The 72,089-nt window shown below is 38.3% G+C and overlaps 1 protein-coding gene and 2 long non-coding RNA genes across 4 annotated transcripts in view; 1 reads left to right on the top strand and 2 right to left on the bottom strand.

Annotated features, from left to right (window-relative positions):
- The window catches only part of LOC131721067 (uncharacterized), an 11,906-nt gene extending 6,215 nt beyond the window's left edge, over positions 1–5,691 (bottom strand). The window contains exons 1-2 of the long non-coding RNA XR_009319842.1: positions 625–5,691; positions 1–126 (exon numbers count right to left, since the gene is read on the bottom strand). The exon at positions 1–126 is cut by the window's left edge and continues 496 nt beyond it. This is a non-coding gene — a long non-coding RNA (uncharacterized LOC131721067). The remainder of the gene's footprint in view (positions 127–624) is intronic.
- Positions 5,692–7,107: 1,416 nt separating this feature from the next.
- On the bottom strand, positions 7,108–10,564 carry LOC117394609 (uncharacterized). The gene is made up of 4 exons (XR_004543401.3): positions 10,418–10,564; positions 9,943–10,061; positions 8,924–8,997; positions 7,108–8,623 (listed from the first exon to the last, which is right to left on the bottom strand). It is a non-coding gene; the product is annotated as an uncharacterized LOC117394609 (long non-coding RNA).
- Positions 10,565–33,521: 22,957 nt separating this feature from the next.
- mylk4a (myosin light chain kinase family, member 4a) lies at positions 33,522–60,341 on the top strand. 2 transcript variants are annotated; one of them, XM_033992946.3, is made up of 14 exons: positions 33,522–34,577; positions 43,782–43,931; positions 44,819–44,915; positions 45,154–45,799; positions 45,926–46,212; positions 47,402–47,507; positions 48,002–48,095; positions 48,234–48,343; positions 48,920–49,061; positions 50,880–50,950; positions 51,184–51,312; positions 51,521–51,673; positions 56,778–56,856; positions 58,315–60,341. In XM_033992946.3, the coding sequence occupies exons 1-14, from the start codon at positions 33,921–33,923 to the stop codon at positions 58,354–58,356; spliced, it is 2,763 nt and encodes a 920-aa protein (XP_033848837.3). In that variant the 5' UTR covers positions 33,522–33,920; the 3' UTR covers positions 58,357–60,341. The 2 variants fall into 2 exon arrangements, with proteins under 2 accessions (XP_033848837.3, XP_033848838.1); XM_033992947.3 differs by lacking the exon at positions 43,782–43,931.
- Positions 60,342–72,089: the final 11,748 nt, after the last annotated feature.

Here is a 72,089-nt window from a genome sequence, read left to right as displayed (position 1 = left end):
AGAAAAAGGTAAAAGTTAAAAGAAAAAAGGAAAAAAAAGTTAAGATGGCTGAGTTTGAGGTTTTATATGATTTGTTGGATCTTGACATAGCACGAAGGCAAAGGATAAGAAGCCGAAGATAGCCTCCTGAGAAGGTTAAGCAAAGGATCAGTTTTCTTGCACTTACTATAGTGAGTGTATTCGCCGATTTCTAATTAATAAGCAAACAGTAGCTGATTTATGCAGTGTACTCCGTTTAGATTTAGAACCCCAAGTCATGTGTTTCTACTGCTTTGCTTGTTGCTGTAAAGGTAACTGCAGCACTAGTTTTCCATGCAACTGGTATATTTAAGACACCAATTGTAGACATTGCAGGCATGAGTCAGTCATGTTTTTCAAGAGGTTTACATCAAGTGAATGGTGCATTGTTAAAAGTTGCCAGTGATTATATACGTTTCCCTGAAACCAGATACCAGCAAGACCAAACAAAGAGAGATTTCTTTAATATTGCTGGTTTTCCACAGGTATTGGGTGCAATGGATTGAAAATGCAGCAGTTTACATTAATCATGAAGGATTTCCTTATTTAAATGTCCAGGAAGTGTGTGATGCTAAAAATATAATAACAAATGTTTTTGCAAATTACCTGGGATCCAGCCACGACTCTTTCATCCTTTCTCAGTCATCCATCGCACTGATGACACCAGTTCTTAGTCCACAAACAGCAGGTGAAAATGTATGTAATGAGGCACACAGAAGAACTTGCAGTGTAATTGAAAAAAAAAAATTGGCATGCTTAAAATGCATTTTAGGTGTTTGGACCGGAGTGGTGGTGCATTGCAATACAGTGCGAAGAAGGTTGCTGACATATTGGTAACATGTTGTGTACTACACAACACAGCTACTACTCGTGGATGTTTGTTAGACATTAGTAAAAACATGTTAAATGCCATTATTCAAGAGGAGATTGACTTTGATGCCCCTTTATAAAACTGTAATCCTGTCTATGGCTATCGCATGGTTATACACCACCTACAATGCATTGTTAACATTATAACACATTTATTAAGCATCTATTATATATTTATAACACATTTGTAAAACACTAAAAAGCAGCACCTTAATATAAAGTGTTACCTGAACAATGATCATTGCTTAAACATTGAAAATCAGGGTAAGTTAATTCTTGTTAAATGTATATTACATGTAAAACATGAAACATACAAACAAATATTGCAAAATAAATATATTTATGTAGGCTATATATTCATATTATATGCATCAATAACAATGTATGTATCAATTACAATACATTTGTTATAATGTACAGCTTAGCGTTTTCTTGATCGCCCTGGTCTTCTTGGCATTAATGGGGCCACAGCTTCATTCCGATCTTGGGCACAAGTAGAAGCCTGCGAAGTAAACAGGGCACTATCTGTGTTTGTTTCTGCTGTTACTGTTCATGACATGCCCTATCCAGGCCTAGCCTCTCTCCTTCTATTTTAACTTTTTCCTCTATTCGTTTTATGGATCTTTCCATATACGAGCACATTCTATTTACTTTCTCATTTAGATTTAGTAAATTCTTATCCACTTCAGCAAATCCCCTTTCTTGAAGTTCAAGAAATTTGGGAGCAAGTTGTTCTTTCTCTTGCTGCAGCTGCGGTGTTCTGTTAATTTCCTCTATAGGTGGTCGACCACGATCTGGAGAGTACACTGCTGACAAATGTGGAGAATCTATCAAATCATGCTCATCATCTTGTGTAATTTGACTGTATTGGTCTATTTAAAAACTGTTTAAAATAAATAAAACATGTAGACAAGTGTCTTTGTGCTGCTCATGTGAGACATGTGATGGGATGACACCCACATCAAGACCTCCTACACCTGCAATGCTCTCCCATGGGATATTGACAGCATTCTTCTACTGCTGTTCATCGCTGTGATGTTGATGGTCCTCCACCTGTAGCCATTCTCTACAGAGACAGTTAACTTTAACTTCGTACAAAGTTTTACAATCTGACCAAGTCTGTTTAAATATCTTTGCTTCCTCGTTACAAATTGGTTAATCGCTCAACCCTGGGATCGAAGGAGCAGGACCGGGTGCACCTGTGTAGCTGCCCTCATCTAGATGGTTGCCACAACCCGTCTCTCAGTTCCATCTTGATAAGGGTACGGAAGTTAGCCTCACTTGTACCTCCGTCTGTCGGGAGGCCACAATTCACTCCTTTTATATACCTTTACCATGTCACAGCAGGATACATAAGGTTACAGTATCAATGCTCTTCTTTAATTTTGAAATATAAAAAGGCTTATTTTAATCATATCAAGACATAAGCAGATATTAATACCGCCACACTAATACTTTAAACCTGCTTCATTGTGGACCTCTGTCACGTTCGAGTCTTATGAAGGTAAAACTCAGGAGGGAACAGTACTCCTAGTGATTAATTTTCATGCACTGGGCCCAAGTGAAATGAATACACTGAATCCACTAAACATTATGAGAGACAAACACAGACACGATACTTGTATTTAGGATAACAGTCTCCTTTCGAGAGACTATATTTAATGAAGCACAACAATGATAACATTTTTAACAATGTTGTATCCAAAACTTTTCCTAATTAGGAGTATTACTGCCACAATAATACAAGTGTTTCACAACTTAAGTTTCTAACAATGTTTTATCACGTTTGAAAAATATCATACAAGTATTAAAAACAATCAAACGAGAAACAATTAAAACCAGTTAATGCTTTCAGTCAGGCATACTAATCTAACTAAACCACCTTACATAATGCATGTATTAATTCTACTCATATTTAAGACATCTATAGTTCAGGCAATGAATATATGCTTCCCCTCCTCTTTGAGGTGCAATTGATTCAGAGCGGACTGGTGATGCCAATCAGTAGGTAAAGACTTTTCAGAGTCTCAACTCAGGATTCAAGTACAGAGGCTGGGTTCAAATTCTCACGAGCTCAGTTGAGGATCGGAGGTCGGAAAAAAAGAACCATTTGGTATCATTTGATTAAAGTTTTTACATGCAATTTGTCAGTTGCCTACCCACCTTTCATGACGTCACCACAACCCCCCTGCTCATGCAGCATGTGGTTACAATGTGTCTGCTAGCTATCAAGCTTAATTAAATGTTTAGATTCATACTACAAAATATTTAGCATGTTCAAGCAAAAATGCACATACTACTCTAAATAAATATAATTATAATGTATTAGTTTAAGTAAATATAAATCATAAGCTTATCACATTTAATTAATAAGTTTAGCATGTTAATTATACATCTTGATTTAACACCTTCACAGAAAATAGACTCCAGCCTACTTCATCAAAAACCCTCCTCTAGCGAGCAATACTGCAAGACCAAACAACACCCTGACCTTTTGACTGATAAAAATACACTGTCTAGATGGCTGTTACTGGGTATAAGTTCGTTTGTCAGAGAAAATTGTTAGTTAGTAAAAGCCCCTTGCCCTGGTCTCTTTTATAAAGACTTAAGGTGTTGCAGCTTCGCTGAAAAGGTGTTAGAGAAAACTGGTGCTAGTGACCAGAAAGCATAGGTTTATTTTTTAATTATAGAAAATGCAGTATGCAACTATACTTTATGATAAAAACTATTTAACAGCAAGCAAGCAAGCAAGCTGTTCTCTTCAGGTCAAGAGGGACCCCATGTTTTTCTGTTCTCCTCTTCTCCCTCAAACAGCAAGGCTGCTCCCGGGCATCCAGTATCTTGCATTACAGGTATGGTGATCTCTCTCTGGTTGGCACCTGTAATGTACTGCAACTCCCTTAGTAAGCTCAATACACTGCAGACATACCATGCTTCCCATGGCTCTCCAGTCTACTGGCTGTTTACACTTAAAGCAGATTGCTCTTATTATTTCCTTTCCATTGAAATTAACCACTGGCTCTCCTGAAATAACCTCAAACACAACATCTTCCAGGGGAGCAAACTGTACAAACTCTATTTTTAAATGGGCCCTGTCTTAGCTGGCACTTGTCACAACAACAATCTGGGTGTCTGGGAGAAGCTTGTTTATTCTTGGAATTTATAACTGTCAAACTTTTCAATCAAGTCATTCACACTGAAGGTGGTGCACAGGGGCGGCGTGGAAGAGATAAACATAATTCAACTTTTGCCGCGCCACTTTGTGATGTACATTACCAGCAGCCAATCAGAAGAAGACAGCGGGCTTGCAGAGAATGAATGAAAAATTAAGATGGAATATTACCGCCAGCACTGCTGATGATATGATCCCCCCCACCACCCCCACCGAGGAGTCCTCACAGATACAACTTATAAGATAAATAAAGTATAATAAAATCACCTTCAAAGAATTAGCATACATATTAATGTAAAAATTCTACTTTATTTTAAACAAACGCAAATAAACACAAACACGTTTCCTCTGAGAATGCCTGAATGTCTTTGGTTTAAAAAAAAAAAAATTCTGTTACTTTTATAAAAGAGTAAAAGTTATTGTATTCTTGTAAATCTGTAATGATTAACATAACCCCTCCAAAAATCTACTCTTAAACCAGTTTAATTACATTTTTTGTTTTACTTAGCTATAGTAATTCACCACAAGAAGTAATTCATTTCAAATTTATAAAAAAACAAACAAACAAAACTTTGTTTTTCTCACATTTTGCCAGCTCGTGTAGCCTGTGGTCAATACATCAAAGATTGACGTCACAGGACCCTGGCTTTGCCGCCTTTGGTGTGAACAGGGGGCTGCGGTGTCGAATACAATAGTTCCCAGCATACAAAACTTTCCAGTGGGGCTTCCGGTTCTGTCACTTCCTTTATTACATCAGAACTGAACGAAAGCTGGAGTAGTGGTTAGGGCTCTGGACTCTTGACCGGAGGGTTGTGGGTTCGATCCCCAGTAGGGGACACTGCTGTTGTACCCTTGAGCAAGGTACTTTACCTAGATTGCTCCAGTTAAAAAAAAAAAAAAAAAAAAAAAAAAACTGTATAAATGGGTAATTGTATGTAAAAATAATGTGGTATAATGTATAATGTATAATGTGATATCTTGTAACAATTGTAAGTCGCCCTGGATAAGGGTGTCTGCTAAGAAATAAATAATAATAATAATAATAATAATAATAATAAAAAGAAAGACTTAATTTCCCAGTGTCCCTGCCTTTCACAGCTGCCCGGTTCAGCACAATTAATTTGTAAGTTGTTCTGTAATTACAGATGTCCTGTTGAACACACACACAATAAAATATGGACAAATAAAACAGTGTAAGCACTTTGTAACTGACATCTTATTCGCCGTTCTTTTTATAAATAAATAAATAAATACATACATAAGTAAATAGTAGCTACATGTTTTACACGTCACCCAATTAATATTAGCCGACATTTCATTAAAGGAACAGTGTGACGGAACCAGAAGCCCCACTGGGAAGTTTTGTACGCTGGGAACTATTCTTTTCGACAGCGGTAACATGAAGCGACACACATGGAGGTGGCATAAGAACATAAGAACATAAGAAAGTTTACAAACGAGAGGAGGCCATTCAGCCCATCTTGTTTGTTTGGTTGGTTGTTAGTAGCTTATTGATCCCAGAATCTCATCAAGCAGCTTCTTGAAGGATCCCAGGGTGTCAGCTTAAACAACATTACTGGGGAGTTGGTTCCTGACCCTCACAATTCTCTGTGTAAAAAAGTGCCTCCTATTTTCTGTTCTGAATGCCCCTTTATCTAATCTCCATTTGTGACCCCTGGTTCTTGTTTCTTTTATCAGTTCGAAAAAGTCCCCTGGGTCAACATTGTCAATACCTTTTAGAATTCTGAATGCTTGAATCAGCTCACCACGTAGTCTTCTTTGTTCAAGACTGAATAGATTCAATTATTTTAGCCTGTCTGCATATTACATGCCTTTTAAACCCAGGATAATTCTGATTGCTCTTCTTTGCACTCTTTCTACAGCAGCAATATCCTTTTTGTAACGAGGTGACCAGAACTGGACACAATATTTTAGGTGAGGTCTTACTAATGCATTGTAAAGTTTTAACATTACTTCCCTTGATTTAAATTCAACACTTTGTCTAGATGGAGACATTTCTGAGTCAAAGCATACGACAGGGTTTATTTAAATTTCCAAAAAGCTATTGACAAAGTCCCGCATAAAAGATGAATTCTCAAACTGAACACAGTAGGGATTCAAGGAAATGCATGCACATGGATTAGGGAGTGGTTAACATGTAGAAAACAGAAAGTACTGATTAGAGGAGAAACCTCAAAATGGAGTGAGGTAACCAGTGGTGTACCACAGGGATCAGTATTAGGTCCTCTGCTATTCCTAATCTACATTAATGATTTAGATTCTGGTATAGTAAGCAAACTTGTTAAATTTGCAGACGACACAAAAATAGGAGGAGTGGCAAACACTGTAACAGCAGTAAAGGTCATTCAAAATGATCTAGACAGCATTCAGAACTGGGCAGACACAGGGCAAATTACATTTAATAGAGAAAAGTGTAAAGTACTGCATGCAAGCAATAAAAATGTGCATTATAAATATCATATGGGAGATACTGAAATTGAGGAAGGAATCTATGAAAAAGACCTAGGAGTTTGTGTTGACTCAGAAATGTCTTCATCTAGACAATGTGGGGAAGCTATAAAAAAGGCCAACAGGATGCTCGGATATATTGTGAGAAGTGTTGAATTTAAATCAAGGGAAGTAATGTTAAAACTTTACAATGCATTAGTAAGACCTCATCTAGAATATTGTGTTCAGTTCTGGTCACCTCGTTACAAAAAGGATATTGCTGCTCTAGAAAGAGTGCAAAGAAGAGCAACCAGAATTATCCCGGGTTTAAAAGGCATGTCATATGTAGACAGGCTAAAATAATTGAATCTATTCAGTCTTGAACAAAGAAGACTACGTGGTGAGCTGATTCAAGCATTCAGAATTCTAAAAGGTATTGACAATGTTGACCCAGGGGACTTTTTCGAACTGAAAAAAGAAACAAGGACCAGGGGTCACAAATGGAGATTAGATAAAGGGGCATTCAGAACAGAAAATAGGAGGCACTTTTTTACACAGAGAATTGTGAGGGTCAGGAACCAACTCCCCAGTAATGTTGTTTAAGCTGACACCCTGGGATCCTTCAAGAAGCTGCTTGATGAGATTCTGGGATCAATAAGCTACTAACAACCAAACAAGCAAGATGGGTTGAATGGCCTCCTCTCGTTTGTAAACTTTCTTATGTTCTTATATTAAAAATGCAAATGGGAAAAGAAAATATGTACAGAGTACAGTACAGTACACTCAGTATTGAACAACAGTCATTGCAGTTTATGGTAGCTGGAAAAGGGTAAATTACCTTGAACTTTATTTCAGTCTGCTTTATTGTCCTCGTTTGTTTAATTTGGCCAACGTGACACTGTCATGTTCGCAAGCAAAATTAGTGCAAGACAGAAATGTATAGTTCATTTTAAGTTTGAGTTGGGATTTTGGAGTTTACACTAGTGGGGTTCCAATAGTTAAACCAGGCACAGACCAACAACCAAACGAGCAAGATGGGCCGAATGGCCTCCTCTTATTTGTAAACTTTCTTATGTTCTTATGTTCTGAACTACTATTTGAAAATAATTAAATACATATCACAGAAAGTAAATATTATTTGAAAATAATTAAATGCAAATTGTAAATAACTGAAAATAATTAATTATAGATTGCAGAAATAAACTATTTGAAAATAATTAAATACAGATTGCAGAAAGTAACTATTATTTGAAAATATTTAAATATGGGTAAAATAGCTGAAATACTTTAAACTCTTCATAAACATGTAACTGTAACATACAGCAGCCTAATTATTATCCAGCTTTCTAAGCAGATTAAGCCTTGTCCTTGTTAACCACTCAAATACAGTATTCCATAGCTGCTGTGAATTCTGTATCCCATCACATTGTAATTAAAACACACACACATTTCGGGATGATGTCATCTGGTTTGTGTAGAGACTGTTCTCCGAGTTATGTGTGCAATTTTTTTTAGACCCTGGGGTCCCCCAATACTGTATATAGGAGGGTACAGTATTCCATAACGTAACTTTCAGGGAGAACTGTAGTGGCCCTCAGGTTGTTGAATAACACATTTTTCATGCCTTACTCTTTTGAAAACACTGACCACAATACATAATAGTAATAAAAACAACGATTACCAAATGTAAAGAAAACCAAAAGTGTTCTCATGGGTTTTAAACAACCATAGACATTTTCCAATAAGTTGTATTAAAAAAGGACACCAGTTCTAAGATGCTACCACAAAAAACACCAAATCCTGGTATTGAAACACACATTCTGATATATGATAATGCAGTTTTTAGCCTTGGTTTGTTTAGATTGCTTGCTTTTTGTTTTTGATTACACTGAAAGGCAGGGCCCAGTGACGCAAAAAATGGCGACCTAGGTGAAAACTTGCAAGTGTGATATTTAAATGTTAATATCTTTTTCCTTTAACCACCAGCATCAACTCAGTAGTTTATTTTTCCATGCATTTGCAACAGTAAACCAATGAATGTTCCACATATTTTGGCTGATATTGTGGATCAATGCAAGCCAAATGAAACCAGAGGCTCCAGCCATCACAAGCAATCTGTAAAATAACATTTAAATGATTGTAATTGAAATTAAGCATGAATAGCAAAGTAATTGTCAAGCATGCAAATAAACTAAACTGTTCATTATTATTCTTAAATTAGTCCAAAACATACAAGGAAAGCTAAGTAACAGGGTGTGGTATTATGTCTATTTACAATATACAATTAAAGCATTATGGAATACAATAAAATAAAAATAAAACCTTTCTAAATAAACTTTAAAATTGTTCTCGAACATCTGTGGGTATGACCAGATGTCTATATCTATACAACAAAGCCAACTTTGAAAACATTACCCAGTCCTCCTCTTCATGGGAAGCATTCACTGAAGTTTCCTCTTCACAGATGCGGCACAGGTCAGTTAACCTCTCTGCAAAGTACACAATCTAGATTAGAATGCTGTTTATTTAGCAGGGATATAGGATTAGTTCAACATTAATACATTCATTGATAGGGGTTCTGATTTTAAGGGTTACATTCAAAACTTCCAGTCAAACAATATAACACCAAACTGCGGGGGCCTTTCTCCAGAAATAATATAATAATGGGAAGTTAAGCTTTTTTTTCTTTTTTACTTTAATTACCTTTGGAGCGAGAGAGAGGTATTTACCTAAAACGAAAATTCAATTGTATTGAATTTAGTCTAATTCTTTTACATAAACACAGGAGAATATAAATCCCATAAATTCAGTACCCTTACATCAGAGAACAGTGAAAAAATCCAAAAATGAAAAATATCTGAACCGGAACTTCTAACTGAATGGAGAAAATACATTCCTGGCTTACAAAAGTAGCACCCACCAAACAATATTGCAGCTCATAAGATTTGTTGAGGATGGATTCAAAACAAGTGTCTATATACTGTATAGTATTACTTACTACTAAAGTCAAGTGGTGCAAATCATTGAATTTCAGCAGAATTTTATACTGATCTGAAAAAAGCTTTAAAAAAAGTAGAATATATTTCATAATGTGTATATAAAAGTTATTAGTTAATAAAGTTTAACGGTGGGGCAAATACAACGCTGTCTCATTAATGGTTGTTTTCCATTCCAAATCCCTGTCCTTGCATAACTGTCAATGACACAAGCTTGTCCTGGTCTTTTCTCACTGTGTCTCTTTATTAGTGAGGAGAGATATGCATTAATCACATAAAAACAACAGGAACATGTTAGCTCGTGTGTTAACTGAATGGATATCTCTACAATGTGGACTATAGATGTAGATGTAGACTAGCAAACAATCAGTACCTAATCACAGATTATTGCATGTGACATAAATATTCATTTAAACACCCACATTCATAATAATTTACCTCACTTTCTAATTCGCTTCCTGGCTGCAAATTTTGGATGTCGTTATCAAATATTTGATACTTTCCGATTATGGAAAGCAGTATGTGTCCAGTTAGTCCAGACCAATAATCGCAGATATCTATAAAAATAAATAAATAACAATTGGATAACACATGACTTCTTATGAGAATACAATAACACATATTTTGTATCAACTACTATAAAATATTTAAATTAAAAAGAAAAATAGTTTAAATATGTAATCAGGCTGGAGAATGTGATGTGTGACATTGTGACAGTGTCTGTTGACATACAGAAACTATTACTTTACTTAACCATTACTCATGGGCGATTCATAATGAATAGAAAAATGTGTACAGTAACTATTATATATATATATATATATATATATATATATATATATATATATATATATATATATATATATATATATTCTATTTTATTTTAATTAATATTTAATAATAAATATCTCACTTTGGTCACTTGTTCCAAAAGATTCTGATGTACATTGTTGGGGTGCCTGTTTTGATCCAGATTGCTGTTCTGAGTCCAGAGCTTCTGATCCAGAAATGCTGTGCTGTGTCTAGAGGTTCTGATCCAGACTGCTGGGGTGTATATATATATATATATATATATATATATATATATATATATATATATATATATATATATATATATATATATATATATATTAGGGTGACCATACGTCCCTGTTTTCCCGGATGAGGTACTGTATCCCCGGGCAAATAATGTCCCCGGAACGGTCCCTGGTTCACGAAGCTCGTCCCCGAATAAACTTACTATTAATTTCTCGCATTGGTCTAATGTAATGTAAATGTGTTAGAGAGAAATATCCATGTTTTTATCATTAAATTACATCAAACTGCTTTCTTGATTCATCACTGACATTCGTAGTAACCAATCAGGTTTTGAGTTTAGTTGACAGAAATTCCTACCACTCATTTTCTTTGTATAATCACTGACATTCTACTGTCTGTAGCCTATCGGTCTAGTTTGTTGAGCTGACCCGCTCTTGTTTCATCTGCCAGTAAATCCAGCTTCAGTACACACTGGAGCAAGTGTGAAGTAGTAGATTTAAGAGGACATTATTTAGATTACTTTGTTTTTTTAATAAATGCATTACCGTATAACGTGCTCGGTTTAGATAGCTCGGCTAACTGCATCGCATGAAAAGAAAAAAACAGCTGCATGAAGATTATACGAGAATGGTGAGGGAGTAAATACAAACCCTTATTATAATATATAACATAATATCCTGTTTTTGGCTCGTTGTCCCATTTTTCATAAACACCAGTGTTATGGGCATTAATAAGTGTTCTTGCTAGGTGCGTACGTAAATGTGTTAAACATCAAAATACAAAAACATCAAAATACAAAGATTTAAAAAAAAAAAAAACTTTTTTTCCCCTTCTCTAAATTGACATGACTGAAAACCCATAACAGCATACTGTACAGTAGGATGTCAGTAACATTTGATTTTATATTTTCTATGGTTACCCATATCCCAAAGTTCCTAGTACAGGGGTGTCAAACTCAGTTCCTGGAGGGCCGCAGTGTCTTCTGGCTTTCGTTCCACCGGAGCTCTCAATTACTTAATTGGTCTAATTATTTGATTAACAGGACACATTTAACACTTCTCTTCAAGCCTCACAATGTTTCATAGGTAGTGTACCTTGAATCAAGTGCATTTTTAAAACCATCAACTGTAAAAGACCTTGAAAAATATTAAATATGTCAAATTCAACAAATAATGTCTGACACCCCTGTCCTAGTATGTCCATATGTAACCCTGGCTACGTAGCTTTGGCTTGAAGTCAGCAGGAGAAGTAGGTTCTTGCATATTGCCTGTTTTGTTTAGTTTGGGAAATTTTTAAAATGCCTGCTTTCTTGCCTGCAATTATTGCAGAGTGTGTGTTTGTTTCTGTAGGTTATATGAATATTTGTTTTCTATTTGCAATGAATATGTGCAACTGTTAAAATATAAGCAGCTCGTGATACACTCTGCAGCACACATTTCAGTCTTGGCTACTTTGCTGTGCTCCCATAACTGAGTGTCCCCGGATTTGGTTAACAAAATATGGTCACCCTATTTATATATATATATATATATATATATATATATATATATATATATATATATATATATATATATATATATATAAAATCATCGCTAGAAAGAAAAAATATATATAAAGTGACGCACGCATTCGTGCCTCAAACTAAGTAAACAAAGTGCCCCCCAAGTACATCGCTGTTTCAGTGGGGGAGAATAGAGTGTGCGCATACTCGTATATATCTTACGTTCCAGTTCAGCAATCCTTCGAAAAAAACAAACAACGTGTCTGCGCAGGTGTGAAATCACAGGGGATATAGAATTATATGGGTACACAAATTAGCGGTAGACTGGTTACCGATTCCCAATAGTATAGCGAGGGTTCAGTACAGCATTTTAACAGAGGGACCCTCCTTATAGTGGAGATAGAGCACTGCTGAGCTTGGCCACCTTTAATTTATTAGCTGTATTTTAATGCGTTTTGTTTTGGGACATTTATTGCACTGTGTCAAGACTGAGTGTTTTCTCCCGTACTAGGGATACCATTGCTGGTACCCTAGTGGTGGCCACGTACCACTGCACTACATTGTGTGATTATAAATAAATTTGCGTGCCTGTGCGGCGTGGCAATGTCAAATAACTGTCTCAGTGTCCTTGCCCAGTCAATTCCCACAACCCTAAAAAGAACCATTTCACAGGGCGTTCATCATCCGCCTGAGGTCATAGCTGCACTTTGAGTTATTTATCATGATTCCCAGGCACGGGTGTAGTTCGGGGCTACAAGGTCATGATTGAGTGACTAGATCTGTCATGAAAAACAATTTGAATGGCGCTGAAGACCAGCCTTTTTTATATCATTAAAATCAAATATCTGGAAGTATAGTAATATTGGTTCTTTGGACATTTTCAAATTGGACTGAAATCCAGAACTTTGGATATGCATTTATTATGATACTGTATATATTCTATATGCTGTGTATGAAGGTCATGGTGCCATACTTATTAATTACACCAATACCTGTAATGTGTTATTTACTTCCTTGATAGGGATACCTGGTCATTATTTTTTTGTTGAACTTTTCACTGTGTTGCTATGGTTTTAAAATAAATGTTCTTACTTCCATTTTCACTGCTCCCCTTTATCATTGACTACTACCTTGCCTATCACATCTAAGTATTTATGAGTGAGATGGGATTTCCTGACTTTTGTGGCTTCAAGCTGCACCACTTAATTTAATTGACAATTTTATAGATTCAAGCTGAAACCATAACTCTTTTTTTAACAAAGATTTTTGTAAAGAGTTTTCTGACTTTTTTGTAAACGGTTGTAAAATATTTGTTATAAACTATTAACACAAAGTCCATAAAGTTATACCCTACAGAGTTCTACATTTCTTAATATAATTTAACATACATTTTTTTATGTTACAAACTCATCATTTGAAGTGAATAATCATTACATAGAACAGTAGAAACATCAAAGCAACACAAATAGAAACTACTTTTGACTTTTAAAATAGTTATTCATCATTGCATCAATCAAATTTGTATTGTCTGTAGCAGACAAATTCTATATAATTGTAGTAATTCCATTGAAATATCAACAGTGAATGGGTATGGAAAATCCGCTGCTATATGAAAATGAATGAGAGACGATATCCCCCGTTGACAGGGCTGGCTTGCATTGTAGCGCACAGCATTCTCACACAGCTCCTTGTGTTACGTGTCTTTCTGAGTAGACCTGACGGAAAACTGCCACCTACAACACTTGAATGTACACGCCACAGATATCAACATTAAAATCAAAATAACTTTAAAACTACAAATCCAATCAAATTCTAACCACCGCAGGATATTAAGTCAGCAGACCGCTAGTTACCATGGCATTGAGTACTCCGTGTCTGCTAAAATATGTAATTATAATTCACATTGTACATAGGGAAATTAACACCTTTTGTTTTTTAAAATACTAATCCTATTAACAAACATTCAAAGATTTAAAGAGACACCAACTGCTTATGTTTCAAAGGACATCACTCCACCCCCTACCATTGCTGAGATATTAATGGTTGAAAATCAGACTTTAGCATAGAGACGAAGTGCAGCTATTATAATTTAGTCGCCAAGGAATTTTTTTTTAATACATTTTAACATAAATGTGGGAGTGTGCAGACTTTAACAGTCATTCAACATGTATTGTTTTTATTAGATTTTTTTCGACTCTACTCCACATAAGAACAACAACATAATGTGATGTTCATTGGTCTACAGTTCTGGTACTCCTACTTTCAGAAAAGACAAAAACAATGGATGGACCTATTTTGGTGGCTGTCATAAACAGTAACCAATTAACACTAGAAGAACCGGAGATATATACTGTATATGCTCCATTTTGAGGTTTCTCCTCTTATCAGTACTTTCTGTTTTCTACATGTTACGCACTCCCTAATCCATGTGCATGCATTTCCTTGAATCCCTACTGTATTCAATTTGAGAATTAATCTTTTATGCAGGACTTTGTCAAAAGCTTTCTGGAAATCTAAATAAACCATGTTGTATGCTTTGCAATTATCCATTGTCTGTTGCATCCTCAAAAAAATCAAGCAGGTTAGTTAGACACGATCTCCATTTCCTAAAACCATGCTGACTGTCTCCCAGGATACTGTTACCATATAGGTAATTTTCCATTTTGGATCTTACTATAGTTTCCATAAGTTTACATATAATAGAAGTCAGGCTTATTGATCTGTAGTTACCTGGTTCGGTTTTGTCTCCCTTTTTGTGGATCGGTATTACGTTTGCAATTCTCCAGTTTGTCGGTACAACCCCTGTGTCAAGAGACTGTTGGATGGTCTTGGCTAGTGGTTTGTAAATAACTTCTTTCATTTCTTTGAGTACCATTTGGAGGATCTCATCCAGCCCAGGGGATTTGTTTATTTTAAGAGCTCCTAGTCCTTTTAACATTTCTGTGTCTGTTATGCTAAAGTTATTTAAAACTGGATAGGAACAGGTCAGGTTGTCCGTTCTGTATAACAAAATACAATTGTTTTCTGTGTGGCCGTCAATGTGACTGCTCCCAAGGGTTTTAGGTATAATGTAATATATCTCCTTTATTTCTGCACTCCCGTGTTTCATGCTTTGTGAGGATATTTAATACATACGGACAAAGATACACGAACGCACAGCCCCATATGTGTTACACGACTGGAGAAAATTACATTTTAAAAAGAAAACCACCAAAATGACTAGTGTTAAGCAAATGGACAAAAGTTATTGTTTTTTCCATATTGAACCTTTCTGCTCTGCTCCTGTTGTGAGAGAGGTTGTAAACTGAGGATTGGTTTGGTATTAGTTAACCTATGTGACAACCTTTTTACTATACTGCATCTCATTTTGCGTAGCTGCACATAAAGACCAAACTGTTGTGCACAGATAGTAATATTTAGTTAAATATGTTTCCAGCAGTAATAGGTACAGAGTCAAACCTCCAAATGTATAATCATACTACTCTATTTAAGCAGGGGTGAAACAAGTGTTAGTGTCACCTAATTTTATTCTGCTATTTAAAGTAAAGACAACATAAGGTATTGCTTGGTCCTACCTGGTAAATCTTGCTATATAAAGACAGATGGGAAGGCTATCTGGTAGAGAGAGCCCTTATGGAAAAACATATTTTATTTTTTAATATATGGTAGAAAAGTATGATCCTTATATTTTTTCATATATAGAAATGTGCCCCTTTTTATATATTTAAAATACATGGGATAAAATATATTTTAGTCTGTAAATCCATATATTTATTTTATATGTTGAAAATATATGGTGCACCGTATATTTTCATTAGTCTGTAAACTATATAAAATAAATATATGGATTACAGACTAAAATGTATTTTAAATATATCCCATGTTTTTTAAATATATAAAAAAGGGGCCAATTTCTATATATAAGGATCATACTTTTCTACCATAAAAAAATATGTTAAAAATATATGTTTGTTCCATAAGGGAGGGCTGGCTCATGACTGGTACAGCTTACATTACTGTACACATTGCAGCCTGCAGGTAATAAATACTGTGCATTCCCTGGCTTATGTAATGTGTGTTAATTATATTTATTTGCAAAGTGGTTGAGGCTCATGCATTTTATGTCGTACAAGCAGGAGTAAACATTTGAAACTGTGTGTTTCCATAACACATGAACCTGCTAGATCAAAGACACAGAAATTGTCATGTCATAAATCAATCGGCCTGTGACAGGGTAGCGTCGTGGGCCCAGATGGTATTCGGCAGGCAGAGAGACTCAGAGACAAGGAACTGCAGTTAACGCGCTTCTGCGCTGTTTAATCACAAAAAGAAATCAAAAAGTCAAACAAAACACTGCTCACAGAGCAAAAATAAAACAGTTAAACAAAACAGAACTTTCACAATAAAACAAATCACAAAATAACTGGCGCAAGGGCCAAAACAAAAGGTTTAAACAAAATACAAAAAAGGTAGGCTGGGCATTAGCCTTCACTACACTTCTTTTTTTTTCCAAAAATAAACACAGCACAAACAAACAAACACTCACCCAAAACACCTCCCCCAAACAAAGGATTTTTCCCCTTTTTATAGCATGTGGCTGGAGCCTAATTATCAATGATTCAATTAGCTCCAGCCACATTCTCACATGTATTTTGGCAGGGATAGGAAATTAACCCCATCCCTGCCAGCCACCACCAAATCACCACATAACAATATTATTTACAGGCAGGGCTCTGCCCTGCTACACGGCCCTATTCACAAATCTTTATAAAACATTTTCAAAACTTGACTGCTGTTAAAGAAACCAACTGCAGTCTAGAAGATTTTCATGAATATTAAACTTAATTTTATAAATCAAAACAGCATCATGAGTTAAAGTTTTATTGTTTGTATGGGTCTTTGCGTCGTTTTTTTTTCTGTTTTGTAAACGCTTTGGAATACCACGTGCATGAACTGAGCTGTATAAAATAAAATGATGAGGATGAATGCATGATTTTTTTTTACATATAAAAAAGTTAAAAAATAGAATAAAAAAGGCAATGAAAAGGGCAAATGAAAAGGGCAGATAAATCTAAAATTATATTGCAGTTGCCATAATATCATCACAACGATAGTTAGCAGGTTGTAGATTTGTAGTTTGCACATTATCCAACCAAATCTAGACAGATCTGTTACGAAACAAATGAAGGACCACCTTTTTATTTTGTATCACTCAACCTTGTTCTAACAATTAAACAACCTAGTTGAGAAGCAAACAGTACAGTATATCGCTTCTCAGTTGTCTATAAAATCCTGTTCTGAAAAGGTTTAGAGAGAAAAATCTGCAATCAGCAAAAAGCAGAAAAGAGGGGTAGATTTGATTCAGATGTATATAGCAGCACAAATAATAATTTTATTTTATACAGGGATACAGGAAATATGTAAACTGGAGATGCAAAAACATCCAGAAAAATCCAATCGCCTTGGTAGAAGCCTGTGTTGATTTATGTAATGGGTTGTGTTCAGAGATAACTTCTGGAGTGTTGAAAGAACATACTTTTTCTTTTATGTCAGATAGAAAAATAATAATTATTACTGTGCTGGACTGCCACCACAATGCATCCCACTTAAGAGGCTTCAAAAGCTCAGTTTAAAGTTATTTTGGTGGCTCACTGCTGGGCCAGATTCAATACTATGTACCAGAGGTGAAATGTTATCTCCCTTGTCATGTAATCCCTATAAAAAAGAGTAAGTTGGCAGAGGTAAGCCTACTAAAATAACAATATATAATGTAGATATATGTATTATTTACTGATATGTTAAGAAGTTGCATTTCTGTTCTTTTTTTTGTTTCAGTCTTTACATCCTGACAACTTTTACACTTTTACGTTTAAACTGCAGGGCCAGATTTAAGGGGGGGGGGGGGGGGGGCTGAGCTGCCGAGGGGGCCCATGGTCCTGGGCTGCCAAGCGGGCCCGTAGCCTGGTTAAAATAAATACATAAGTAAAAATTGCTATTTTACAGTTTAAAATCCAATCTACTTGCCCCGTGATCGGGCTAGCTAAACACTTACTGGTCACGCGCACGTTGGAGGATGGGGAGAGTGAGCGAGAGTGAGAGTGAAAGATAGAGCACGAGAGAGAAAAACTAATACAGAAAAAAACTGAAAAACTTAGTGGTGCAGCGAAATGAAAAAAGCAAAAGGCAAAGCAAGCTAGTGAAAAATACCTGCTGGAAAACATTCTGAAACTATCAAATTTCGGTTTTAAATCCTATAAAAATCAAGTAACGACAACAACAAATGAACCTGAACAACTGGTCAACGAGAGTTCTGGCGGCGCTACTGTTCCAAATAACAGGCCTGAAGAATTAGAAAGTAGTACAGAACAAGGAGGATCAGACTTGTGGAATAACATTCTGAAAACATTTCTGGATGATATTCGTGATCTTATAACATCAAAAACAAACCTGCTACACTCATGCAAACGTATCCTTCAGATCTTGACGAATTTCCCATCAGAAATGCACCAGTTTACTAAATTTGTTTTTGGCAAGGACAAGAGAACAGCGTTTGACTACCTTCAGCTTCTCAGTGATTTTCATGTTTCAGAATGTCACCCCTGTTCTGCGCATTTACCTATCCTGTTCTGGAGAACGATCATTCTCGCACATGGGACTCATTAAGAATGAACTGAGTGCAACCATGAACCAGGATCGCCTAAACAGCCTTGCCATCATGTCCACGGAATGTAATATACTCAGAAAACTGGATTTTACTGACATTATTAGAGACTTTGTACAGATGAATTCGAGAAGATTAATTTAAGGTAAGTCTGATTTAATTACTCTGCGATGTAAGGTTTGCTTAGTACAGGGGTGATTAGGAAAATGTAAATAACATTTTAATCCAGTTATTAAAAGTTTTTTTTAAGTCACTAGATGGTGCTGTGTAATGCCAAGTCTTTATAGCTAATTGTTTCATGAATGTATTGCATGTTTGGTATTCATGTTAAAACAATGGAGTGGTAATCTGAATCTCATGTCAGTCTGGGGTCTGTTCTGGTTCCTTGTCCAGGGACCCATGATACCAAAATCCAGCCCTATGTATACCGTACATCTTAATCAAGGAGTTTTGAACATGTCTGTGTTCCCTATTAGGTATGAAATGTAACCATTACCTCATGGGTATTTATCCCTAAATACACTGTACCCTGCATAGATATAAAAAAATACTGCTCGTCAGAGCCTGTGACACAGTTATGTCTGCCTCCGACGGCATAAATAGACTGTACGCACAGATCTCAATGTTATTATTCCTTTCATCCGACCTGAGACGAGAGAGACTATGAACAGATAAGTATCAAAATTACTTATATCTGCTTTTCGCTTGTGTAAATACACTATTTATGCAATTTTATTATTCTGTGCTTATAGTAATTGCTACTTACACATAATGTCTCACTGCCACTTTAGTTCTGCTTGCAGAATGTTAGAGCTAACAGTAGGCTTTCCTCAGTTTTCGTACTTTGGTTAACCAAGAGCATTATAGGTGGGCATCCCTATATCGCTCCCGTGGTAACTGTAGGTCCCAGACCTGCTACCTTTCCCACCGGTACTTTGTACAACAAACGAGGTTACCCTTCCGATTCATTAGCAGTTGCTTTCAAGGGGAGTCCTCAGTGCCTCAGAGTGGAGGCTTCACCCAGAGGTGGCAAGCCTCATTTGGCAACGGTTCGGGAGAGCACAGATAGACCTTTGCCTCCCAGGAATCAACTTCCCCCCTCCAGAAAAGCTCACTGCCCATTCTACCAGGGACATGGCAACTTTGTTGGCTTTATTTCAGGGTACATCTGTCACAGACATTTGCAATGCAACTGTGGTCTACTCCCCATGCTTTTACACGGTTTTATTGATTCAATGTCATAGATCTGAAAAACCCTAGTTTTAGAACAAGAGTGTTAAGGGTGGCTTAAACCCCCCACAGCATAAACATAGAGGTGAGTTCCCCCTCCATTTTTTAGCCCTAGCTACTAGTACTGGGGTTCCTCATGGTAACGCGCAAGGTGGCCTTGGCCGAGCCTTATGGCATTCCAGTTGGTCTGCAGTATTGCCATGCAACAGCTTTGGTATTTCTAACCATGAGGTAATGGTTACATTTCATACTTGATAGGGAACGTTAGGTTATTATCATTATCATAACCCTGGTTCCCTGAAATAGAAATGTAACCATTGACCTTCAAGGTCGTTGCGTCTATGATTGCAGCAATCTTGAAGAAAAAATGATGATGAGATATGTGCGTGCAGTCTACTTATGCCTTTGGGGCGGGCATGACGAGCAGGCTTTATTATATCTATTCAGGTTACAGGGTCTTTAGGGATAAATACCCATGAGGTAATGGTTACATTTTTATTTCAGGGAACCAGGTTTATGATAATAATCTAACATTATGTACCATCTAGTACGGTACAGAACACAGACATCATTTCAATGGAAGTAACATAAAGACTCCTCACAAGAACAGCATGGTCTGATTGCTTTGGTCCCTTATTTCAGTGATCACTTTGTTAATTGAATGTAGAACTGGGAGAAGGTTGTTGACTGCATATGAAATATAACACAATTACAATTTAAAGCATCTAGACCATTTCTTATTATGCATTTAGCTTCTCAATTTCCCTGATATATATTTTAATGTTGGAAGGAAATTAGGAATAGTTACTGTCCCTTTCAAACAGATCAAAATTACAGAAACATTTGGTCACTAATATTACACTATGCTACTATACCCGTATCTTTAATAAATGTAACAATATAACCATTAACAAAATTCAAACAGTTCCTAATATGTTGTCAAGCTTGTTATTAACAGTTACTCAATAGTCAAAATGAGCAACATGTGGTCTATTGTCAGGGTTCGTACGGGTGCTTGAAAAACTGGAAAGTCCTGGAAAATGGTTTTATCAAAATCCAGTCCTGGAATATCCTCGAAAACTGGTGTTTTATTATAGGGTTATGGAAAGTCATGGAATTAAGAAAATAGGAACTTGTTTTATTTACTTGAGCCACATTCCACATTTCTGGCCCCCACAAATATATCGGATATGACCTTACGTGATTTCGCACTGTTCGTGTTTTTCGATTGGCTCACCGCCTTGTCACTCAAGTGTATTCTCGTGTGAGTTGTGCTCAACAGAGCTAGCGGGAGAACTTATAACGGTTTAGTAGGCTAAACTGAATAGCTGTGTGTAGTTTTTGAGTGCCATCGTCAAAATGCAGTAAATAATGCCTGGAAAGTGCCATTTTAATCAAGCATGGCTTGAAAACAAGATCTACAGTGACTGGCTGCAGAAAGACAAAAGTGATTAACATAAAGCACGAAGTCGGTATTGTATGAAAAGCTTTGATATCTGCAACATGGGCGAATCAGCGCTAAAAAGCCACATGTGAGGGCAAAAACATTGTGATCTAAAAGCCAGCAAAAGGGTAGTGCAGTGAACATTAAAGATTACTTTGGCTCATCAGTAAAATTGCTTAATGTAGCCACATCCTCAAGTAACAGTAGCAGTAGGCCTTCTACTAGTACTTCAGGTTTGAGTGCCTCTAGGACAGTGTCGTCTCTTCTAACCAAAGCAGATATCTTAAAGTCTGAAATATTATGGGCTATGAACGTTACCAAAAACCACTACTCTTACAAATCATGTGAAGGATCTAATAGTCTGTTTCAACAAATGTTCCCAGACAGTGAAACTGCTAAATCTTTTTCTTGTGGAGAACAGAAATGTGCTTACCTTTGTTGTTATAGTATTGCTTCCTATTTCAGGTCAATGTTACTGGAGCAAATCGGCAAAGCAGATCATGTTGTCTTGTTATTTGATGAGAGCCTGAATCATAAGTGTCAATCCAAGCAAATTGATGTACATATTCACCTGTGGGAAAATGGCAAAGTAGTCACACAATGTTATGGGTTCCAATTTTTAGGCCACGCCGATGACAACATAATGCTCGAGAAGTTTAGTGAGAGTGTTGAAAACGTAAATCTACGCAACCTCCTTCAGTTGTCGATGGATGGTCCAAATTTAAACTGGACGTTTTTTTGATTTGCTTCAAAATAAATAAAAAACCGACTCCGATACAGCGTTGTTCAACATTGGGAGCTGTGGTCTGCATATTGTTAATGGAGCTTTTAGGGATGGTTTTCATGCGTGTAATTGGGAAATTACCAAACTTCTATCCAGTCTGTATTGGATGTTCAAGGATACCCCAGCTCGGAGGGAAGACTATACCACAGTCACAGGTAGTGAAAGATTTCCTTTGAAATTTTGTCAGCATAGGTGTCTAGAAAATGTTCCAGTTGCAGAGAGAGCACTTGAAGTTTGGCCAAATGTCATTAAGTATGTCATTATTATTATTATTATTATTTTGTTTATTTAGCAGACACCTTTATCCAAGGTGACTTATAGAGACTAGGGTGTGTAAACTGTGCATCAGCTGCAGAGTCACTTACAACTACATCTCAACAAAAAAAGACAGAGCACAAGGAAGTTAAGTGACTTGCTCAGGGTCACACAATGAGTCAGTGGCTGAGGTGGGATTTGAACCGTGGACCTCCTGGTTACAAGCCCTTTTCTTTTAACCACTGGACCACACAGCCTCTCTAACATAAAATCCATTGAGGGATGTGACAGTCTGGCTCGCAGTGGTGAAGTGGATGACGTCATGGACCAGGAAGTAACTGACACCAAAACAGTGGATGGGCGGGTGAAGCTGAATGCTCATGCACTCAGCGTATTTAATAAACAAAACAAAAACAAGATTTAAACAAAACAACAAAACAAAAGGGCACGAGGGCCAAACGAATGAACAAACAAACAAGTAAGTGATGTGCTGGGTAATCCAGCACGTTTTAGCAATTGTTTTTTTAAATGTTACTCGCTCTCTCCGCTCCCCGTACTCTCCTCTGTACACCCAACCTCAAGTGCAAAGAGCTGCAGGTTTATATACTCTGGCCGAGGGATTAACTAGTAGTTAATTATCTTATTATCCCTCGGCCAGAGTCTGCACGCGTTTGGTAAGGATGCATGACTGTCAGCTAGTTAAATAATCAGTAGCTGATCAGCCATGCATCCTCACGGGGTTTTTAAATATAATAATAAAAAGACGCGGCGCTTTTACCCGCACCACAAACAAAAATACAAATAATAATACATAGGAGCGGGACACTCCGCCACACATGCCCCCCCCTTGTGCGCAGCACACATGGCCTTTTCGGCCACCTCCCCCCTCAGTCTCAATGTCCTGGAAGAGGGGGAAGCAAGTTGCTTCTGGGGGGTGGCCATGGTGGAATTTCTGGCACCCCCCAATTCTTCGTGGCCGGCAGCTCCCTCTTCCGGGGCTCCCTCCACACTCTATCCTGCCGCGAAAGTGCGGCTGGGGGAGCTGGTCTCCTGACCTTCCCCCCCTTCTTCAAGGCCGGCAGTTCCCCTCCGTGGGGCTCTGACCACACAATCTCCTGCCGCGAAAGTGCGGCTGGGGAAGCTGGTCTCCTGACCTCCCCCCCCTTCTTCAAGGCCGGCAGTTCCCCTCCGTGGGGCTCCGACCACATGATCTCCGGCCGCGAAAGTGCGGCTGGGGGAGCTGGTCTCCTGACCTCCCCCCCTTTCTTCATGGCCGGCAGCTCCCCTCCGTGGGGCTCCGACCACATGATCTCCGGCCGCGAAAGTGCGGCTGGGGGAGCTGGTCTCCGGACCTCTCCCCCTTTCTTCATGGCCGTCCGTTCCCCTCCGTAGGGCTCCGGCCATAGTGTAGTGACCCCAGACGAAGCAGGATCCCTGGTGACCCCAGGCGAAGCAGGATCCCTGGCGACCCCAGGCGACGGCAGCGGACCCTCGGGAGGCGACGGCAGCGGCAGCGGACCCTCGGGAGGCGACGGCAGCGGCAGCGGACCCTTGGGAGGCGACGGCAGCGGACCCTCGGGAGGCGACGGCAGCGGACCCTCGGGAGGCGACGGCAGCGGACCCTCGGGAGGCGACGGCAGCGGCAGCAGTGGACCCTCGGGAGGCGACGGCAGCAGCGGCAGCGGACCCTCGGGAGGTGAACTCGGGAGGGGAGCCCCTGGCCATGGAGGCGGCAGCGGGAGCTCCACTTCTCCCTCGTTCCCTGTAGCTGGTGGCTCTCCAGGCGATGTGGAGCAACAGGCAGCCCCAGGTGATGCGGAGCAACAGGCAGCCCCAGGTGGTGCGAGGCAGGGCAGGAGCAGTCCTTCCCATGACGGTGGATGTGGAACCAGCAGGTATTCACCCTCTGCTGGTGGAGGTGGGAGGGGAAAGCAGTCCTCCCACGGCGGCTGAGGCGGAACCAGCAGGTATTCACCCTCTCCTGGTGGAAGTGGGAGGGGAAAGCAGTCCTCCCACGGCGGCTGAGGCGGAACCAGCAGGTATTCACCCTCTGCTGGTGGAGGTGGGAGTGGCAAGCAGTTCTCCCACGGCGGCTGAGGCGGAACCAGCAGGTATTCACCCTCTGCTGGTGGAGGTGGGAGTGGCAAACAGTTCTCCCACGGCGGCTGAGGCGGAACCAGCAGGTATTCACCCTCTGCTGGTGGAGGTGGGAGGTGCAAGCAGTCCTCCCACGGCTGTGGAGGCGGAACCAGCAGGCATTCACCCTCTGCTGGTGGAGGTGGCGGAGGCAGAGGCAGCTCTTGCTGCTCTGCTCCTGGTGGTGGTGGTGGAGACAGAGGCAGCTCCTGCTGCTCTGCTCCTGGTGGTGGTGGTGGAGACAGAGGCAGCTCCTGCTGCTCTGCTCCTGACGGTGGTGGAGACAGAGGCAGCTCCTGCTGCTCTGCTCCTGATGGTGGAGACAGTGGCGAGGGCTCCTCACCCTGTAACGCTGGAGACGGCAGCCATGGCTCCTCTCCCTCGGGCGCTGGAGATGGCAGCAATGGCTCCTCTCCCTCTGGTGCTGGAGAAGGCAGCGATGACTCTTCTCCCTCTGGCGCTGGAGAAGGCAGCGATGGCTCCTCTCCCTCTGGCGCTGGAGACGGCAGCAATGGCTCCTCTCCCTCTGGCGCTGGAGACGGCAGCAATGGCTCCTCTCCCTCTCCGCAACCTCCGGGAGGGACACTGGGCAGTGTTGCTTTTCCCAGGCTTCCCATCGCTCTCCATCTCTGGCCCACAGGAGGTTGATCACATCGGGGAGGGCCTCTTCAGCATTCCTCCCAGGCTCCACCAGCCAGCCCCAGATTCCCTCAGAGGAGAGTGAACTCCTCTTAGCCAACGGGCCCTCTCCCCCTGACGCCGGACGCTCAGGCTCCTCCATCTCCTGCCATGGAGGGGGTTGGTCTGGTGCCACGTGCCCGACCTCACCAACTGCGAAGCACCACTCCTCACCCTTCAGGCAGGTGAGGCAGACGTCCAGTGTGGCAAGGTAAGGCCGCTGTTGCTGCGCCTCCTGCTGCTGTTGTTGCTGCTGCTGCTTTCTCCTCCGGCTACTTTTTCCCACTTTTTATTTATTTATTTATTTTTATTTATTTTTTTTTCCAAAAAAACCCCACAAAAATACTTTTTGAAACAAACAAAAAAAAAAACGTCCTTATCCTTTCCTGGTCCGGCTGTTGGAGGCGTTGTTTGTCCCACCTCGGACACCATATGTGACAGTCTGGCTCGCAGTGGTGAAGTGGATGACGTCACGGACCAGGAAGTAACTGACACCAAAACAGTGGATGGGCGGGTGAAGCTGAATGCTCGTGCACTCAGCGTATTTAATAAACAAAACAAAAACAAGATTTAAACAAAACAAAAGGGCACGAGGGCCAAACGAATGAACAAACAAACAAGTAAGTGATGTGCTGGGTAATCCAGCACGTTTTAGCAATTGTTTTTTTAAATGTTACTCACTCTCCCCGTACTCTCCTCTGTACACCCAACCTCAAGTGCAAAGAGCTGCAGGTTTATATACTCTGGCCGAGGGATTAACTAGTAGTTAATTATCTTATTATCCCTCAGCCAGAGTCTGCACGCGTTTGGTAAGGATGCATGACTGTCAGCTAGTTAAATAATCAGTAGCTGATCAGCCATGCATCCTCACGGGGTTTTTAAATATAATAATAAAAAGACGCGGCGCTTTTACCCGTGCCGCAAACAAAAATACAAGGGAATATCAAAAAAAAAAAAAAACATGCATTCCCAAAGCCATGATGCAAGCCCACTGTCTTTCCAACATCATGCTTTAAAAGACGGCTAATTGTTTTTGCCTAATTGTTCGTCTTCCTTTCACGTTCTGCCCGTCTCTGCCCCTCTTGTCCCGCCGGCGGAACACGGAACTGCACGTAAATATTATATTTCATAACTCATTTTTAATATTATTACAAAAGCAAAAGAGAAAAAAGCTGACTCGATATCAAAATCGTTGTTTTCCTACCGTCAAACAGCGAAGGAATTTTTCGAATCCGTCATTTCACCGCTGAGATATCCCATTCGCAATGTGTCTAGTAACCCCATGCATTCAAAACAAAAGCAATCGACTAGCTTGCGTTTTGCTGCTGTGGTCTTACAACCTTCATGACGATGAAATCTCCCTGATCACGTTGTAGGGGAGGTCACAAGCTTTCCATTCATGCCTTTACTGTGTTTGTAACCCAATCCATCACAGAGTAATCGATGTGCAAACAAACACGCCCACCTCTTGAATGAGATAAGGGAAAAAAAATAAAAAAATAAAAAAAAACCTTTCAAAGGCAAATGCATGTTGCAATGGCTAGCCTGTGAGGTGCCAGAAGATAACATCCCTTTTAGAACTTAGTATATCAATTGACATAAAGATTTACACAATGTATATTTTTGGAGAGGTTTGGGGACCCTTGGGCTTAGCTTTGTAAAAACTCCTGTAGAATTTGATCCCTTTGTTCAAACAGTTCCAATCTGGCTCTTTTCATGTGCTACAAGTTGAAAAAATGACTATAGAACATAAAAAAATGAAAAGCGTTTGTTGTTTTTTTATGTATTTTTTCTGGATATCTCCTTCCAGTGTGGTACTGAGTAAGACTTTTATCACACCTGAGGTTTTATTCTTGATGCCCAAAGGGTTACCTTGAATTCAAGCCCTGAACCATGCCTGTGCTGTCTATACTTTGGAAGATATTGTGATTTATTTAAGGGCACAGCCTCCCAGGCGGAAATTGTCTGTGAGGGGCTGGGGTTTTGAGAGGTTAATAATGATTGAAAACCAAAACAAAATTATGTACAGGCAAAACGTGCTGTATTACATAACAGCGGATCCATTTCTAACAGATGTGACAGCGGTCATCATGGAAATCAGTTCAGAACCTGAACACTGTCGATTTAAACATACATGAATGTGGACAGGTATATCGCAACTGTATGTACTGTATGGGTTGTCCTAAACCCATCCGGAGGCACCCAGAGATGCCCGGAGGCACCCGGAGATGCCTGGTGAAGTGCACAGAGACACCCGGAGATGCCCGGAGGCACACGGAGACATCTGGGGAAGCACCCAGAGAAGGCTGGGGGAGCCCAGGGAAGTGCCCGGAGACTCCCGGAAAGCCCGGGGGAGCCCGGAGGCGCTCAGAGATGTTCGAGGAAGCGCCCGGAGGTGCCCAGGGAAGTGCACAGAGACACCCGGGGGTGCCCGGAGACTCCCGGAGACGCCCAGGGAAGCCCAGAGGCGCCCGGAGCCTATTATTATTATTATTATTATTATTATTATTATTATTATTATTATTACTAATGAAGAGACATTCAGGAGGACATATAGATGTTTCGGACTCCTGTAAGTGGATTGTTCATTCCCTGGGCTTGCAACGTATCCAGATGACTTTTAATAAATCAAGAAACTCACACAGACTCATTCGATTTTAAGTTTTAACGAATCAGACTAGTATTAGTGCCCCTTTGGTTTATTAAATGCTTAAAAAATGATTGAGTAGTTACAGACTACGTCAAATCCCAGCTGACAGGCAATCTGGGAAGTCCAGTGCCTTAACAGGTATAACAGCATTAATACTTCAATACATTTATGGTTATAACAAGTTTTGCCCTTAAGCTATTCATGCATAAAGCTAAAAACACCCACCACTAAATTCTACCACATCTAATATATATCACTCTCCACAACTGAAACTTAAATTCTATACCTTATACCAATGCATAAATATAAAAGAGATATAGATTCAAAATAGTTCTTACCTTCCAAAATATATATGGAAGTGTAGAATATAATGTAAGGACAGAAACTGTCTTCAAAGACAAAGACTTCTAAATACGACACAAACAGCAATCAGGTCGATCAGAGATCTTCAGAGCATGGATCACATCAGCTTGTAGTTAACAAGTTGAGTGACACTTGACTAGGATTTTACCTCAGTTTTTATATTTAGAGTTTTTACTTCACGTCAGAAGTCATAATTATATCTTAAACATTAATATACCTTGACAGCTCATTGCCTTCAAGTGAATAACATTTTCAAAACACCCTGTAACTCCTTCTATAACATTAATTAGTCATAATCTCCTAGTCCACCTCTCCTACTCTAAAATATGTAAATTGAACTTTTGAACTGATGTTATTCTTTTTTGGTACAAGGAATTCCTGAACACAGCATGAAAGTGAATACAGTGCAAGTATATAAATATGTCCTCCTTAGTAGGTTGGCTTTATTACATGTATAGCTGTGGTTTAACAATTAACTAAAACATATTGCATAGAGGCTGGTAGAAGGTTCATATCAAACTTCTAAATCTGCAGTTATATACCAAATTATTTTCACTTAAATCCAGTTTATCAAAAACATAGTCAAAATATAACACTTCCATTTTAGCTATTCAATGCTTTAAACTAAACTTGACCTCTCTCTGTTTTTACAAAAATCCTGTTCAGGCAAAAAAGAAAACCCTGAATGCAAGTCATATTTAACCCTTAATGAAAAAAACCACCAACATTAACAGTTAAATTACTTTTTAATTTCTAGGTGCCACCAGGGAACACTGTATTACTGTACATTAAAGCATCAGAGTACATCACCTACTATAGTTATTTACAAATTGCTAACTAAGATCATGCAACAGTCTCTTGACACAGGGGTTGTACCGACAGACTGGAAAATTGCAAATGTAATACCGATCCACAAAAAGGGAGACAAAACCAAACCAGGTAACTACAGACCAATAAGCCTGACTTCTATTATATGTAAACTTATGGAAACTATAGTAAGATCCAAAATGGAAAATTACCTATATGGTAACAGTATCCTGGGAGACAGTCAGCATCAGATTATCTGCTTTTAGGGAAGGGAGATCATGTCTAACTAACCTGCTTGAATTTTTTGAGGATGCAACATCGACAATGGGAAATTGCAAAGCATACAACATAGTTTATTTAGATTTCCAGAAAGCTTTTGACAAAGTCCCACATAAAAAATTAATTCTCAAACTGAACGCAGTAGGGATTCAAGGAAATGCATGCACATGGATTAGGGAGTGGTTAACATGTAGAAAATAGAAAGTACTGATTAGAGGAGAAACCTCAAAATGGAGCGAGGTAACCAGTGGAGTAACACAGGGATCAGTATTAGGTCCTCTGCTATTCCTAATCTACATGAATGATTTATATTCTGGTATAGTAAGCAAACTTGTTAAATTTGCAGACGACACAAAAATAGGAGGCGTGGCAAACACTGTTGCAGCAGCAAAGGTCATTCAAAATGATCTAGACAGCATTCAAAACTGGGCAGACACATAGCAAATGACACTTAATAGAGAAAAGTGTAAAGTACTGCGTGCAGTCAATACAAATGTGGATTATAAATATCATATGGGAGATACTGAAATTGAAGAAGGAATCCATGGAAAACTTTCTTGTGTTCTTATGTTCTTATTTTACAAATGGAAATGGGAAAATAAACTATGTACAGAGTACAGTAGAGTACTTTCAGTATTGAACAACAGTCATTGCAGTTTATGGTAGCTGGGAAAGGGTAAATTACCTTGAACTTTACTTCAGTCTGCTTTATTGTCCTCGTTTGTTTCATTTGGCCAACGTGACTCTGTCACGTTCGCAAGCAAAATTAGTGCAAGACAGAAATGTATAGTTCATTTTAAGTTTGAGTTAGGATTTTGGAGTTTACACTAGTGAAGTTCCTGTAGTTAAACCAGGCACAGACCACAATAACAGTGAGTGAGTAAGTAAGAGAATCAGAGAGTGATGGAGAATCCGCCATTAAGCAATACATACCTTAGCGTTCCTGTTTCTTGTGCTCTTTCAGATAGAGAAAGAAAGATATATAAATAAATGATTGTTCATTTTGAAGCCGGACCCGCGTTGATCATTTTAACAAGTACTATACTGGTAATATTATAGTATTGCATAGCCTGTCGATTCATCTCCATCTTCTGACACATCTCAGATGCCACAGTTTCTCTTTTCTTCAGCAAACAAAATTACTTTTCTTTTAAAAGCTGCATTAAATAGTGTTCATGAAGTTCGCTGTGGAGTCATTTTAATATACCGGTACTGTACCGAGAGTAATATCTGTAGTGGGCAGTACTGTGTACAGTTGGTCTTGTTCAAGTGCACCAGAATAATTGACATGCGCAAATGTAAATTGGTACCCTAACTAAAAACCTTGAATCCAAGTCGCTCCCCCCAAATTTGAACTTTTATTTTGGCCACAAAAGTGCGACTTAATTCGAGTAAATACGGTAAGTACATTCTCTTTGGGAGATCCTACTATATGCCTGACACAGACTGGTACCATTAAGTTTTGACTGAAGTTTTTACTTTAAGTTCGTTTCTGCACTATATTCTCTTAGTTTCAAACTCTTACAGTTCTTCTGGTAAAATAAAACATTTACATTTATATTCTGTTTGAATTATTCTAGAATACCTGTGTTTAGCTCAAAGACTACTTTCAGATCAAGCTTACTTCTCTAAATAAGAGACTTGACTGTGAATATTTGAGTTAATTAAATGAGATTCTTGTTTCTGCCTTTCTCCTCAAGGTAATATACCTTGGCATCGGTAGCTCAGACAAGTACAAGTACAAGCTTAGCTCATTTCATAGGTGTTTTTTGTTCAGCGTGACCCTAACCCAGCTCCTTTTTTACTCACTTACAAAGATCCAAAATTTTTTTACTGTTATAACAGAATAAGCAGGAATATAGAATCATTTAACATAACTATAGGTTAATACAGAGCATATTATAACTTTTTTGTATGAACAGTGTGTTTTAACAATTTGGTTAGTATTTCTGCTGGCTTTATATTCATTAAAACACAGTGCAGTTATTACAACATTTTAACACACATGCAGTTTCACAAATGCTCAATTTGCATCCCAAATATCAGCCTGCTTCAAGTCGCTGTCACAGTCTTGGGTCCGTTTCTGCTCTCAAAGAGTTTGTCAAAGCCACCACAGGTGTGTCTTTAAAAGGCTGATACCTGCAAAAACTTAAATCTTGTTAGCTGGGCTTCCATCTCTACATTCTCATTTCCATCATCAGTGGGCAAACTTCAAATAAATTATACTGTTTCTATCAAAGAGACATCTATCTCTGCCGCATACACCTTTCACTCAAAAAAGGTGATTGCACCTTGTACAAGGGAAGACAGGTTTTATGTTCGTTCGTGACAAGTTGGTAAAACGCCTGATCCTCTGATATGTATGTATGTTTGGGAGGGGAGCCGTGGGACCTGGCTATGTAAGGTCTCAACTAATGGAAGTCGACTCACTTCTTCTACGCTCCCAACCGCAGTTGCAAACTATCCAGCGTTACAAGTTGTAACTACTTTGTGTTAATGCTGTTTATGGATGATTTGACAGTTTTGTGAAGTAGTGGATAGGGCTCTGGACTCTTGACCGGAGGGTTGTGGGTTCAATCCCCAGTGGGGGACACTGCTGTTGTACCCTTGAGCAAGGTACTTTACCTAGATTGCTCCAGTAATAACCCAACTGTATAAATGGGTAATTGTATGTAAAAATAATGTGATATCTGTAAAATGTGAAATAATGTGATATGTTGTAACAATTGTAAGTCGCCCTGGATAAGGGCGTCTGCTAAGAAATAAATAATAATAATTATAAGCAACCGATATTGTCTTGTCACCACCACTATAGTTTTAGTTATCGTGTTTTGACTGTGTGAAACGCTTGTGCATCGTGCCATGACGTTGTTTTTTGGTCCTTGAAATTAGAATGTGCGAGGACATGAAAAGCAATTGAAAGTCCTTGATTTCAGTTGGGGAAATAGCGTACGAACCCTGATTGTCAATATTTGTATTGTAAATTAAAATAGTAACATATTTGGTTAAGCCCAGACTTACTTTCTGTGTCTTGAGCTTTTGTAGGTTTAATGTCACATGATTCTTAACTAAGATCAAATGCTTAACATCTATTGTTACTTAGAGCTGTCTGGGGTTTGGAAAACTTTCTGCAGTTCTGAACCCCTAATAGTACCTATACAGAGGTTTGCTGAGGACTACATATGTTACTCATGTCACAATTTATATGTAGCAGTTCTTATGAAAATTGCTATTACATGGTTTTACTGGGTTCAGGTTGGTCTTAAATTTCCATGCACAAGTGAGTATGAAGCCAAAGGACGTAACTGTAGATGGTTTCAAGTATTGCAGAAGATTCAACTTGTGCCAGTTGAAATAATTATTGATATATTAAAAAAAAACATGATGTATCATTCTCCTTCTACTATTTCATCAGTTTCTTTTAAAGCTTTACTTAATTCTCGAGTCAGCAATATGTGTAAAAAGTTGCTATACAGCTGCCAATCATAGGGGCTAAATGTTATTTGTGATTTATGATGCCTTCTTCCTTGTTGTAAACAATGAAAAACGCAGAACAAAGTGTAGTAAAGCATGGTGAAAGCATGGCAGCTCACATACAAGTTTGGTGATTCACTGGGGACTCAATAGTGGGAAACTGCATAGAATGAAAGACATGGTAAAAGTAAGGTTAATTACAACAGTATGCAAATATACCATGATAAACTTTTATAAGGGCTATGGTAAAACATGTTTGTAAATAATGACATTCATCATAAGACATTTCTGGACTTCTGAAAATTTTTGATGCCAGTTCATGCATGCTTACTGTAGGGAATGGTTTTCAAAGTGAGGTAATTCTAGAAATGACTAAGATAAAGACAATAGCTCTACCCAGAATTGATTGTAAATATCTATCTATCTATCTATCTATCTATCTATCTATCTATCTATCTATCTATCTATCATAACTTTGAATCAACAAAGTTCTTTTAAAATGTTTCAAAGCACCAAGATTGTGTTGCAAACACTATGTCCCCATTTTATTGACAGACTGCCAGAATGGTTTAGCACTTAAACCATCTCAAATATCATGCAGCCTTCACCCTGTCAATTTCAGAGTGGGCTCAAATAGCCTTGTCCATTACATTGCTGACGTAATGGAATGGTCTGCATTTGGGGGGAGGGGTTGGGGAGCAGCTTATATGATTCCTAATGCCCACTCAGGGCTAGAGAGGTAAGGAACATTCATATGGAAAACAGGGAAAGGGTCTAAGTAGCCTGGATGGATATATGACAATATATTAATTGTTCCAAAATATAGAGATGGATTATGCTGCATGGTTACACCTACATTTGTTGACTACTTGGATGTTATGTGCACAAAGAAGCAGTTTTCTTTGTTTTGTGAAAATACACCATAATTTGATGTAGACCTGAAGAAAGATTTCCCATGCAACCACCTCTTTTGAAGAAACGGAAAAAGGAGAATTGCTTAACATTCCTTTTTGGAAAATCGAGCAATTGTTTTGCTCATCAGTTTTTATTTCCAAAACTCACCACCTGAGGACTTTGTGAACTTTGTTGACGGCAAGCAGATCTTAAATAAAGGATATGAGTACTCAGGTGAAGCAGAATTCCACTTTGGTCCACTCAATGGCAAAGGTCTATGACACAAAACCCATGAAGAACCAAGGGCCCAACACCACCACTGGCACCACACACAGGCTGGCTGTGGTGTCAAGCAAAAACTCTGTGGACAGCTCCAACCTAATGGATATCAAGATCGACTCTTTGAGTCGCAAAGTGGACAAACTCATCACCATTCAAGAAAAGGTTCTCCATAAGCTGGACAGCATGTCGGAGGATATTGTTGAAATCGAAAATGATGTTGAGATATTGAAGGTGGACAAAGAAGAAACCATCCAAGCTAGTAGCAAGCCCCAGGAGGTGGAAACTTCCAAGGAGATTAAAGAAATATGTGTAGAAATGACAAATATGCTGGCCACCGTGAACCGCAGAACTGAGCATGAGGCAAGAAGATTGGATGGGATGGAGAAAATAGTTCTTGGCATCCAGCAGGTCATAAGCTTCATCGGAGAAACTGTTAAGAATTCCAGAATTCTCGAGCTCATTCTTAAAGGCCAGGTTTTTCCAAACTGGAGTCCCGTCAATGAGGAAAGTGTGGAAAACGAAAAGAATAAACAAATAAGTGCCAAGAAACATGCGTCCTCTGACAAAAGTGCGACCGTGAGTAAGAAAACCGAAAAGGTCAGTTATACACTTCATGCATAAAAATATAGCAGAGGAGTTTAGATGTGAGATTGCTTGTTGGATGTAGATTATTCTTTTTATTCCTAGAAGCCAACGTGGCCTACTGAATAATCTTAATTTAAGATTTAAGATACAATAACTCAAACCCAGGGTCAGTAATGTTTATCAAATGTAATGCCATTTACACTAATGGATAGACACTATTTTAATATGAGCTAGCAGTGCCCAGGCACCCAGTACTGGGTTTCAGAACTCTTTTTTTATTTAAGTCCATGTGTCATTTAATTCCTTTCTATAGTGGCTGGCTAGCACAATAAACAGTTAAAATAGTCAGAGAACAACTGTACAAAAACATGTACAATATACACTGTGGCAATTTCAACATATTTTTTTGAGATTTAAAATCCCATTCCTACTCATCATTAGCACATTTATCCTAACCATTCATGAAGTTTTCATTTAAATTACAGTTGGAGACCCCTATCATTTCTCACTGGGCAGTCCATTTTCACTTAATACATTATGTGCATAGCTGGTTTAGTAGAATTGGGGGACAGGGGATTTCCACAAAGTAAATACTTGTCTAGTATGTTCCACAGTTAAATCTGCTTTAAATTGGTTAAATAAGTGGTTCCTTCCCTAAAGCTGCCTGGACAACTCCCAAAAAGTAACCAATTATCAATTTACAGTAATGTAACACCAGTGTGATCAATTCATAGAAGATTAGCGGAAACTAGGAAAACTAATTTAATGATAATTCGTTTGGTAATTTCTGCCAAGACAGACATGTGTGCTACATCTTCATCAGTAAAACTATCTAAATGATATGCACTGAAACAACCTGGCAGATATCGCTTATAGCATGACAGCTTATCGCAGGAGTTTTCAATCTTCTGTCTGGAGGTTTCAGCTCAAGTACAATTTATAATTTTCACTCTAGTGAATAGTATCACAGTTGCAATAAAAGGCAGAACATTCTGATTAACAAATTTCTTTTTCCCCCATTTATTTAATATATAATTTATGTCACAATAGTTTGGGACTGACATACTGCATGTTTAGGACAGAATACCAAACAGTAGGCTTAATTCCTAAAACTATTAATTACATGTCTGGCTGCACAGAATTAAAAAAGACAGTATTTGGGAATCTCTTATTCTCGTATTTTCTTTCTAGTCAGCAAAGTTATTATAAATAATACAAAATAATCTGCACTGTAAATGTTTATCATGTTACCATGTACTTCCCATCTCAGCATAGTTATGTGTGCCATTTAACATGTTTACAATATCAAAAACATCATCCTCAAGATAAAACTATAACTACTAATATTGATAAACCTTTTTATAAAGCAAACAAAGGGATCCAAAGTGATTCGATATAACTTTGTCGCTTTTCACTTTCTGTAGTCTTATGTTTTCTTCCTTTGATTTTCTTTTGCAAGGAAGAAATGTATCCGTTTAAACCAGCCGCTATTGCTGTTACTAAAAATGCAGCTTCGCCTAATAAATAAAACGAAAACCGTCAAAATATGAGTATTGTCATTATTATTTATGTTTACCGGAGCATTTATACTTCTAAAGAAATGCCAAAATGTTTTGCTACACAGATTATTATTCAATTATATGACAAGTTGAAAAAAGTTAATGAGCGCTCTCCCTAAGCAGAATCACCAGACCCCTGCTTCACCCAGCCATATCAGAGTGGAAATTGTTAGGTTATTATCATAACCCTGGTTTCCCGAAATAGAAATGTAACCATTACCGAATGGGTATTAACCTCTTTCAGACCTGAAACCTGAATAAAATATATTAAAGCTGCTTGCAGAGCCTCTGTGACGCAGTCATGCCTGCCCCTGAGGGCATAAAAGGACAGCATGCACAGAGCTCAGCGTAATCATGGACACAACGACCTTGAAGGTTAATGGTTACATTTGTAAAATGATAATAACCTAATGTTCCCTTTCAAGTACGATGTAACCACTACTATATGGGTAAGCATACCCAAGCCGTCGTAAGGGCAAGATTTCTGCACGACTGGAATGCTACAAGGCTAAGCCGAGGCTGCCTTGTGCATTACCATTCAGGATCCCAGTAACAAGTAGCTAGGGCTAAAAAAAGTTGTAAGGTTTGACTCAGGAGCCGTTCTAAACACTCTAGTTCTAAAGCCAGGGTTTTGAAGATCCACGATATTTAGTCTGCAGAACCTAGTAAAGGTATGGAGAGTAGCCCACACTGCTGCATTGCAAATGTCCTTGACAGATGCACCCTGGAATAAAGCCCACGAAGTTGCCATGCCCCTGGTGGAATGGACAGTGAGCTTTTCTGGAGGAGGCACGTTGGCTTACTCATAGGCAGTCCTGACTGTATCTGCTATCCATCTGGACAGCCTCTGTTTAGACAGGCTTGACCATGGGACTTCACCCCATAACAGACCAAAAATTGTTTGAACTGCTTCCAACTTTTCGTCCTGTCAACGTAATATGCTAGTGCCAGCACAGGACAGACCGTATGGAGCTGCCGCTCTCTGTGAGACTGGAAAGGAGGTGGATGGAAAGCCTCAAATTCTACAGACTGGTTGACATGTAATATCTAGATAGTTTTCAGGCAAAAAAGCAAGATTGTTATGGAGTCCTGGGTTCTGCAAAAATTAAGCAGGCTTGCAAGCAAGAAAGTCATTTTTAAGCGATAAAAATGTCAGCTCAGCTGAATGCAAAAACTCAAATGGAGGCTTCATGAATGAATCAAGCACCGCATTAAGCCTCCAGTGAGGAGCAATATCCTTCATAGGCAGCTGAAGCTGCCAAACTCCTTTTAAAAATTTATCCGTCAGGAAGTGAGCTTGGTAAGCTGAAATAGCTGCCAGATAGACCTTTAATGTAGAGGGGGATTTCCCCTCATCAAACAGGTCCTGCAAAAATTGCAGTATAACTGCCATGGGACAGGTCGTGGAGTCGAACACTTGAGGCAGGCACAACATCTGAAAGATGCTCCACTTGTACCCGTACTGGGAATGCGTGGACACTGCTCTGGCATTTTGCAGGGTGTCAATAACCCTATTGGACAGACCCAGATGGTTTAAATGCAGCCGTTCAGGGGCCAGACCCAGAGCTGCAGGCTCGATGAGTCGGGATGCCATGAGGTCTCCCATGCCTGACTGAGCAGATCGCGGCACTTGGGCAGTCTCCATGGCTGGCTGCTCAGGAGTCTCCTGGGCCAATAAGGGGTTACGAAGAGCACCTTGGCCTGGTCCTGCCTGATTTTCTCCAGACACAGCGGGAGCATGGCGAGCGGTGGGAAGGCATATAACAGTTGCGTCGGCCACTGGTGTGCCAAGGCATCTATCGCCAGCAGGTCCCCACCTCCTGTTATGAAGAACCAAAGGGGACAGTGGGTTGATTCCTGTGAGGCAAAGAGATCTACCTCTGCTCTACTGAAACTCTCCCAAATGAGGCTCACCAACTCGGGGCGATGCCTCCACTCTGCGGTGCTGGAAACTCCACTTTAGAGGAGGACCGCCACACAGTTTATCACCCCGGGTTGGTGTACTGCCCGCAATGAGAGGAGGTTCTCGTGCGGCCTGAGCAAAAGCTTGCAGGCCATGCGATGGAGACTGGGAGACATGAGAGCCCTGGTGGTTTATATAGGCCACCACTGTTGTGTTGTCTGTATGAATAAGCACATGTCTCCAACAAACCTCCTGCAAAAAATTCTGCAAGATCAGGTAAACTGCAGCTCCAAAATATTGATGTAGAGACTGCCAAGGAGGGTTCCACTAAGAGAGTACCTTTAGACAGTGACGGTCAATAGGTGGTCGCGATTAAATGCGGGCTAAAAAACCCTGCTTTTGAACCAGGCTTGCAAAGGGCTCATGAGCAGAAGTTAGGGTCTGAGAAGCAGCTGCCATCAAGTTCAGAAGATTCTGGAACATCACTACCGTGAGCGCTTTGATGAGCTGAAATAGCTCTAAAAAGGCAGCTATTCTCTGCACTCTGCCGTCCGACCGAGTGAACAGCATGGACAGCATGAATCCAAGCAGACTCCTAGATAGGAGGGTGTCTGAGAAGGCATGAGCTGATTCTTTGCACGATTCAACATAAGACCCAACCATTGAAGGTGGCCTGTGACCAGTTTCTGCCTAAGCTGGGGACTGGGCACATATGAACCAGTCGTTCAAATAATTGAGTACTCTGAATGGGGCCAGTATAGCTTCCATGCACTTCTAAAAGGCACAGGGAGCTAGAGAGAGGCCAAACGGCAAGACCTGAAACTCATACGATGTTCCCTGAAAGGAGAACCGCAAGTACTTCCTGTGCACTGGTTTTATGGGGATGTGGAATTAGTTGTCTTTGTGGTCCACCATGGTGAACCAGTCACCTGGCCTGATTGCAACAGCTGTTGCGTTGTCAACATTGTTAACCTCCTTTGGCTCAGATACAGGTTGAGCACCAGGAAGTACCTGGAGTAGAACCCTTCCTCCAACTGAATAGCCCGCTTTTGCAGTATAGCTGCTACCTCCTGAGACACCACTGTGGCATCTTGCGGGTCTGTGACTGATGTTGACTGAGTCACACCCCAAAAGAAAGGGTGACCATGCTTGAACTTCAGAGAGTAGCCGGTTTCAATGGTAGCAAACACCCAGATGTCCGTGATGCACTGACGCCAATACCAGGCACAGCTCATCCAGCTGTAGTGGTGATGGCCTGTGGTTGTCAGAGAGGAGCAGCAAATGTGACTGGTAGGCTACCAGAATGCTATTAAAGTTGCCTAGCCGTGCGGCGAATGCACTGGCTAAATAGGCACGCTTAAGGATCACCTCTGAGACCCGACACTGCTTGTTGGGGCAGATACTGTCCTTGGACAGGAGCGCTAAATTAGGTGCATGTACCAACACAGCAATAGAAGCCTTCACTGGTGGAAACTGGGCCAGGCCCAGCTTCTCCGCATCGTGCACCCTATATAGAATGTCCATAGACTGGGAAACAGCCAGAGCTGTAGCCGGGTGACCCCAGGAAGACTGGATCTCAAAGAGAAAATCCGGGTGCACTGGTGGGGATGTGGGAGAGGTGGCCGGCTCGTCATCGAAGATTGACTGCCTTGCCTCACATTCTGTACACCAGGGCACCTGCAAGACTGCAGTGGCCCTCTTGATCAATGCCATAAGCTCTGCTGACAGGGAGAGCCTAACCGCAGGGGACGTGCTATCTGACTCCACATCCTCAGACAGGAACGCCAGCTCCTCAGAGGTGGCAATGGATAGCGCATCATCCTGCTGCCAATCTGCTCTCGCAGCCCCCTTGGTCCCCAAAGGGACAGGCGGGGCAGACGGTGCCGAATGTTCACACAGCAACTCTAAGAGAACAGTTCCATAGTGGGAAACTGCTGCCCACAGCCTCTCCATTTGCTCTGAGTCTGCCGATTGCATGGACCAGTGACTCTTCTTCCTCTTCCGTGGAGGAGGAGAAGGAGAGGCAGAGGAGAATGAAGAACACCGTGAGGACGGCTTCTTTGCTGAGTGCGTCGTCTGCTCTCTCTTGGCACAGAGCCATGGGGGGAGGACGCAACCACCTCTCTATAAGGGGGTGATGGGGAAGAGTGCTGTGCTGGAGTGAGGGACGCAGAGCATTCCATAGAGCTGCGGGATAAACGTTTCTCAAGCATGTGCTTGGAGAAAGGTGCACAAAACTCGCAGAAGCAGCGATTAGCCAGTGCATCCTTGCCGTGCTTGTCCTCCATAGGCAGACTGGCCTTGCATGTCGCACAAAACAGGTATCAAGATGCTGTGTAAGGGATTCCCAAAGCAGCCTCTTAGTCCTGCGCAGCGCTGCTGTGCCCAGCAGCTGCTCTCACTACACGTGTGCCACAGCATGCAATGCAGAGAAGCATTTATCTGCGGTTCACTTTCAGCTTCTAAACAAAAATTAAATATTTATGCACACTGGTTTAGAGATAATATATTATACTGTTAACAAAATCAATTCAAGATAATTATTTTCTTTTACTTTCATTTTTATTTGTGCATTTCTGAATTGTCCTGCATACCCCCTTTGACCTTTAGTTGTACCCCCGGCTGAAAAACCCTGGCATGACATACAGGAGCAAAGGATGCATCAGTTAAATATAAGAAACAAAGGCCTATATATAGTCTTGTAATGCAATACTGGCTCACAAGTACAAATTCCATCCCAAAATGATTTCAAAACTGACAGGTTGGTATAAGGGGAGGAAAACCAGAGGACATGAAGTTCCCAAAGCAAATGTCTTGGCATACTATTACTCCCCTCATGTGCACCAGCACCGTGAACTCCAACTGACCTATAAAGTATAGTCCTTAATAAATCAAGTTTCCAAAACATGATTAGGTACAGCAGATTACAATACTACTGCCCAGCTAATAACTTCTAAAAGTGTTAGCCAGTTTAAACATAACTGTCTTCCACCAGTATTGAGACCTCATAAGAAGAACATAAGAAAGTTTACAAACGAGAGGAGGCCATTCAGCCCATCTTGCTTGTTTGGTTGTTAGTAGCTTATTGATCCCAGAATCTCATCAAGCAGCTTCTTGAAGGATCCCAGAGTGTCAGCTTCAACAACATTAACTAAATGCTCCATGTTTTATAAAATAAAACTTAATACCCTATCTAGCAGTTTGCTAGCCTAATCCCCAGTTAAAACATGGCTTGGGAAAAAAAAACCCTGATCTATGTTAAAACTATATAAAAATGTCAACATTTATTTTGGGATATTTATACTTGTGTCTGTATGTTTTAAAACATTTAAAGTCATGTAAATAGTACAGTTTAATAACTATACACATGTTTTACATAAAATTAAGCAAAATATACAAATGACAATTATATATATATATATATATATATATATATATATATATATAAACATTTAAATTCTAATTTATTTTATTTGTATGACATAAATAATATTTAATTTAATAAATGTATACATATAGTACAGAGCATATGGGACTAAATACATGGAGACTGTACTATATATATATATATATATATATATATGTACACCACTACTTTTTAAACACTGTCAGAGGAAGGACTTGGAAATAAATGTAAATATTGATAGAGGTATTGAATAGTTACAAATTTCTTTGCTTGTTTGTGTGCTTTATTTCCATCGATCTTAATTCCTGTATACAATAAAGGATCTGTGTGTTATTCATTTCTGAGTATGCACAATGTTTGCTATAGTGCCATCACTTTACGACAAGTTCCAATAATTAAATAAATCTAAATATGCAACAGTGTAGTAATAGTTAATGGTAGACTCGCTCCCCAGAGGGGATGAAATACCACAGCTTGTCCTACAAGAGTCATGCAAAATGTCCCGAGTCGTGCTGACTCTTCACAAGTGCTTGTTATCTGACCCCTATGATGGCATCAGAGAGGCCCCAACTGGGGCCTGCGGCATATCAATGTGCTATTTTCAACACGTCCATGAAAACTATTAATATTTTAAGCTTTTAAACTCTTAATCATATAAACTATCTAGGTTCACTTTTGGGTTTTTGTAGTGAATATGCCATAAGTCAATGTTATAGTTGCTATCTTACGTCGTCATTACAGATAAACCGGTCTGCCCAGTTGTCCACTGCTGATAATAAAATTGAACCACATTAAACTCAACATTTTCAATGCAGCCTCACGACTCAGTACCCTCTTCACTGCCCCCGATGTTTAGCTCAACTTCTCAGGCCTTAAACTGTAAGGTATGACACTGGAGCAACCTTGTCTTACATGTTGTTCTTCAGGTATTTAGTCTCCATGTATTTAGTCCCACATGCTCTGTATTGTATGTATACATTTTATTGAATTAAATATTATTTATGTCATACAAATAAAATTAATTAGAATGTAAATGTGTGTGTGTATATATATATATATATATATATATATATATATATATATATATATATATATATATATATATATATAATTGTAATTTGTATATTTTGCTTCGTTTTATGTAAAACATGTGTATAGTTATTAAACTATACTATTAAATGACTTACCTGATTAACCTTAGAGGAAGAATATTTAGGAGTTCAAAGTAAATTTCTCATATGAAACCAGACAGTCCATTTTAAGTGTGTGTTTGCATCAAATGTTACACAGTCTTAATTCAGTAAATCACAGATACTGTAGTACAGTGTGTTCTTTTATAGCATCTGAAACAATGACCTTGAAGCAATGTATAAATTACCACTCAGATCAAGACAACATACCAACCTTAGAAATCATTTTGAACAGTTTGCCACCTGTTTTTACTGCTACATTAGGCACAGAGCAGCTGGTTATCAGGGGGTGGTTGGGGGAGGTCAGTGACTTAAGGGTCTATAACACACTTTAGGTTCTATTTTAATGATCTAAACAGGATCCTAATACCTCCCCTTTTTAATACTATATCAATCCTCGTGGTATTTTGCCACTGTTTCAATTATTAAAATAGACTTCTTATTGCAGTATAATATGCATAGTGTTTGCCTTTAATACATATCCATAGGGGGTTTAGGAAATCAATTTCATTACCTTGTATTCTAGTACTCCATCAGCACTGTAGCAGCTGTCTCAATGTACTGTTCCATCGTGGAACACGGGGAGGACCTTTCATGCAACATGTGCGTCCTTAACTCCTCTGGGTTAGACGGTCTTGTTTACTGGTGAAAACAAATATGATAGGCCACTTGGGCAATTTAAACCAAAACAAGCTTGTTATTCAGTACTTAAAAGGGGTGTTCAGCCAGCAGAGATGTAAAGATGAGGTCACGTAACAACTACTGCACCACCAAACCTCTTCAGGAAGTCTAGGAAAACTTAATTTTATCTGCACTCATGAAACCATCCATTCACAATGCATTGTGTATCTGCTAAGTGTCTCTGTAAGTCACCTTGGATAAAGGCGTCTGATAAATAAACAAATAATAAAAGTCAAAGAGGACTGCCTATAACCATGTTTAGTTTAATCATTGTACCTTAAAATTTTACTTCAGGAAGTAATGTGTGTTGAGAAGTATATATCATCTGTTTTAATTTGTTTAAGTAATTTGCTTTTTATTCCTGATTTTTCATCCCTAAAATATTAGTGTTTATGTATCACTTGTGTATCATTTGGTTTGTACTAATAATTGCATGTGCACTAACCTGCCCAAGCACTGCCATCTTGTTTTTAACAGAGTACTACCTCTACTAAAGCAACTAAAGGGACTCAAGAACCTCCAGCAAAATGTGAAACCAGCCCCCATGATGCCATTCACATCCACACAAGCAGGACTAAACTTCCTGGACCAAAGCACTTCCTTATTTCTCGTAAATATGGAAACATTGTAGGTCTCATTACTGGAATAAGGTTTATAATTATGAAATAATGTGACTTGAGGTGACAGCTAATGTAAACATGGTTTCAAAATGAGCATTACTTTGGGTTAAAATGCAGCGTCTCTCGTAATGTTTGGATAATGCTTCTAGCTTTTGTATGTCAGGCATCAGCTGTTTGTTTTTATGTAGACAAAGTCAAATAATTCATGAATAAGGGATAAAGGTATGTTTTTAGTTAATATTTCTTATTTTTCCTTTATTGATTGTCCACATTTGCTCTTTATACTTCCCTCAACCTTCTTTCAGTCAGTCAGAAACAAAAACAAGCAGTGGACTACAGTTACAATGATTGTACCTAACAAGATAATTTCATAAATCTTACTTTTTGTGCACTTCCATTCAGTATTTATGTCTCAAATGTGAAGTTTTGAAAGAAATATGTTGTATGCATGTAAATGTGAACAGTATTTTTTTTATTTAGGTCAATAAATCTCGGTTTTTAGACAGTGTTACACTTTCTTGGCCATTTCACCTTGCAGCTGAGGTGAAAATACCTAGGAAGTGCATGAGTAACAGTACATTTCGAAAACTAGAATTACTTCATTACCTATAGCTCCTTTTTGCTTGAAGGAGTTGCCACCCCCCCCCCCCCCCCCAACGTTGAAATTAAACCATGTTATTATTATATAAAATGTAATTGACTTTTGGTTTCTTTGACAAATCCACATTTTTTGAGTTCTCTTTGACAGAGTTTTGAGTTGAATTGGAAAAATTGATGAATTCAAACATTAAGGGATTACTTCAAAGAAATGTTTTCCAATACCGGTATGTATAATATGCTTTGACATATTACCCCTTCAGATCAATACTGTAGTTTTGTTTTTGTTTTTTCCAGCTGGGGGATCACAAAGCAAAAGATATAAAGGAAAAGCCACGCTCAAGTCTTAAGAGACTGAAATCACAGCAAAAGAAGAAACCCCCAGATGCTACAGGTAAAAATCTAAAGGATTCTGAACCTTATCCATCAGCCTTCTTTCTTGCTCAATGCAATTTAGTTTAGTCGAACTTCAGACAACAAACAACCTCAGACATTATACATTTTTGTTCTGACTAGATCGCACTAAAATTATTAAGCAAAGATACCATTCTTGATTACTCTTGAAGGGATTCACATAGCTTAGTACAGTAAGATACTAAAGAATTAACTTGGGAACTTGTGTTCATTTACAGGAGCTGCTCAGAAAAAGGATTGGGTATTGGATGAAAAAGTTCAAAAGCTAAACAAACAAAATGTTGAAAAATCAGAGAAGGTTCCTTTGCCACAAGAAAAAACTCAAGTGGTAGATGAGGAGGACTTGATCTGGCAGTCTGCTGCTGTCCATACACAGACACAAGAGTTACTTGTTGCAGTCACTTCCAATGATTTAGCCAATACCTTTATGAGTGTCTGTCCTGCTGAAGAAGGAAAGCAGGAGATGGTCACCACTGAGGTGAACAGCCAAAAGAAACAAGCTCTTACATCACTGGTGTCCGGTGGTGTAGGACTTGAAGATGTGGTGAAGAAGGGGCAAGGAGACCTCAAGGAAACATCCAAAACCAGGGATCAGGAGGAAGGTAGAGCAGACAAAGAGGCAGAATCCCTGTCAGATGCAGAACTTGATGAAGAAGATGGGGATCAAGAAGGAGATGATGAACAAGAAGAAACAGAGGCTGAAGAAACAACCGAAGCAGATGAAGTTTCCCCAACAGATGAATCAGCTCCAGAGACTTGCCTTTTGGAAGGTGCAGATGAAACAGAAAATGGGCTACTTGCAGAAACACAGCTCTATGAAATCCTTGGTGGGATAAACCAAAATTGCTCAGTGATGCTTCAGAGGTAACTTTACACTGGTTAAATGTATGCTTATAGAAATGGTGAACATAAAGGCTAAAGTTTAGCATCAGAAGGTAAGAAAATAAAAGTAGATAAAATAAATAGTTAATTACTTTATATCTTCTCCAGGTATGAGGACAGTGAAAATGAAGTACTGTTATCAGAAGAAACTGGAGGAGAGCAGGCCAGTGAAACTGGACACCTGGGGGACACCATCGGTAGCAAGCGCAGAGTGTCCAAGGAGGATCTGGTGAAGGATGACAACAAGAAAAGCCGAGTGGAGTCTGAGAGTGAAGAACCTCAGCCAGAGGAGATTCTAGAACCAGCCCAGTCCGAATGTGTTGCTGAGAAGACCAATGAAACATGCATTTCCTTAAAGGAGGACAACAATAACCAGAATTTAAAGTTAATTATTGGTGAGGGAAACACATTTCTTACATTTTTATAAGTGCAAACTATTTAGTAGTAAACCACAATTATGTTAATAAAAGTGCCAAATACTTGTCTTAAAGATCCAGTATTATAGTATATGCTTTTTCCGTGCTGTGTTTTGCTGTTCTCTCATTTCCCCATTTCAGAGAGACTTTGGGGGACATGTATCAAACGTTTGCGACAGCATTAAGGCCATAGCGCCAAGTTTATGCTGGCCTTAAAATTGCCTCTTATGTATCATCCCACTTTTTGACAAGTTAATGCTGTGTTAGCACCGCCAAAATGCTCTCCGCAGTGCAATGCGCTCCACCACTCATTAGCCATGCATTTCAAGGATTGGCAAGCCTTAATTATATGCATGGGCAAATTGTAGGTGGGGCTCATTTGTAAATGAAGTCTGTGATATTAAATGAGATTTATGATGCGGCAGAACAGCTGCGTCGGCCCTAAAAGGTTCCACAAATAAGTCCGATTTCAAATTGGTCTTATTTGGGCGCAAAGAAAAAGTTAGAAAGCAGCTGATAGGAAAGAGCATTATGGCAGCAGTCATTATGTATTTCTTATGATGGAGAGTGCAAGCTCCTAACCTTCCTGAACAACCCAGGAACTGAGGGAGAGTACTGAGAAGAAGGGAGAGTATTACCCTTTTTGATCTCCCTGAGGATTAAACTACAGCTCGATATCAGCTATTTCACAACTGTTTGTATTCGTCATATAATAAACTTGGTTCATTAAGTTTTCCTTTTCATTATGTATATTTGGTTTTACACGTTGTGTAATAATAATATAATATAAAGTCAAGACACTTAGTCAACACAGGTCATTTCTGCATCTCCAGATGAGCTACCTGGGCTTTAGTGGGTTAAAACCTGTACATTTTATTTGAAACACAGGTTAGCCCATTTTCAACTGTCCTTTATACAATTGGGTTTATTTTAAAGTTCACCACTGCCCTAAAAATTATAAATCTGACATTTTGTGAACCTCTATCCACTGTAATTTTATTGTGTTAAATAATAAAAAGCAAGCCAATAAAAAAGAAAACCATGGGGAGAAACACGAGAATGATTTAAATCGTTAAATAATCTGTTCACATCAATCAAATTGAGTGTGGGTGCCAAAAGATGTTTACAGTAAACCTATGAGTAATCGCAATGCTTTCTGACCTTTCAGATATCGGCCCTCCACCTCCAGCTCCCTTTGACCACCGGGTTGTCTCTGCTAAACCAGCTCAGATAATCAACTTCTACACCCTCAACAAGAACGAGATTCTTGGAGGGTAAAGAGATTCATCAAGCTATTGTTGAGCAAGCCACTCTGAGAAGAACTACATGTCAGGGGGGATGGATTATAAGAATTGATCCACAAAAGCAGGTTGCATAACCAGCTAGTTCTCTTTATTCATAACTCCCAAGTCAAGTGCGCTATTTATACCAACTGGGGTTATGTGAAAATGAACCTGTGGTGCCAGCTGAGAAATAATCACAAAGTGTTAATCCAGGGCTTCAAAGCCCTGAGATCTGGTAGGATTCCCAGTGTTGTGGTGAAAGGGGTGACACTAAAAAATCAATCCTCAAATATTTTGTAAATTGTATTAGTTTTGAGTTATTGCTTTATATATATATATATATATATATATATATATATATATATATATATATATATATATATATATATTTATATGTTTTATTTTTTTATTCATTTTCTTTTGCACTTAGTTTTCAAAGTAGCTTATAATGTAATCTGTGTTTCTGTTTTTTTTTTTTTTTTCAGAGGGCGCTTCGGTCAAGTTCATAAGTGCGTTGAAAATTCATCAGGTCTCACCTTAGCTGCAAAAATCATAAAAGTCAAATGTACAAAAGAAAAGGTAAGTTTTGAGAATACAAAATACTTATGTATCTGTGATGATATATATGTATCTGTGGTGCAAGTAGCTGCAGGTTAAGAGTTCCAGTATAATTCTATTTTACAGCAATTTATAATTATTATTATTTTTTAATAACAGGAGGAAGTAAAGAATGAAATACAAGTAATGAACCAGCTGAACCATGCCAACCTTATCCAGCTGTATGCAGCATTCGAATCCAAAAATGACCTAATATTGGTTATGGAATAGTAAGTACATTTATTACCCAGGTCACTTTCTGTATCTCATGAAATAGATGCAATATGAGCCTAAGTATTTGGTATGCCAGTTTAGTATAAACATACTGTAGTGTTGGGAAATGTAGTCAAGGACTGTGTATGTTAAATGTTTTACAGTCAACCCCTAGAGGTGAGACCTGCTTATTTTATTTCACCAAGATCTAAATATACACCCCCCCCCCCCCCCCTTATTTTTTTTGTATATATACAGTATATATATGAAATATGAATAAAATGCTAAGAAACAGCATATCATTTTATTATGCATAAACTGAATTTTCTGTTGATCCAAAGCAGATTTAAACAGCAGGACTCTCCCTGTTGTTTTACACATTTGTACAAACAGAAATGAGCTAGACACTCACGGATTGTATCCTTGGTGCACAAATTCTCAGTGGTTATTTACATCCACTGCTGTTTACATCACTTGAATATACCCCACTGTATTGGATGTTTATGATCAGCAGCAATGCATACATTGTTGCTGTATATTTTGAATGGGTCCACTTGCATTCATGTTTGTTTTTTTTTAATTTCTCTCTGCAGTGTGGATGGAGGAGAACTTTTTGACAGAATCATTGATGAAAACTATTATCTAACAGAGCTGGACACAGTCTTATTTATCAAACAGATCTGTGATGGAGTCCAATATATGCACCAGATGTACATTCTGCACTTAGACTTGAAGGTAAAGTATTTGTGTATCATTCAACTTCACATCTAATCCTCCTAACTTGTACTTCTGTGTATGGCATCTATTTTAACTGAAATACAGTGGCCCCTTATTATAACATGATATTCATGTAGTTAAGAGACCACTTGTGACAGAGTGAATGAATCCTAGTCAACAATCTCCCTCCCGACCTGTGAGGACACTGTATAACCGGAGCAGAATGCCCCGTAATGGATGATTTGGCAGTTCATTCCAGGGTCATCCAGGAAGGGGGCGGGGCCATGATACCAGAAGTCAGCGCCTTAATGCGGTAGGCGATGTGTCAGTCACGGATTGGAGGAGACGTGATTGGCCGCGCCACCGAAAGAGGGCGTGACGGAGGGTATTTAGAGGAAGTGGCCCCAGTGATCTCTTCCTTTGATGTGGTTACAAGATTTGACCAAAAAGGAAACGGACAGGGTCTCCCGAGTGGCGCATCCGGTAAAGGTGCTCCACGTGGAGTGCAGGATGCGCTCTATAGGCTGGATGTCGCCGGTTCGACTGTAGCTCCCAGGGGGCGGCACACAATTGGCCGAGCATCGCCCGGGGGGAGGGATGGTTAAGTCGGCCAGGGTGTCCTCGGCTCACTGCACACCAGCGACTCCTGTAGTCTGGCCGGGCGCCTGCGGGCTTGCCTGTAAGCTGCCCAAGAGCTGCGTTGTCCTCCGACACTGTAGCTCTTGGGTGGCTGCATGGTGAGTCCGCAGTGTGAAAAAAAGCGGTCGGCTGACGGAACACACTTCAGAGGACAGCATGTGTTCGTCTTCGCCCTCCTGCATCAGTGCAGGGGTGGTAGCGATGAGCTGAGCCTAAAAAATAACTGCCCATTCTAAATTGGGAGAAAATAATAAAAAATAATAATAATTGGCAACGACTAAATTAAAAAAAAAAGTTTTGTTTGTTTGATGTGCTAACTGTTAGTCATTTGTCTTTGTTAGACAGCTAAGCACTAGCCGGGAGCTGTCGATATAAGCCAGCACTAAACCCGAACTAGACTTCACCACTTATTCACGAACTGTTTGTCTTTCACCACACATGCACAAGAGCACTCACTATAGGAAGAAGTGACCGTGTCTGTGTTGTGTGTTAATTCAAGTGTCTTATTGTTTTCGGGACTGTAAACCCTTGTTTTGCATGGAGCGATGCACATGGCTGTATAGTGCCAGTGCTTATTAGTTAAGTGTTGTTGACACGCAACCCAGACGAATAAAATAGCTGTTTTATTGAACTTTAACTGTGTGTGTGTGTTATTCCTGAGCACTGCACCAACTACACCTGTGTACTACCAACCACACGTTCACACTGCTGTATGATGTTTTCAAATTAAATAATATTTTAGGGAGCCAAAACCAGTGTTGGACAAATAAGTGTCCCTCATTTTGTACATTATACCAGTATATGAATAGTAAAATTGCACAGATTGCAGAGTGATACGGGGAACCAGTCAAAAACAACAATTAGTACAGTTTTGTAAGTTGCATTGTGCAAAAATAAAATGCAAGCACATGAAATTTGTTGTAGTGAATCTAGGTCTCTGTGTCAATGTACTACTTTCTACTACTACTACCCAAGATACAGTACCACAATCCTCTCATAATGAAACACACAAAAACCCTCAAGAGCTCTTGTAAGTTTAACATTGATTTTCCAGTCAACCTTTAAGTTTGAGGAACAATACTGCATGTGGAAGGCCATGAATTTGCATGAAATCAAGAAGATATAGAAGATACAATGTATCCATTACTCAGTTTTACTTCCAGAAGAAAATGATTATTCTCTTTTCTTCCTCTGCAGCCTGAAAATATCCTATGTGTGAACCGAGCCACCAATAAGATAAAGATTATTGACTTTGGTTTAGCAAGAAGGTATGTCAAAATGTTACACTGTCTCTTAATTTTTTTAATATGAATGGAAAGGCTTTAATATTAGATTTTGCTTGCGAACAACATTTAAAATCTAAGCAATTACTTTTGAAAAACAATGTATATTAAACTAGTTTCAACAATGCTTTACCAGTAATAATAATGCATGTGAAGAATGCCTTTTCTGTAAAGTGTAAGGACTGCTTCATTTGGTATTTGTACTCCTTTGTCATTAGATACAAACCAAGAGAAAAGCTAAAAGTGAATTTCGGAACGGCAGAATTCCTTGCTCCTGAGGTTGTGAACTATGACTTTGTCTCGTTTCCTACAGACATGTGGAGTTTAGGGGTGATTACATACATGCTGTAAGTAAATGTCCCCAGTAGAAGTGATTTTCAGCTAACTACAGAAATAAACGAAAGTCAAATATAAAAAGCATGCTCTTCTAAAACCAGTTTACAGTTTTATAGCATTACAAGTTGTGACTATTACATAACTCTCTATATTTACTTACAGTGTAAAAGAGTCTGTAAAAAGCTGCAGTTTAACAGAGGTATTTATCGGTTATTTCAGACTCAGTGGCCTATCTCCGTTTCTTGGAGAGGATGACAACGAGACACTCAATAACATCTTGGCTTGTCAGTGGGACTTTGAAGGAGAAGAATTTGGAAACATCTCAGAGGAAGCCAAGGACTTTATTTCAAAGCTCCTTATCAAAAACAAGTGGTACATATTACTTTACATCATATACAAGCAGCCTTCCAGATAAGATGCGTACTGTGTGTTTTACGCATTTGAAAAAATATGAATTACGCATGATATTTAAATTGAATGTGTAAAGAATACACACAACAATTTTGCTACATAGCGTGAGTTCGCATGTTATGAAGCTTTGTTGGTTCCTGGCATCTCAAAAGTCAGTTGTGAATACACTGCATGTGGTAACTGCAGAATGGATCTGGGAACTGCCAGAAACACTTGACCAATAAGTTCTGGTTAAAAAAAAAAACAAGTTTTTGTACAGTAGTTCAAATAACATTACAGTTAAAATGTAAGGCTGTTGCATACCCTCACCCAAAATACATTTTACTCACATAGTGTCTAAATTGGAGAGTAAATTACTCAATGACCGAAAACCTTATCTGGAGCGCTGTATACCAGTACAATAATGATTTATATATATATATATTTTGCCAGTACATACATGGGGAAATGGGAAGAACAATTACTTAGAAAGTCAGAAAGAGAACCTTTAGAATACATTCGGTTTGTAGATGATATTTTTGGGGTTTGGACACATGGAGAAGAATCTCTTTTCCAGTTTCATAAAATGGCAAATGAAATACACAGTAATATTAAGGTGGACCTTCGATGGACAAGGAAAGAAATATAATTTTTAGATACCATAGTAAAACTTGAAGAAGGTTCAATTGAGACTGACCTCTTCTGTAAACCTACTGACATGCACCAGTATTTACACATGTCCTCTGCACATCCGATACACACTAAAAGGGCAATCCCAAAGGGTCTAGGAATAAGAATACGAAGAATATGCTCAAAAGAAAGTGACTATGTAAAACAAAGAAATGTATTAAAAACAAATCTTAAAAAAAGAGGATACAAAGAAAGAATTATAGAGACGGAGTTAAGAAAAGTGGATAAACTAAAAAGAGATGATCTACTAGATTATAAAAATAGAGATAAAAAGGTCAAAAGAGTCCCATTAATAATGACTTACTCTAAACTTTTGCCCAATATTTCTAAGATAGTTTGGAAACACTTGCGGATTCTACATAATTCAGAAAAATTAAAAAAAGTATTTTTTAAGGCCCCAGTTGTAGCATTCAAAAGAGAAGCTAATTTAGGTGATATGTTAGTTCACAGTAAACATAAAAGAATAATTGACAAAATAGGTTCTACGAACATATTCACTAGTAGATGTAAAGTGTGTAAATACATAGACAAACGTAAAAATATAATTAAACATAAGAACACCACATATCCACTAAAAACTAATACCTACTGTAAAAATAGCAATGTTGTTTATGGAATAGCCTGTGAAAAATGTGATGAAATCAAATATGTTGGAGAGACTGGAACTACTTTATATAAAAGAATTCAGAACCACCTTTCGTTAATTAGAAATAAAAAAATGAATGAACCAATAGTACAGCACTTCACCAGTCAGGGACATGACATAAATGATGTAAAGTTTGTAGTATTAGAACAGCTCAAATTAGACAATGCGACATATAGAAGAATAAAAGAAAGTAAATGGATAAATAGACTGAACACGATTATGCCAGCGGGACTCAACAGAAAAGAATGAACTAATTAACTTCAATAAATATATAACATTTAAATAAATAAACAAAATTCATTCAAAAGTTGTGCATGCTGATGCGCTGGGGAGGCCAAATCTAGACTGATCCTCAGAGCCAGCATTGCATGATATAATAAAAATATAAGTTTATATAAAGTAGTGTTAATTAGAATTAATACAGATTCAAAGATAGAAGTAAAAATGATGTCACAATATATAGAACACCATTACATCATGTAAGAATAAATCATGAATTTGAATGTAAACAATAACAAGTAGTTGTCATGCCGTCAAAAACCTATAAATACCTCCAATGTTTGGATTCAAACACAGGCTCCCTTGAGAAAGATATGTACAACATATCGAAACGTTGGGCAGCTGGCTCTTTGAGCTAAAATATATATATATATATATATATATATATATATATATATATATATATAAATGAACCCGCTTTATATCATGATTGCCGTGTAAGCATGATTCATGATATAAAGCGGGTCATGATATAAACCGGGTTTCACGTTTGCCTATGACAACATTACGAGTGCGAGAAAAAAAGAAAGAAAACTAACGGTGAATTAAAGAGCAGTGTTTTAATACTGTACATTTAGTCGTTCTATACATTTAAACAAATTTATAAAAAGTCAGCATTGATATGCTCCTGGCCTTTCCTGTACTGAATGTCGAAACAGTATAGTTGTAAAAATAAAACCCAGCGTGTTACCCTTGCTTTCCCATCTTTATTCCGATACATCCATGTTAAGGGTGCATGGTCTGTCACCAAAACAAACTTTCCTCCCCACAAGTAATAATTAAGGGCCTCAACGGCCCACTTAATGGCCATGCACTCTTTCTCTACTGTGGCATATCTGACTTCTCTAGACAACAAAATTCTGCTTAGAAACAGGACTGGATGTTCCTATCCGTTTCTTACCTGTGACAACACAGCCCCCAAGCCTACAGCCCAAGCATCTGTTTGTAAAGTGAACGGTTTGTTAAAGTCTGGACTGACTAGTACTGGTTCTTTACAAATGACCTCTTTTGAATCCCTGAATGCTTTGTCTGCTTCCCCATTCCAAACTATTCTATCTGACTGGTTAACTTTGGTTAGTTCTGTAAGGGGCACTGCTTGGGTAGCGAAATCTTTTAAAAATCACCTATAATATCCTTTTAACCTGAGAAAAGCTCTTAGCTGTTTTTTTTATTGGCTGGCTGCTTACAAGAGAGTATGGCCTGTACTTTCTTTTCTTGAGGTTGTATCTCCCCATCTCCCACTATAAAACCTAGGTATTTGCAGAGCAAAGGCACACTTCCTTTTATTTGTGGTCAACTTCCTTCTCAGATTCCCTCTCAGTTTACCATAACACTATCACTCTCTGGTCTTTTTTCCCCGCAACCCATCTAGTTTATTTTTCTTTCCTGCTTTTCAAACACTTCCTCTGAAAACTCAAACAACTGGTTCATCTCACTTGCTCCATCCTTGACTGGCTCATCTAATGCGGATAATTCTAGTTTTCCCTCTAACAATTTCTCAAAGTTGGGGCAGTCCCTTCCCACTACCAGTGGGTAAGGAAAGCGATGAAAAACTCATAATTTATACTGTACCATCTCTCCCACAATTTTGATTTCTAAACCAATTTGGCTGGATAGGTCATAATGTCTCCATGAATACAATTTATCCTAACCTCTGTACAGCTAGGTAAATCCAGATTTCCAATTTGCGAAGCGGTAATTAAACTCTGCCCACAACCTGAGTCTAAAAGAACTAATCACTCATGACCTGCCACTTTAATGGAATCAAATAATCCCCCGCTAGTATTCGGGAGGTGAACTTGTTGCTTAGCGTGGTGACATAACTACAATTATCATCAACATCAGTATAGGGCCCCGCCCAACTACAATGCATGTTTTCTACCTCAGTTTTTATATTACATTGCCTGGCAATGTGTCCATTTTGATGACAGTTAAAGCAAATGGTATCCCCCACCCCTCCCCCCCACAGTCCCTTCACAGCGCAAGGCTGCTCTTCGTAACCCCTTTCCCAAACACAGTCTCACAGATTCCATGGGTTCTTGGTTATTCAGGAAGGGGTTGCGCTGTTTATAACATCATTGCACCTCAGGTGAAAGAGCGTCCAAGCGGTCCACCGTGGTATGTCTCTCGACAAGGGAGACCAGTTCATTCGCATCGTGGGGATTGGCTTGTCCAATGGTTTTCCTCAACTGGAAAGGCAGAGCTCGCAGACATCGGTCCATAATAACCAGCTCCAGCACTCAAGCCAATGCATTGGTCTCTGGTTGCAGCCACCTTCAGGTGAAATGTGTAAGGTCAAACATTTGTGAGCGTGGCCCTTTGTCTTTATGAAACTGCCAGTCGTGGTAGCGCTGGGCTCGCACCATTTCCTTTTCAATTGCTTATAATCATTTGCAGCATCACAAAATCCGAATAAGCCTTTTGGGCATCGCCTATTAAAAGTGGTGCCAACACCTCTTCCCACTGAGCTCGAGGCCACTTCTCCCGTTCCACTGTCCATTCAAAGGTCAGAAGGAATGCTTCCACATCGTCCTATTCGGTCATCTTCTGTAGGATCTTGGACATCAGTACAGCTTGTACGTCTACAAGTTCTTTACTTGTGCTTGAAGCAAACCCATTTGTTGCTGGACAAGGTGATTTGTTTCCTGCTGTGTAGCAGTGAGTTGCAACAGCGCATTTAGTGCTGCCTCCATTTTAGCGATTTATCACAAGATAACAACAAAGATAACAACAAAAAAAAATACTCCACTTCTGGTACCATTTGTAACTGATTCACGTGCTCGCAGTGTGTTGTCTTGACTTTACTCACGAGTCAGGCGCCCAGGATTCAATGAAAGCACTGTAGCGTACGTTTATTATTTACAAAAGGAAAAGAAAAGAAAAGAAACCTAACCTAACCTGGTTTTGGGTTCTAACTAAACAATAAACATCCCTATACTATATAAATGAGACAGGCTAATCCTATTACCCCATGTACCAAACGAAAATCACAATCCCACTCGTAGTCAAAGTCTGTTTCCAAAGTTTCAGTTGACCTGTACACAATTCCAAAAGTATTTTCACTCAGACACAAACTCCAACTGTCTCCTTCACTACACCCTCCTTGAGTGTTGTAAAACAATGAACACTTTTTTAACCCCCCAATTACTCCAATTGGAGTCAACCTTGACTTCAGTAGTTCCCGCAGGCTCCTAATGCTTCCTATATCATTCCAATAGAAAAATGACATTTATTATTTTATTCTCTTTAAACCTATTTTTAAAACTTATTTTTTTTTCTTTTCTTAATCAAAACCCAATCCATCACTACATATATATATATATATATATATATATATATATATATATATATATATATACATATATATATATACACACACACATCTTTGAAGGTGTATTTTCGGCTCATAACCTCAGCATATTAGGTATGTGAATGCTGTAATTTTATTTAATGTGTTTTTTTTTCTTTTAGTTGGAGGATAAGTGCAGCAGAGGCTCTCAAACACCCCTGGTTATCTGACCCCTGTCTTCACTTCCGACTTCAGCAACAGGTATTTACCTCACCATCATTGCATTACAGGAATGGAAATGAGACTCCCATTGCATAGCAGCTTGATCCATTCCTGGTTTTACTATGAGTCTAATAAGACACACCTGAGCTTTGTTACCTACACACTGTGGCCAATCAAGGTTGTATGCAATAGGAGTCTTATTTCCATCCCTGCAGTCACAATGGCTGCAATATGGAGATTGTGATTATAAATATATATTTTTTTGGTTGCCCCCCTTGTTTTGGAACTGAACAGTCCTGTTTGGTGTGACTCCTAAAGCCAAGGAGGTCTGCTCACTTCGTTCGCCATGCACCACCTCTTTCACCTGCATTAATAATCTGAACAAGAGAGACAATGAATCACCCCTAGGCAAAAACACCAGTGAGACTTTATACAATTGAACTTGATAGTATTTAGACCGGCTGCTGTTTCGATCATTAAAATAAAAGGTGGTGTACCTTTAGGAATCTTTAACATTTCTGTAACATCTGTTGAGCTATTTTTAATTCACATCGTGTTATCAATTAATACGTACATCTGACCCCCCCCCCCCCCCCCCGCATTTATTTAAATTCAAAATTCCATTTACATGTATAATTCATTTTATATGTATTGTGAATTTGCAAGTTTGCTGTATGCTTGTAAGTAATTGGGACCTTTTGCATGTTTTCCTCCTCTGCTTTTCAAGTGAATACATTTTTTTAACATTGCACAGGGCTTAACTGAACTTAATTCAACTTAGGGCTTAAATTTCAAAACTCTGCAGAGGAAGGTGGGGCCTAATGAAACCAATGAACATGGCGAGAAAGCTATTGCCCTCGGCTGTGAACTATCCTGGGTGCAGTAGCAGCACTGCACTGCACCCATAATATCTATGTTAGTACTAATGCCAAACATTGTATTAAAAAGTAATGCTACAGTGTATTTTTGTAAGGGCGTGCTGTAGTAAGGATTGTTTTATTTTAACTTAATGCTCTTTGTTATTTTCAGAATATTTTGTTCTGTTTGCTCAATCAATGTGCTTACTTAGTTTTTAAAACTAAATTAGGAACAGATATTTTATGTAAGTTAACAAGCCCTAAACAGGCAATACTTACTGGTATTAATTAACAGATACAAATACTGCTGGAAACATGTAGGCTAAAGGTACCTGAACCCTTGTAAAATTAGCCATAGTAAAAGCACAGAAATGTATAATAAAGCATAGGAAAGCATTGTAAAGAATAGCCAGGTATGGTAAGCATATTAATAAACATGACAAGCCAGGGTAAACTATGGTAAGTGCCCTATATAACCATGGGAAAAGCATGGGAAAACTGCCAAAAAATATCTTGTAAAAATACTTTTATAAGGGAAGACTTATTCTTCAAAGTATGTTTTAGAGATTATGGGCTTTGCTTCTAAATTAAGTATAGTATTTTTGTATTGAACTGTGTGTGTGTGGTTTTTTTTTTTCAGAACAAGTGCCACTCATCACACGCACCACCTTCGGAGGAGTAACATTTAAAAAAAAAACGAACTGAAACGTTTTAGGTATATCTCAAGCTCCAAATGATTTGATGGGCATAACCAAAAAAAAACAAAACAATTTTATTTAATTATCTGAAAAAGTCTACAGATAAAAATCAATGTACCTTATATAGAAACAATACATGGTAGTGAGAACACATGTTTTCAAAATGCTGGCTGATATGCTAACTAACATTATTTGCCAATAGTTTTATAACATTACTTGTTTAATTTTCCTTTCACAAAAATGGTGCAAAGTGCACTTGGTGTAAACACCTTGATTAATCTGACCCAGTATATTAGCACTGAATTCCATGTGATTTATTTTTAAAAGATACAGACTGTGTTTACTGCAGTCTGTAATTAACTCCTATTTTTCGATAGATGAAAATTCAACAGCAATATATGAAAATGAGAAACAAACAACTTGAGAGGGCTTAAGAGACCTTCAATTAGATGTTTGACACTACTTTGGTAAAGTCAGTAGGTGTTTTTCTACTTTCAGATAACGGGAGTTAATTAAAGTCTGGAGTAAACTTTGAAAATATGACCCTTGTCAGATTGTTCCTACTTTACTGTACACAAAGTGATAAAGTGAAAGGTTCTTAAAGGAGTAAGCAGCGGGGTTCCGAAAAACCAGACAAACGGTTTCCCAAACCGAATAACTTGGCCAGACAATGTGTGTTTAATTAAAAAGAAAACAGTTGCTATATTGCAATGTGGTTATAATCAGCATTTAGAATAATTGGATACTAGGGTTTTCATTAAATATGGTTATACTTTGCAAAGTGCAAAAGGCATGTTTTTTTGTTTTTATTATTTGTAAAACAGACACTCACAGATTGCTAATGTATTCCTTATTTATGCAACATGTTTTGAAACTACTGTAGTTACAGTGGCGGTTTTTACTAAAATCAAAAAAATCACAAACTGTGAATCATTACATAGTTAGGTAGTTAAGAAGTCTGTTCGACTGGTGTAATTTTACTTATGTGTATGATGGGGATGAACTGAGTGTGTGGGTTCGAATTGTGTAAGCTACTGTATGTGCACTTTATTATTTATTCATTTTATGTAATACACTCAAAACTGCTAGATAAGTAGGCCTTATCACATAGGTGCACTACTTATCTCCTCCTAGATGATGTAGCCAAGGTTTGTTCAGTAAAAACACACACATTATAGTTTTTCAAGAGGGTGGTCTAGCTTTAAATAATTGGAGGCTGTGTGGTCCAGTGGTTAAAGAAAAGGGCTTGTAACCAGGAGGTCCCCAGTTCAAATCCCACCTCAGCCACTGACTCATTGCAAGTCACTTCACCTCCTTGTGCTCCGTCTTTCGGTTGAGACGTAATTGTAAGTGACTCTGCAGCTGATGCATAGTTCACACACCCTAGTCTCTGTAAGTCGCCTTGGATAAAGGCATCTGCTAAGTAAACTAATAATAATAACATAATTTGTATTTTACAGTTTAGCAGCAGATCTAAGTAAATATGCATCCAAAATGAATTAGTATAGTACACTATGATCTAAAACTAGCTACAAACATAAACAGAAATTATTTAGCAAAGCTACAATGCACTTTCAGTTATATAAAACAAACATAAAACAATACTGTGCATATTGTTTCAGGCTATTAGATACTTCAGTACATTAGATTTGGGCTATCGGATAGAACAGGCGTTTGAATGTAGTGTGTTGAATTTATCTGCATACTTTTATACTCACCTTCCGTGAAGGCTTATTGTGCAACAGCAAACTACCTATTTGAATTGTTAGAATTAAGCTGAATCTTTTGTAAATGCATTCTTTGGTTCAAACGTTGTTTGTAGTAGTTGAATGTTCTTAAGAATGTGTTTTAGAATTTTGTATTTATCATTTTTCAGTGTGTGTATGCAATTTTTAATTGAAGTTCATTACATAATATTAATAAAAAAAAATCTTGATATAACAATAAATAATTAGGTTTACTAACTTAATGGGTGTCTATTTGCATTTTTACATAACTTTATTCTACCACTAGAGGTCAGTAATGTAACTTGTAAATGAGTGAGGAGTAAGAAAGGTGGCCTGCCTTATTCTGACTTCTATGGGGTTTGTTGTTACTATTACTTTGAACAAGGATTTTAAAGTTCAATATTGCAAAAAATGAAAACATTTGAAAATGACAACATGGTACCACCATTTAATTGATGTGGGTTGTTGCCTTAGCATGTAAGTAACATAAGAAACAGTATTAAAGTGTCAAATTAAAGTATGGAAAAGAAAGTAGGTAAAGAGTCGACACGTGAAAGTGTAGTTGTGTAGCATGGTACTAGAAGACATTGAGACAAACTAGTAATGCTACTTTCTGTTTCAGACTATTCTTGCAAAAGACCAAAACTATTCTGTGTCATTTTTATATTGCAATCATTTTAACCTGAGCCAAGCTAGCTGAGGTTTTCCTCCAGTGTTACATAAACAAATAAGTCTCTCTTTTGCCCACTTTATTTATAATGTAATTCTTATAGTATGTTAATTTCACTCCAAAGTTTTTTTTATTTTTTTATTGATAGTATTAAAAGTATTAAAAGGCTAAAAAGTATGGGATGAAGCATCATAACATCAAAATTTGAGACTACAAATAAAATGTCCTTGTTTTGTTTCAAAATGGAAACAATAACAGCAAAAAAAAAAACATCAAACAGAAGTATGAAATTCTAACTTTCATGCAATTCTTTGTTAAATATGCCATAGTTTTGTTTTTACAAACATACAAACAGTACCTTTTAGGTAAGACATTTGTACTAATTTGTTGTAACTATTGATGCTCATATATTTGTACACACACACACACACACGCACGCACACACACACACACAACTATAGTCCTTTAAAAGACCCTTACATAGGGCCAGACTCTCAAAGCTATTTACTGATCATCATTAGACTTATTTCTGTCTCTGAAAAGAAAAATTACAGTTGAGCGTCCTGAAAATCATCACAATCCTCCTTAAGAGTGTATTAAATGTCATATTTATAATTACATTTTTATAATGACATTTACTACAGGATACATTAAAATGTTATTACAATGAAATAAAACTGTCATGTTAGGTAAAAACTGAAAGCATTGGTTTATTGAAATATATTTTTGTTTACGACTGTAAATCGCCCTGGATAAGGGTGTCTGCTAAGAAATAAATAATAATAATAATGCACCGTGGCATTACAAAACTGCATTACTACCATTAAAATGTGTATTTGTTGCTTGGATTGGAATCTGACACCTATGTAAGCTGTACCTACAGGTTTGCAGTGCTGCTAGTAACATGGAAAATATTTTAACAAGGTTTTCTTGCACTGAAATTTGTGATTGCGGAAAACCCCAAAGTTTGAAGTCCACATGTTTAGGTATTTTTTTTCCTAGTATGCTTTAAATTATTTGCGTAAAATTTGCAATAGCCAGTAGTGGGCTGACGCAGATTCCTCTCTAGATGAAAGAACAGATTCCAGAAGCCTAATTAAAAGCAACTGAGAAACCAGTATTTGATACAGTTTACTCACCTGAACAAATAAACCAAAACGCTCGTCAGTAGGTTTTAGTGGAGGTATGTGGGAAAAAGGGCTAAAGGGTTTTACTGAGGTCACAGGAAGGGCTGACTGTGATAGAACACAAAATCATTCTGTGCTTTCATGCTGCAGAGTCATCAGAAGGTCAGTCTGTTAGGTGAGACTGCTGTTACCAAGGCTCTTTACTAGCATGTTGTTCCAATAAGCGTTTTTAATGCGTTATTAGAAAACAGTTACTCTAATCAAATCTATCCAATTATCCAGTTAGCTATTTGTTGATTTTAACTGAAATTGGTTATCTTTATCAATTTTCCTGTTATCAGTACTTGGTTTATAATATAATATAGGTTATAAGGATATTTTTATTGTGCTAAAGTGTGAATAAAAACATTGCTCACAGCTATAACTCCTAATCACTTACATAGTTGTGAAGTAAGTAAATAGCATTACTGTATTTCTTTCAGTTGTATGCATGATGAAAAATCTGTGAATTCAAACAACACACCCCAAAGGGAACAAGCAAAACTAAAATGCAGTGCCTTCAAAATGTTCATAATACAATATACTGCAACACACAATGGGACAATATAGGGACTACAGTGTGTCAGATTTCAGTGTACGTGCAGGTTTTCATCACAAATGTATATACTATAGAAAATTATTGTATATGTGTGTGCATATAGCATTGAATGAAACTAGACTCGCCCGGGCTAGTCCCGAAATTCAGTGAAAACTGTTGAAAAAACGGGTGAAAAAAAGTGGTAACTTCGGGATTCGCCCAGAAGCCCTTGGCGAAACTAGATTTAATTGTTTCATTACCTCAACTCAACTCAGCAATAAAAACAGGACTACATAATTCTATCAGTTGTACTTTATATCAATTGTCTATGGTAATAAATTGATCATTCAGTAGCGTTCTGTTTGTAATTATTACCTTGTTGGAAAATACATGCTTTACATCCCCAGAGAACATTCTGCAGCTGTTTCTGGATGTTGGAAATAGTTTGAAAAAGCTTAAGAAGGTAAGATCAGAATTCCTGCAGCAAGATTATCAAGGGTGCCAGGTGACAGCAAGTTAAAATTGTTTGAATCAATGGTTACTACAGGTTTGTACTATAGAAAAATCAGAGGATTCCCCCATCAATAAGCCCTCCTTTGCTAAGGATGCCTGTCCCATAAAGGCTGATTGATTGAATGCTGACTGTAGTGAAGTGGATGAGTTCTTGAGTAGAACTATTTCACCACTAATCCACATCATCAGCCCTTGGAGTGCATTGAAAACCAGTCTGTCCTCCTTTCCTTTTCACTACCTGCTGTAGATTATGATCTGTTAGTAGTGCAAAGTGAGTGTTACTCTTTATTGATTACAAGTTATATTTTAAACTTGATTAGAAGGTTCATTTTTACAGCAGCATGTCAGATGCTGTCTTTCCCTCATATATAACTTGACTGCATGCAATGCAGTGAATAATGTAAATAGACTAAAAAGTAGGCTGTAAGTAGTACTACTTGCTTAAAGACAGAATTGTGTTTTATTGTCAGGATAACAAACTGGAGGAACGAGTACATTTCTATTGGAAGTGACACAAATAGCTGTGAAATGTATGTGTGTGATCTACAATATTAGCACTTTTTTATTGAGGCCAGGTTGACAGCTCAGTTTTCTACCTGAGACCTTTTTTATTGCAGGACGTTCTGAGTTTGTGTAACAGCCAGTTAGACATAAAAATACAAGGAAAGGAAAAAAAGGTTAAACATCATAAAGGAACTATTGACATGTCAAAAAGCTATTTGAGACCTGGCAAGCAGACAAAGAAAGATATGTGACAGGCAGGGTCAAGAGAAGTTCACCCAATTTTACATCAGAACATATGCAGAGCAAATCTGATCTCGCTAATAGCTTTTATTACTTTTAACATGTACTTATTTAGCCAAACAGGTGAAACTGATTTATGCCAGGTTTTAGAGCCCGGGGGCCAAGTTTTGTATGACAGGCTCAGGCCTCTCCTGGTTCACGTCCCAGTTTGAAATTGTGAGAAATTCAATTTAAGAAGAAAACCCCCCCCCCCCCCCCCCCCCTTCAACTCCTGAGGCAAACTCTGCAAGCAGAATCAAAACCAGATGTACTTATCAGGCCTAAAGATAACAAATAGCACTTGAGTTCCTGTCAGTGAAGGACCACCAGAGCATGGGCTAGAAATTAACTGACTTCTTTGTTTTAAAAAATGAAACTTTAGTAAAATGTGTATCAGTACTCGACAGATTCATACTGAGGCCTGTTTAGCTGGTGGTGTCTGCACGGGTAGGGAGCACTGGGCATTTGAAACCCTTTAGGTTAAGTGAAACTCAGCCACTAAAGCTGCCCAAGAGAGAGCTTTTTAACAGGGCAGGGGATGTTGGTTTGTTTTGACAAGGTGCCTACCCAGCTTTGAGAAAGTGGATTGTCAGCAGTGACCTGCGGAACTGGGTGGCCCAGTTCACGCTTTCATTTCCACTGTCAACTGATATACCTACCACCCACACACAAGAGAAGATTCCAGCGAGTTCAGAGGCACCACAGCTCACCCCCTCTTGAGATCGAAATGTCTTGTGAACTTGGAGAGAGCATGCCGCTAAAAACCAAAGACACGGGTGCTTTGAAAAAAAAAAAGGTTCTTTGTTACACTAGTTTCCTGAATATAATTAAAATAGGAGCCTATTCAAAGGTTTTCTCTGAATAATTTTTAGATTGTGTACTTTAAAACACCTGCTTGCTTGGTCGCCTGACTGGGCAGCTAGTTCTCAGGACCCGGACAGGTGGTTTTCATTTTAAGCAAAAAACATGGTTATCTTATTCCAGTGAGCTCAAAATGTCAATATTGGTCAATAATTTGTACTTTTATTATTTCTAAAGTGACTGACCGGTTTCTCACATTGAGTTAAAGACTAACTGGTATTAAAAATAAACAGTTCTTCTTTAAAATGCCATTATAATATCCAATACTATATATTTTTCAGCATGTTTTTTTAATATTTAAATAGATTTTAGACCAAAGCAGTTTTAACAGCTCAGTGTTAAAAAAAAAAAAAAAAAAGAATTGTTTTGCTATTTAATTTATGTGTTATATATTTTTTTAATAATGATGTAATTGAAGACCTCCTCTGTACATTAAAATAGATTGGCTCTTGTTTTATTATTTATTTGTATTTATCAGGTTTCATTACTGGAGAACATAATATTACCCCCCTTTAAACATTAATAGAATTAAGAGGCATTTGTATTCAACAGTTGCAATGTCAAATGATTCACAATACAGATACGGTTTCCAAAGGGTGATGTGTGCACTATTTTTAAGTAACGTTATATACTTGATTATACTTAAACACAGCACCCTGAGGTAAGTTCTCTAAATTACAATATCAACCAGGTCAATCAAGGTCAAATTTTCAAAAACATTGTGTGGTAGAATGTTGTAAATCTGAAAGACTTCCTTGATGATGGGCAAGCTTGTGGACTCTGTCTTCTCAATGGCCCTTATCCACAACTTCTCCAAAGCAGTGGATTCACTTACTGTCCTGTCCTCCGTGTACATCTTCTTGGTGGATCGCGGTTAAACATTAGATTTAAAGGGCAGCAGTGTGGAGTAGTGGTTAGGGCTCTGGACTCTTGACCAGAGGGTCGTGGGTTCAATCCCCGATAGGGGACACTACTGCTGTACCCTTGAGCAAGGTACTTTACCTAGATTGCTCCAGTAAAAACCCAACTGTATAAATGGGTAATTGTATGTACAAAATAATGTGATATCCAGGGTGAGTCTTTCGGGTGAGACGTAGTTGTAAGTGACTCTGCAGCTGATGCATAGTTTACACACCCTAGTCTCTGTAAGTCAGCTTGGATAAAGGCGTCTGCTAAATAAAGAAATAATAATAATAATAATCCACAACTTCTCCAAAGTCCTCCATGTACATCTTCTTGGTGGATCGCGGTTAACCAGTAGATTTAAATGGCAAATGAGACCGAGTGGTGGTGGTTTATTTATATGTATGAATATTTATTCAGCCATGGTCCTTTGGCTCTAGATGTTGCATGTCTGTGATTTAACAAAGCATTTACCAACTGCTTAGCAATTTTCATTGCACCTTAATTTATTAAACAATGTTGAACAGTTTGAGTTATACAACGGTACTGGCATTTAGTCCACAAATCTAGATGTAAAAAACATGAAGTCAGTTTGACCTGGTCATGCAGCATATGGAATCCCAGTCCTGAAGATACACATTTTGTAACATGTTTTGTAAGGGGATCAATTTGATAAACCTATACTCTGCAGGGATAAACCACATGAATTTTATAAGACTGCCTCAACCACCTGTGATTGGTTACCCAGGGATTACCTGCCAAAAATGGGTGGTTGATGAAATCTAGGTAGTGTAAACTGCTGCTATAAAATAAGAATCAACTCTTAAAGTAACCTTAAAGTTGAATGAACAACTTTACATGGGCCTCCATACATTATGGAAGCACTTCATCGTGGTCTTCTAAGCGATGTTTGGAAGGCTGATAAAATATACAGTAGAACTTCAAAATTACAAATTGACAGGTCAACCAAACTCGAGAGAGGCATATAGAATTGTAGCAATGTAGTTATGTTTAAACCTGCTACTGTCATCTAGGTAGGGGGTAATTACAGAAACAAGTGGTTGACTATATTGACTGAAATTATGTCATCTCATTTAATAAAATAATAAAGTTGTATTTTCTAACCTTATTTTAACTTACTGTGTTGATGGAATATTATTCTTGAAATTTCTTGTTACAATAATCATGCTTAGTCTTTTTGTGTTAGAAAATGTCCATTTATACAGGAATGTTTATATCTAGGATACATTTTTTTTTTATAGGCTGACTGATAATTTAAAAAAAAAGAAATAATAAAAAAATAAACACTAAACACCCCCCACGCGTCCCCTACCCCATCTCTCCCTCCTCCCCTCCCCCCATCCCTCCCTCCTCCCCCCTCCCCCTGCCCGCATCCCTTAAGAAACTTTTCAACTCTATAAGTTTGACAAGCTGAGTCTCAGGCTGCACTCCAGCATACATCCTCCCGCTGTCCTGGAAGAAAACCCCATCATCAATCATAAGGACAATGCACTCTGATTTCAAACTAAGGCTCCACATGAAAAGGTGAAACTCAAGGTAGAGGCACAAGCTTGGCATGAACTTATTTATATGTGCAGTGCTTGAGATATCCCCAAGCAGTATGACATGGAAAGATTGAACCTATAGAAATGTGCTTGTAGGAATCAAATGTATACCATGTGGGTATTAACCTATGCCATTGTACAGATTCCCAAGATCCCAGAGACCAGAGCTTTTATGTTTTACAATACCACTTAAAATACAGTTGACATGGTTTAATTATTAAATTAACTCAAACCATATTGATTCAATTAAAAGTTTATGTAATTAGTTCCAGTACAAACATTCTAACATTGAATTGGTCTTGATTGCCGTCTAGACACTGTACATGCTATCAACACACATTCACTGTAAAAGATAAATGCATGACAAAAGTTGCATTACAGATATTTTAGTCAGTATTATTTAAACACTGAACAGGCCTATTGTATTCCTATTTGTCCTCCTCAGAATTTATATCATGTTACTGAAATATGTGATGTGGTTTATACTGTGTGTGGTAGTGAATGATTATTAACGGTGTGTGCTAGTGCATGGTTATTAACGGTGTGTGCTAGTGCATGGTTATTAACGGTGTGTGCTAGTGCATGGTTATTAACTATGTGTGATAGTGCATGGTTATTCATTGTGTGTGTTAGTGCATGATTATTAACGGTGTGTGCTAGTGCATGGTTATTAACTGTGTGTGATAGTGCATGGTTATTAACGTTGTGTGCTAGTGCATGGTTATTAACGGTGTGTGCTAGTGCATGGTTATTAACTGTGTGTGATAGTGCATGGTTATTAACGGTGTGTGCTAGTGCTATTAACTGTGTGTGATAGTGCATGGTTATTAATTGTGTGTGCTAGTGCATGGTTATTAACTGTGTGTGCTAGTGCATGGTTATTAACGGTGTGTGATAGTACATGGTTATTAACTGTGTGTGCTAGTGCATGGTTATTAATTGTTTGACCCAAGGGCTTGTCTTCCGGTCCAGTGGCTTGAATTATACCAAGCTTCCAATAGCATTAGCCAACCAAATCGTCTAGTGTAGTGCAGAATTGTTTTTCCTGGTAAGGGTCAACTGAAGCAAGATACAACTTTAAAATCTGTGTTGGCTGACCAGTAAGTAATTAAGTAATCTTTGCCAGTTAAGTACTATTGATCTTGGAGGGAACAGATGCTAAGAGCAGTATGCACCCATATAAAACTAGTAGCACTGCAGCATATCACCTAAGCCAACCACTAAACCACTAAAAGACAAAGGGGAGATGGGGTTTGTGCATAGTCAGTTTTTTTTACAAATCTATTTCTTAATTCTGTATATTCATTTAAAAATTGTAATGTCCAATTCCAACAGTTTTAAAAGCAGCCCTCTGCCCGTGTAGCCAGCATACAGATAAGTACATGGCAAAAATATCAGCTTGACAGACATTTCCTGTAAAATGTTATATGATCACAAACATTTCACATGCAGATCCATATAAAGCCATATTAACCACACGTTTGTACAACTTTGTCCCTTTTGTAGATATTTTGCCAATTTAATTCATGGGCTGTATTAAATGTTGTTTGTTTGTTTTATTGTGTTTGTTGTTATGTATTCCTAGCACCTTGTAACAGTGTCGCTGCTATGGTGATATGAACTACACACAACTATATGTATGTTAATATGTATGTTTTCTCTTATTATTTTATGTTAGTGGTCACTTGGAATCCCTCTTTCCATTCAGCCTCCACTATTTTATTGCTTAAATTAGTCAGAAGCACACCTGGGTATGAATAGACACACATTTTGTTACACAGGATGGTCGTCCTGAGGAGAAAAAAGTTGGTTGTTGGTGCAGGAATGTGCGAACTGCATCAGATGAAATGTAATTACATGGAATGTGTAAATGTCTGACCTAAATGGAGTGTTTAACTCAATGGAACCAATATGTTTTGGGGTATTTTTGATGCCTCATTCTCTCTGGCTGTTTTCCCTCCCCTGCACTGACTGCGTCTATTTCATTGACCCATCAAAACATTGTAACTTCTGTTTTGTTTTAATATTCTTAATACATGTAATTTTACTGATTTTAGTAACTGCTCATTTTTAATTCACACTAATATCTTAAAAAAAATAAATAAACATACAATCTTTTTGGGACGTTTGTCTTTGGTTGTTATTTGGGTATTCTACACCATTATAATTTTGCTCTGTCTGTCATATAAAAATAATATCAAATGATTAACTATATTAAAGTTTCTAATGTACTATGTAGTAATTAACCACCTGTTACCTTTGCTTTGTGCGCTATTGTGGCACATTGGTTACTATGATTTTGGGAATAAAATATACTGTAGTGCAGAGATATGTAATATAATTTACATGTTTCTTTGTAGCCTTTATGACAAGACTGCTTCCTATTTACAGTCAGAGTGTTTGTTTGGAATGTGCATATGGGAAGGCTTCATTCGGAATAAATACTTTGGGTTACATCTGGGTTTACCAAAGTGGGAGTGTGACACAAATACAATGATTCTTGGTTGTAAATCTCCCTCCCGACCTGTGAGGGTGCTAAGCAGCGAGAGCAGAGTTCTTTGGATGGGCTGATCTGACAGTTCTTTCCCAGGATCGGGAAGTCGACCAGTCTGGATGAAGACGAGACTCCGTTGCAAGAACGCATTGACCTGGAAGGGAAACGACGTGGCAGCCGCAGATTGGAGAGGCAGTTGCACTCGTTTACCAAGGGGTCATGGGTGACGGCATAAAAGGGAACGGAGAATCAGAATCTGTTCCTTCGCATTGGTTTGGTAAACTAGAACCGAGAAGGACTGAGAGAGACCTGTGAAAAACAGTATTGTGAGCGTTGTGTTTTGTTTGTTTTGTAACTGTCTTGTTTGTTATTGCTAGACAGCTAAACACGTTTCCAGAGCTGTCGCCAAGGGCCAGCACTAAACCGGAACATCACTTCACCACTGTCACTAAATAAACTTGTATCACCCACCACAAGCACTACTGCACGCACCCAGGACTGGTGACCGTTTTAGTATTATTTTTACCGATATTTCAATTAAAAACACATTTGTACAGATTTTAATGCTGAACACTAAGGTTAAGATATGCACTGCAAGAATCCTGAACCTTCTAACGCCCCCCAGTTTGAGAACCACTGATTTAGAGGGCAGATCTCGAACTCCAGAGCACTAGTGTGGCTTACTCTTTAAAGCCAAATACAGTTTGTTGAATTTTTAGGGTATATGAATACCACCATAATTATTTCCCATGCTTTTAAACTTGAGACTGAAATGCCTATATCAAAATTAATGAATGTTTTAACTTAGTTAAATGGGTAGCAACCCTTAAAAGCGATCACCTCAACAACTACCATTACACAAGACCTTTATTATTTTGCTTTACAGATATTTCAGGAATTCATTTTTATATGACCCAGTTGATGCCAACTTATCCACCATAACACCATAAACTCACTCATATTATTATTATTATTATTATTATTATTATTATTATTATTATTATTATTATTATTATTATTATTATTATTTATTTCTTAGCAGATGTCCTTACCCAGGGCGACTTACAGTTGTATACAAAAAATACATATCAAGAATACCCCCTGACCCTGCATTTGTTTGATTCTGTGACAGATTACAGCATACCACCATCCTTTAAATCTCTAAATTGGACTTTCTCTGGTGTGAATATTTTACTGATAGGAAAGCACTAAAGAGTAACAGTTTACTTACTGTATACAGCATAACACATCACTTTATACAATTCAGAGTTTATAATTATGAAATAGTCTTGCAAGGTATTTTTCACTTTAGTGAAAGCAAGGGAGTTTAACATTTACTGGCTCATGCATACACACAGACCAATGATTATGCTAACTGTTGCCAAATGTTGTGGTAGTAAAATCAGAGACCTGTCAAATTTGCCTTCTCTTGATTTATTGGCAGGGTCAGACTTACATGGGGATGTCTGGAATCTTAATGATCCAATCAGAAGTGAGACTGTTCTCTGAAAGCCAGGACTACTGAAGCATTACAAACACTGGATGTGGTTCCATTACATTTTAGAAGTGTGAATAAGATACAGAATAAAATGTATACATATCATTATTTCCATCAACAGTGTTAAAAATATTAAACAGTAACATGATTTTTCATATTAAAAGGTAAATTGGAAAGGGTTTAAAAATGTATTATTCTTAAACCTATGCATATTTCATGTTTTTTGGTTTCCAGTTCTTGTCTTATATTTGTTTTTTATTAAATCATATTTTTAAAAGTTTAAGCTCAGCAAGGTTCATAGCCTTGCTACCGAAGACCATTCCAAGTTGCCTTAGTTCATTATCCCACAAGAGCTTTTTGCGTCATGTGAGACGAAAGATTAAAGTAAGAGAGTAGGTAAATTACTATTAGTTTACCTTCAACACCTGTAGTGAGTTTCACTGCAGTTGTGATGAGCTCATTCAATTAATTGCTGTTACAGAATTAATCAAATCTGGTATTTTGTTCTTTTTTTATTTTGTGAAAAGAGAAATGATAATTATATTTTATGTAGCATTGAATCTCAAAGAATGTCCTTAAAGGTCACAACATCATACAATATACATTATTTTGTCAACTAAGATTTTTTATACATATAATATCCATATATTTTGTAACTTGGTAGTTTTATTAGAAAACACTTCATAAAACAGTTTTTATTATTTTCAAATGTGTTGGTCTATTTAAGTGCTCTCCTTACAAGACAAAAATAGTCCCCACCAAAAATCCTGTACAAACTATTGACAGTAAAGACAAAAAAAAACACCTAAAGCTTGCTGTGTCTTCTCACTGTTGCTGTGAAAAAAAAAAAAAACAGACACGCCCTGCTGATTTCTGAGAAAACTAAATCCCCAGGGTAAATGATCCTGGTTTGTCCTAGTAATGCCCAACATATTTAAAATGTACTCAACTATACTTCAAACAGTTTGTTTCATAATGTTTCTTACAACAGCGGGGTGC

This window comes from Acipenser ruthenus, chromosome 3 (genome assembly GCF_902713425.1).
Source record: "Acipenser ruthenus chromosome 3, fAciRut3.2 maternal haplotype, whole genome shotgun sequence".
Classification (NCBI taxonomy): Eukaryota; Metazoa; Chordata; class Actinopteri; order Acipenseriformes; family Acipenseridae; genus Acipenser; species Acipenser ruthenus.
This window is presented reverse-complemented; position numbering and strand designations above follow the sequence as displayed.

Excerpts from the sequence above, each read along its gene's own strand:
- mylk4a (XM_033992946.3), top strand. The coding sequence starts at position 33,921 with ATGAGTACTCAGGTGAAGCAGAATTCCACTTTGGTCCACTCAATGGCA. Across the intron at positions 47,508-48,001 it reads AAGAACGAGATTCTTGGAGG|AGGGCGCTTCGGTCAAGTTC; the intron begins GTAAAGAGATTC and ends TTTTTTTTTCAG. Across the intron at positions 49,062-50,879 it reads TTCTGCACTTAGACTTGAAG|CCTGAAAATATCCTATGTGT; the intron begins GTAAAGTATTTG and ends CTTCCTCTGCAG.